General features: G+C 47.2%; 1 protein-coding gene and 1 long non-coding RNA gene across 2 annotated transcripts; both read right to left on the reverse strand.

The window, feature by feature from the left end:
- Positions 1-36,230: 36,230 nt before the first annotated feature.
- LOC147965201 (uncharacterized) lies at positions 36,231-39,002 on the reverse strand. The gene is made up of 3 exons (XM_087530336.1): positions 38,691-39,002; positions 38,188-38,599; positions 36,231-36,631 (listed from the first exon to the last, which is right to left on the reverse strand). The coding sequence occupies exons 1-3, from the start codon at positions 39,000-39,002 to the stop codon at positions 36,231-36,233; spliced, it is 1,125 nt and encodes a 374-aa protein (XP_087386462.1).
- Positions 39,003-39,865: 863 nt separating this feature from the next.
- Positions 39,866-43,039, reverse strand: LOC147965202 (uncharacterized). Its single transcript, XR_015607387.1, has 2 exons — positions 42,761-43,039; positions 39,866-41,542 (listed from the first exon to the last, which is right to left on the reverse strand). It is a non-coding gene; the product is annotated as an uncharacterized LOC147965202 (long non-coding RNA).
- Positions 43,040-72,089: the final 29,050 nt, after the last annotated feature.

The following is a 72,089-nucleotide window of genomic DNA, read 5'->3' on the forward strand; positions in this document are numbered from 1 at the left end:
AAAACAGTGTTAGACGGCTTAAGGTCTTTGCGCGTCAAACTCATACGATGAAAATTTTCATAGTAAAGGATATTAATACTACTGCCTCCATCCATGAGCACTTTAGTGAACTTGTAACCTCCAACCTGAGGCGCAACCACCAAAGCTAAGTGTCCCGGATTGTAAACCCGGGGCGGGTGATCCTCACGGCTCCAAAGAATGGGATGTTCAGACCATCGCAAGTAGCGGGGAATCACTGGCTCAACTGCGTTCGCCGCCCTTTTATGAATCTTCTGGTCCCGTTTACACAAACTCGTAGTGAACACGTGATACTATCCACTATTCAACTTCTTTGGATTACTTTGATAACCAGATTGCTTTTGCTGATTCCCTTGACCAGACTGCTGATTAAAATCACCTTGATTGCCTTGGCCATGGAAACCAGAGTTTGAACCACCGCCACCAAAGCCAGGCCCGTGAAAGACGGATCCTAAACCGCCATTCGGGCCATGATTATTCTGGAAAAAATTGGAATTCCTATACTCCCTCATGATGAAGCAATCCTTCCACATATGATTGGCCGGCTTCTCATGTGTACCATGATTTGGGCAAGGTTGGTTCATCATGGCTTCAAGGTTGAACTTTGGCCCTCCAAACCGGGGCATCTTTCCCTTGCGACGCTGATTATGATTCTGCGTATTGGCGCTGGCCACAAAGTCTAGACTTTTCTCTGCCTTACACTTGCCATTGCCACCATGACCCGTCGTGTTATGCTATTGTCCCTTCACACTAGCACTCTTCTTTCCCTTACCCGCCTTTTCTTCATCAGAGTCGGGTCCTTGCTACTAACAGAATCGGCATATTTGACGAGAGCCGCCATGAGCTCCCCCATGTCATTGCAGTGGTGCTTAAGCCGCCCTAGTTTCTTCTTAAGGGGGAGGAAACGGCAATTCTTCTCCAACATCAGGACTGTTGAACCGGCATTGATACTATCTGATGATTGTATAACAGTTGAGATCTGGCGCACCCAATTGGTTGTTGACTCGCCCTCACCTTGCACACAGGAATCCAAGTCCAGGATCGACAGGGGTTGCTTGCACATGTCTTTAAAATTTTGGATGAAATGGGCTTTCAACTCTGCCCATGATCTTATGTAGTTAGCGGGCAACCCTTTCAACCAAGTATGAGCCGGCCCATCCAACATCATGGTGAAGTACTTAGCACATGCATCATCATAACATCCAACATCTCCATGGCCATCTCATAACTCTCAATCCAAGCTTCAGGGGGCTCATCTGCTGTGTAATTAGGTACCTTGCGAGGACCCTTGAAATCCTTAGGCAAATGCTCGTTACGCAGAGCCGGTGCTAAACATGGCACACCCAAGGTTCTAGAGGTCACCCCTGCCTCCACAGATGTTGATGGATAAACCGGAGGTTGCTGTTGACCCGCTAGATGAGCCGCCAGCTCTGCCTCCCGACGTGCCCTACCCTGATCTACCAAAGTCTGAGAATCAATACCGCATGCCGGGTCATGCACACGAGGCTGGTTACGGCGCTGTGCACTGCTTGAAACTGCAGGTGACTCAATATGCCTTCTATAACTCCGGCTTGGACGAGGGGTTGAGTGAATCCATTCACGACTATACGAATAAGACGCATGTTGAGCCATGGCCGTCTGAAGTTCTCTGGCCCTCTGCATCTCTATCGCAGCTGGAGACTCGCCTTCAACTGGAAGATCCACCAATCGTGATGCTGCAACAATCATATTATCCAAAGGTTTAGAACAATGACCCGGCGGTGTCAGCACATGCTAAGGCGGAGTCATATCCAAACGAGGCGGATCCATAGCGTGCGGCTGAACCGGCGCTCCAATCACGGGCGCCTCAACCTCCCGGTTCACCATGGGCGGGTTACTGGTCACTGCCCCTGGCATGTTGAAAAGGTTTCTCGCATCATACTCCAGAGTTAAGCGACTCTGGTGTCTTCTTCTCATGACTTCATTTGAAGCATTTTGATCCAAGGTGAGCCAGAAAGAATCTGCCTGAATCTGTTGTGCCTGGGCATCCAAAGAAGCTCGCTCCGTGGCCATCCTAGCATTCTCAATCGCCAGTTGTTCCTTGCCTTGAGTTATCTCATCTCGTAACTTCGCAACATCCACCTTATGTTGTTCCTGAGTCTCCGGGGTCACTTCTACCCCCATCAAGGTCGCCAAAGCCTCCAATAACTCCGTCAGAACCTAAACCGGCGGGCGCGCGGAGTCGCTAGCACCAGTCGTCGCTGCAGCCGTTTAGCTGGAGGTCATAGCCGCGGCAGTCGCTGAGCCGAGCACTGGCTGTGTATTGGCCATGAAGATCGCAACCCTGTTCGGCGGCTCATAGGAGTCCAGAATACTGTCGCCGTCGGAACCCCCAAGCCGGTCGTCTTGCACTTGATACATTGAATTGGTCTCGCTTGTGGACGATTCACCATCAGAGTAGATGGTCTTCTCACCACCAGACACAGATCCTTCCTCCAATTCTGCCCCATGGATGAAACCAACAAAGGCGTGCTTCACGGTGGGTTGAACCTGGGTGGGTCGTCCATGCTGAGCCATCTCGATGATGTCGATGCAGGTGTCCGGCTCAGGGCCCGGTTCGCCAATCTTGCCGATGAAGACGTGGATTCTACCGAAGGGGACCCGGTACCCGTACTCAATTGAGCCGGCCTCGGGGCCCCAGCCAGCATCGTCATTGTAGAGCTTGCCGCGACGACTCTTGCTCATCCGGCCCACAGTGTATCCCTTGATCCCTGGGAAGCTGCCCTTCAAGAACTTGAAACCACTATGCGCTGGCCCTACGGTGGGCGCCAACTGTCGTGGACTTGACACGGAAAATGTCCTAGCGCAAGGACTTAGTCGCGGAGCCATCGCAGCTAGGTTAGCTTGAAGGGGTTAAGCCGGACAAAGGACACAGAGAGTTACCCAGGTTCGGCCCCTCTCAACGAGGTAAAAGCCTACTCCTGCTTTGTGTTGGATTGCAAGGGTTTCGTACCAGGGAGCGAATACGCTTGACCTAGCTCTCGATTGTTGTTACTTGTCCTTAACTCGCCGCCGGGTCATCCCTTTATATACATAGTTTCATGCTGGCGGCTTACGGAGTCCCGGCCGGCTCATACACAACGTGTCCGGCTCGGTGACTAACTAATCTTGCCTTACAATACAAGTTATACATGTGTGGCGGTTCATCCTCTTGGGCCTCAAGTCGCCTCTGGGTCTTGGGCCGTTTATGGGCTTGTATGAGCCGCCATCTTCATTGATAAGTCGCCCATGGTATGACCCGGCCCCTCCTGGGCGGTTCATACCCAATAGTTATATCCCCAACACCCCTTAGCTCCCCCCCGTCTGATTCCCCATTCATACTTCATGGGCGCCAAAACTACCTCTCCACCATCCGCGAATCCCTGGCGTCCTTCGTCCGCGACCCCATCCCACCCATCAACCGCCACCCTCCTCCATCATGCCGGATCCGATACCACGACGTCGTAGTCCACCGCAACCGCAATGCCCTCCACGGCTAGTAGTTGAAGCCGAGGCCGAGCTACCTCCAGGACACTGATGTGCACCATACCCGAGCCAGTTCAAGCACACCATCCTGCGCCTCACCATTGACGTTCCAACGTCGCCACCATCCGCCACACCAGAGTTTTTTCCGCTATGCCATCCTTCGCCGCATCGAATCTGCTTCCCCTCCACCATCAGACGGCCATCGCAACATAGTCAACAATTTGGCCATGGGTTCGTCCAAGGCTCCACCCTCCTCCAAAACATCGGTTCCCCTAGTAAAAAGAAGAACATCGCCGCAATATCAGGAGGACACAGCACTGTCAACCGCAGCTGGTACTCCTCTTCCCTTATTTGTGCAAATCTTACATGTGTGCTTGCATGGTATTCATCCCATAGAAGACACTACACTACTAGGTAAAAGCCTAGCAGTAGCGCGGGTTTTTGGCCTACCAGTAGCGCGGGTGACCATGCTACTGCTACGGCGCTACAGCTGAAGGTTAGAAGTATCATGGGTTTACCCGCGCTACTGCTATATCCACTTAGTAGTAGCACTTTGTGCAAAAGGCGCTACTGGTAATTACTAGTAGCGCGTCTCATTGCCCGTGCTACTACTATTATTCTGTATTATATTTCTTTTTTATTTCATGTCATATTCATACACCTTTATACAAGTTTTCATACAGTAGCAATTTACAGATTGTTTTCACATCATAATGAGTTATTACATCACTGGATGAAAGTACCATGGACTAGTTTCAAGTGGATGGAACGGTTCTTTCACCCAACGATATAATAAATATCATCATCATATCATTAACAACTTATCATCATAATAAATCATTGTCATATAACACCTCCTCATGATCATCATTTTCATCAATAAGACAACATATAGCAAGTTGGTCACTAGTCATAATCACAACTCATCATCATCTCATCAACTCTAACACATTGTAGCACATAATAACACATTGTACCTAGGACCTACTTCTCTCTCGTAGGACCTACTACCCTTTCTTGGGTAAAATAACATAAAACAAGATAGGCCCTGATTCTCCATTATGGAGAATGGAGATTATCATGTCTCCAATTCTTGCGCTTCGCATAATGTTGCATCCAAGTAGCTCCCTATGATTGACCATACATTTTTTCCAATATTTGATTGTCATGTATTCATCGATTTGAAAAATCCAGTATGAACAGGAGTGATTTGTAGGATGACCTGGCCGTAACTTCAAAACATCAAGGCGACCTTTCAGAAACATCAGATGAGGCACACAAGCCTTCAGGATTTTCTGTTGAAAAACATAGTAATAACTTCGTAGTTAGCAATGTAGTTGAGTTTTAGAAGAATTTATGCAAAAGATGCACGGATGTCATAATAGTAAAAAATCTTACCATGACATCTCCATGGATGTTACCATAGTTCAACACGTGCACTAGTGGCACGATTGACCAAAATGTGGAGGAGTTTGATAATAGATACTGTAATTCTCAAGATCAATAATAAATGAGATCAGATGATTTTTCTCCTGATAAGTTAATTCTGAGCCATCGGTGTAGTAGGATCGGTCTACCATCTTCTGCACATTCTTTGAAGAATGAAAATAAGCTATCAATGGAAATAAGCTATCAACTATTTTGAAATAAACAATATAAATTACTTAATAACTATATTTGAGAAACTCACATAGCGGTAGAATTGGAAGCGTATGAACAAGGACCCAAATGTCCATATTGTCTTGGGCGATGTCAGGATCACCAAGATCCATGGTGAAAAGCATACCCTCATGACAATCGTACATCTTGCAAAGTGCTTCCCAATTTAGGCAACAAAAATGGGATACGCTCTCAAAATTGTGTAGATTTACATCAAAATCCATACCATGATGGGTCCTTAGGTGAATTTTCTTTGTCTCCATACTTTCATGATCTTCAAAATCCATCCTCTCCAAGACATAGCGTCTTGCATGGCATGGGATAAGCTAGTCGAATTGTAAAATATGAAAATTAGACGTTGAAGTAGTAGAAGCCATACTTAATTACGAAAAAACACTTGTCGTTGTTGCATACCGTTTCAACATCGAAGGTCTCCTGGAGCTTAATGCTAAAGCGCCGACCTTCATCCAGGTGAGGCCTGCCGCACAGACCCCGGTCGTCGTTGCACCAGTCGCACTCCCCCGGGAGACTTCCGTCGTCCGATGACGACATTTGCTAGGTTCATAATTCAAATATTAAACTTGTACAATTAAATATATGTACTACAAAAACTAAATTAGATCATTATTATTCATCATGGGTTGACTATTGGTCTGCAGAGTATTTTCTTGAAAACTCTCAGCTCACGTGGTGTATACATTCAACCGTTGGTGATGATCGCTCCTCTCATATATGGTGGAGACTCTCCCTCACTGATTCCTCTCTGAGATTTGCGACCATCGGTGATGGTCGTTACTCCTCCTTCCCCTAGTGCATAACAAAGGTCTAGCACAAGAAGAAGGAGAAACGACCCCCACGACAACAGTCGGGATTCTTCGTCCTCTCTCATATATGGTGGATACACTCCCTCACTGATTTTTCGACCGTCGGTGATGGTCATTATTCCTCCTTCCCCTAGTACATAACAAAGGTCTAGCACAAGGAGAAGAAGGAAAAATGACCCCCACGACAACAGTCGGGATTCTTCTTCTCTCATATATGGTGCAGACTTTCTTCCTCACTCATTTGTTGACTATCATGTATGGAGCCTCGAGAGACTTAAAGTCAACCCGAAATGTCGTTTAATTATATTTCTAGAAAATCCAGGCCACTCGATATTTCCTACATATTCTAGCACAAGTCATGCCAAAATTCATGGAAAAATCTGGCATGACCTTTGCTAAAAAAGGACATATCGAGCGACCGAAATTTATCGGAATGGAAGTTAATCAACACTCTGGCAAAACATAGGCCACTCGAAGGTGTAACCTGCAAACATGGCTGGCCACTTGGGCAAGCACATATCCTATTTGAGCAACACAAGATATACGTGTTTATATCTACATCATATGAGCATTCAAACTTGATGGTCATTGCATTTCAATGGTTGAAAATATGAACAAAAACATTTCAAAATATCTTATAGGACTCATATTGACATGGAGATTTGGCTAGTCTCACCTCGAGGTCGGAGGGGGTCAATGATGGGGACGACGGCGGGGATGATGGAGGGGCTCCTTGATTTCTGCAAAAACAAAAACCCTATAAGCTATCAACTAATCAAATGCAAACACCCTGCATAGTGCTCTCCAATTTGAGCTTTCAAAATAGGAGTAGTTCTCTAATTTGAGAATTCAATAAGCAAAACCAAATCATAAAATAAATTAGTATTCAAATTAGCATGCATTCAATAAGCAAAACTAAATCATCTTTGTGTCCGTAAATCGTCGAATATTATCACTAATAGATCTCGAATAGTATCATACATATAACATCACTAATACAGCTAAAACCCTAGCGAACAACGGGTATCGGTGTGGGCGGTGGACACCCAAAGAGAAGGAACCATCACAAGATCATAGCTCCAGTGAGATCCCTGAAGAACCTGTCAGGTATTGGAGAACCTGCCCTCCAACGCAACCATGTAGCGACGGACGTGCTCGTCCTCCTCGCTGACATGGTGACGTACCACCTCCGCGGGGTCCTCAAGCCTCCGCACCATCACTGGCCCATGCGACCACCACCAAAGAAGGTTCGGGTCAACGACGGGCTGGCTCCTCACCAAGTTGCGCCCCCTGGAAGGTAGCACCTCCTAGTGCCAGCCCAGCGGAGCCCAGTCCTGGACATGGCCCCTCTGATCAAGTAGGCCTCCTCCACCGAGTCGGCGACGAGGATGCGAGATAGGCATCGTCGATGTTGATGCGGGAATAATTTCTTTAACTAAAAAATAACAAGAAATGTGACATGTTCAAAATATGACATGTCCACTTCAAAACGAATCAACATAAAACTCTGTTAAATACACCTAAAATTAAACTAGTTCTATTAATTTTCTTAGTAAATATAAACTAGTTCTATAGTAAAATTTTAATTAGACTAGTTCTATTAATTCAACTAGTTCAAATAAGCACTTACTATAAATAAAAATAAGCTAGTTCTTACTAAAAATAAACTAGTTCAACTAGTTCTATTAATTTTCTTACTAATTCTATTAAACACTTACTAAAAACAGTAAAAACTACATTATACAATAGTAAAAAAACTACAGTAAAAAATAGAAAAAAATAGAGATGGAGAGAGGAGGGAGGAGAGAGGAGGAGGGGGAGGAGGGCAGTGGGATCGAAGGAGGGAGGGGGTGCGAGGAGAGAGGAGGAGGAGGGTGAGGGAGTCCTGGATTAGGTTGTCCTCGGACAGCCAGACTATGTACTTTGGCCGGACTGTTGGACTATGAAGATACAAGATTGAAGACTTTGTCCCGTGTCCGGGTGGGACTCTCCTTTGCGTGGAAGGCAAGCTTGGCAATTTGGATATGTAGATCTCCTCCCATGTAACCGACTCTGTGTAACCCTAGCCCCCTCCGGTGTCTATATAAACCAGAGGGTTTATTCCGTAGGACAACAACAATCATAATCATAGGGTAGCTTCTATGGTTTAGCCTCTACGATCTCGTGGTAGATCAACTCTTGTAATACTCATATCATCAAGATCAATCAAGAAGGAAGTAGAGTATTACCTCCATCGAGAGGGCCCAAACCTGGGTAAACATTGTTTCCCTCGCCTCCTGTTACCATCCGCCTTAGACGCACAGTTTGGGACCCCCTACCCGAGATCCGCCGGTTTTTACATGGACATTGGTGCTTTCATTGAGAGTTCCACTGTGTTGTCACCATAAGGCTTGATGGCTCCTTCGATCATCGGCAACGATGCGATCCAAGGTGAGGTTTTTCTCCCCGGACAGATCTTCGTATTCGGCGGCTTCTTACTGCGGGCCAACTCGCTTGGCCATCTGGAGCAGATCGAGAGCTACGCCCTGGCCATTAGGTCAGGTTTGGAAGCTTGAACTATACTACCGACATCCGCGGAGACTTGATCTTCGACGGATTCGAGCCCATGCCAGGTGCGCTGCACAGTCACGACGAGCATGACTTAGCTCTGCCGTCAGACGGTGTTCGGGAGATCACACATGTGGCTACTCTGGCCCTCAATCCGGAGCAGATCGTGCCGTCCGAGGACAGGTGGATGGACCCCACCACGGAGGCCGCACACCCAGCGGCGATAGAGCCAAATACTGACTTCACCCCCTATGAGACCTGTGTTGCCGGACCCTTGGATTCGTCTCCAGCCACAGGCTCCAAACCGCCTGCGTCCGTGCCTATCGAATCTAATTGGGCACCGATCATGGAGTTTACCTCCGCGGATATCTTTCAGCACTCGCCCTTGGGCAATGTGCTAAATTCATTGAGGTCTCTCTCCTTGTCAGGAGACCCTTGGCCGAACTGTGTCCAGCTTGAGTGGGAAGCGGACGACGAAGAAATTCATTCCCCACCCACCACCCACTTAATAGCCACTGTCAACGACTTAACCGACATGCTTGATTTAGGCTCCAAATACATCGACGGTATGGACGACGATGTAGGAGAAGAATAGGAACCACCACCCACAGGGCGCTGGACAACCACCTCATCATATGATATATACATGGTGGACACCCCCAAATAAAGTGATGGCAATAAGGCAACGGAGGATAATCCCCTTGAGAAGCAATCTAAGCACCGGCGTCATCAGCGCCGCTCTAAGCCCCGCCATAGCAAAAGCAGCGATACCGGCACAAGAGACAATATGTTGGAAATATGCCCTAGAGGCAATAATAAATTAGTTATTATTATATTTCCTTGTTCATGATAATCGTTTATTATCCATGCTAGAATTGTATTGATAGGAAACTCAGATACATGTGTGGATACATAGACAACACCATGTCCCTAGTAAGCCTCTAGTTGACTAGCTCGTTGATCAATAGATGGTTACGGTTTCCTGACCATGGACATTGGATGTCGTTGATAACGGGATCACATCATTAGGAGAATGATGTGATGGACAAGACCCAATCCTAAGCCTAGCACAAAGATCGTGTAGTTCGTATGCTAAAGCTTTTCTAATGTCAAGTATCATTTCCTTAGACCATGAGATTGTGCAACTCCCGGACACCGTAGGAGTGCTTTGGGTGTTCCAAATGTCACAACGTAACTGGGTGGCTATAAAGGTACATTACAGGTATCTCCGAAAGTGTCTGTTGGGTTGGCATGAATCGAGACTGGGATTTGTCACTCCGTGTAAACGGAGAGGTATCTCTGGGCCCACTCGGTAGGACATCATCATAATGTGCACAATGTGATCAAGGAGTTGATCACGGGATGATGTGTTACGGAACGAGTAAAGAGACTTGCCGGTAACGAGATTGAACAAGATATAGGGATACCGACGATCGAATCTCGGGCAAGTACAATACCGCTAGACAAAGGGAATTGTATACGGGATTGATTAAGTCCTTGACATCGTGGTTCATCCGATGAGATCATCGTGGAACATGTGGGAGCCAACATGGGTATCCAGATCCCGCTGTTGGTTATTGACCAGAGAACGTCTCGGTCATGTCTGCATGTCTCCCGAACCCGTAGGGTCTACACACTTAAGGTTCGGTGACGCTAGGGTTATAGAGAGATTAGTATGCGGTAACCCAAAAGTTGTTTGGAGTCCCGGATGAGATCCCGGACATCACGAGGAGTTCCGGAATGGTCCGGAGGTAAAGAATTATATATAGGAAGTGCTATTTCGGCCATCGGGACAAGTTTCGGGGTCATCGGTATTGTACCGGGACCACCGGAAGGGTCCCGGGGGTCCACCGGGTGGGGCCACCTGCCTCGGGGGGCCACATGGGCTGAAGGGGGTGCGCCTTGGCCTATATGGGCCAAGGGCACCAGCCCCAAGAGGCCCATGCGCCAAGAGAAGAGAAAAAAAGGGAGAGTCCTAAAGGGGGAAGGCACCTCCGAGGTGCCTTGGGGAGGATGGACTCCTCCCCCCCTTGGCCGCGCCCTTCCTTGGAGGAAGGGGCAAGGGCTGCGCCTCCCCCCTCTCCCTTGGCCCTATATATAGTGGGGAAAAGGAGGAGCAACCATACCTAAGGCCTGGCGCCTCCCTCTCCCTCCCGTGACACATCTCCCTCCTCCCGCAGCGCTTAGCGAAGCCCTGTTGGAATCCCGCTACTTCCACCACCACGCCGTCGTGTTGTTGGATCTCCATCAACCTCTCCTTCCCCCTTGCTGGATCAAGAAGGAGGATACATCGCTGCTCCGTACGTGTGTTGAACGCGGAGGTGCCGTCCGTTCGGCGCTAGGATCATCGGTGATTTGAATCACGACGAGTACGACTCCATCAACCCCGTTCTCTTGAACGCTCCCGCGCGAGATCTACAAGGGTATGTAGATCCACTCCTCCCTCGTTGCTAGATGACTCCATAGATTGATCTTGGTGACACGTAGGAAAATTTTGAATTATTGCTACGTTCCCCAACACAATAACGCTGCGAACAGTGCCGAAGACAAAGACAATCCCCTCCAGCCAGGCTTCGAGCGGGAGGATGGGCAAGCTAGCCCTAAGGAACAGGCGGCAGACGGAGAATCGGAGGATGAAAATTACATGCCCCTCTCCGATGATGAGGTGAGCCTCGGTGACGAAGAATTTATCGCGCCTGAGGATCCCATCGAGCAGGAGCGCTTCAAGCCCCGGCTTATAGCCACAGCAAAAAGCCTGAAGAAAAAGCAACAGCAGCTTCAAGCTGATCAAGATCTGCTCGCGGATAGATGGACCGAGGTGCTGGCAGCCGATGAATACGAACTCGAGCACCCAACCAAAAGTTACCCAAAGCACGGGTTGCTACCCCAACTCGAGGAGGAAGCATTAAAGCCTACACTACCAGCGTATGATGCGGCTGACCGGCCACCTCGTGGCCGAGACAAAGCGGCGTATCAGCCCGAAGTCCAGCCCGCACCCCATCGCCAGTCAAACAAAAACACCAAGGCCCGGGGCAACATGCAGGACCTGCAAGACGTATTGTAAAACAAAGGAGGACATACAAGATCGATCTACGGATCATGAGGGCGCGCCCCAACGCGTGATGCCGACCGTCTCATGCCGGATATACTAAAAGCAAATCCGGCAGGGCCGAATATAGCAGACAAGACTCGTATGAACTGCGTCATGATATAGCCCGGCACAGAGGCGCCACACACCCCCTATGCTTCACTGATGAAGTAATGGATCACGAATTCCCAGAAGGTTTTTAACCCGTGAATATCGAATCATATGATGGCGCAACAGACCCCGCGGTATGGATTGAAGATTTCCTCCTCAACATCCACGTGGCCCGCGGTGACGATCTACATGCCATCAAGTACCTCCCATTAAAAATCAAAGGACCTGCTCGGCATTGGCTCAATAGCCTGCCGGCAAACTCCATTGGCAGTTGGGAGAATTTGGAGGACACATTCCTTGACAACTTCCAGGGCACTTATGTGCGACCACCGGATGTCGACGACTTGAGTCACATAACCCAACAGCCAGGGGAATCAGCCAGGAAATTCTGGACTCGGTTCCTAACTAAAAAGAACCTAATCGTCGGTTGTCCGGATGCCGAGGCCTTAGCGGCATTTAAGCATAACATCCGCGACGAGTGGCTCGCCCGACACCTCAGCCAAGAAAAGCCGAAGTCCATGGCAGCCCTCACGACACTCATGACCCGCTCTTGTGCGGGCGAGGATAGCTGGCTGGCTCGCAGCAACAATACATCAAGAAACCCTGGCAATTCAGATGCTAAAGATAGCAACGGCGGGCCACGTTGCAACAGACACAAACGCCGTAACAACGGCGACAACGCCGAAGACATGACAGTTAATGGCGGATTTAGTGGCTCTAAATCCGGTCAGCGGAAAAAGGCGTTCAAAAGAAGCAATCCGGGCCCGTCCAGCTTGGACCGTATACTCGATCGTTCGTGTCAAATTCACGGCACCCCCGATAAACCAGCCAACCACGCCAACAGAGAATGCTGGGTGTTCAAACAGGACGGCAAGTTGAATGCCGAAACAAGGAAAAGGGGCTGCATAGGGACGACGAGGAGGATCCCCGACCGCCGAACATAGGAGGACAGAAGAAATTTCCTCCCCAAGTGAAAACGGTAAACATGATATACACAACCCATATTCCCAAGCGGGAACGGAAGCGTGCACTGAGGGACGTCTATGCGATGGAGCCAGTCGTCCCAAAGTTCAACCCATGGTCTTCTTGTCCGATCACCTTCGATCGCAGGGACCACCCCACCAGTATCCTTCATGGTGGTTCTGCCACATTGGTCCTTGACCCCATCATTGACGGATTTCACCTCACTCGAGTCCTTATGGACGGTGGCAGCAGCCTGAACTTGCTTTATCAGGATACAGTGCGCAAAATGGGTATAGACCCCTCGTGGATCAAACCCACCAAAACCCCCTTCAAAGGTGTCATCCCATGTGTACACGCATGTTGCACGGGCTCAATAACACTGGAAGTAGTCTTCGGATCTCCGGAGAACTTCCGAAGCGAGGAGTTAATCTTTGATATCGTCCCCTTCCGCAGTGGCTATCATGCACTGCTCAGACGAACCGCATTTGCCAGATTCAATGCGGTACCGCATTATGCGTACCTCAAGCTCAAAATGCCAGCACCTCGCGGGGTTATAATAGTTAATGGAAACACAGAACGCTCGCTCCGCACGCACTGCAGCCCTCGCAGCAGAAGCGCAAAGCAGCCTTATGAGGCAAACTGCCAATTCAGCGAAAAAGACCCCGGACACCTTCAAGCGAGTCCACAGTACCCTGCAAGAGGATTGCCAGGCACGTTTAGAGCTCGCCTAGCAATTCGGCCTCCGTCCTAGTCCCAGTCAAGCGGCAAAATTTGCGCCGAGCATACATAATTACGCACTCAAGATACCATGGGCATAGGCGGAGGCACGACCATGGCACGGCCCACATTGCGGCTCAACCGCTTTAGGACCCGTATACCTTTAATATTTTCTTCCTTTCAGGCCCCTATTCTCTGAAGGCCCTCTCCGATCGTCTGATTATCGGACCCGTCATGGGAAGGTAACACCAAGGAAGCAAGAAGCTTTGGCGTACAAGGGAATCCTCAGGTGGTCTCTGATAATGATCGATATACCTGTTTTGCATACCCACACGCAGCTTGACCTTGGATTGGACATGTCAAATAGTCCTATTTTTACTTATTGCACTACATGTATGCATACGCTTTAACGTATCATTTAAATAACAATGTATAGCATAAGATCATTATTGCATTCCTTTATCTTTTTTTCCTGTCTGCTTACTTACGATAAGTCGCACCGGTACATTCTGATACGACTAGTGCGCCAGGGGCGTCAGTATACCCCATAACATGGCATGAGAAGTCCGAACACTTTCGACAGTGCGGCACCCCGAACTTATAGCATTATATGCATCAGCTCCGAATCATGTCTTGGGTAAATAGTTGGGTTTGCTCGGCTCCCATGTTTTGGTACCTTACGTTCCGCTATATCGGCTAAGGTAGCACCGGGAGAACTACTGCGATTGTGTCCCGGTTCTTCCGGACGAGCACCTCAGTAGAGAAAGCCAAAAACGGACTGTCATGATGCGACGAGAGCTGGTCGCTATTCGAGAGGTCTCAAATCCTTAAAGATTTTTTCTGCTTCGGGCGAGGAGTCGGCCTTGTCCGATTTAGGTGTACATAGCGCCCCAAGTTCGGCCTTCCGAATACTAGGGGCTTCGCCGAAATTTAAAATTGTAGACTTCTATGGCTAAGTGAGAGTGATAAAGCTTTATAGTCTGATTGCCTGGTTCGTTGTGCTGAACACCTCCTTCGAAGGACCCAAAACAGGGATAAAGAGTGATCAGGTTTATCCTGAACACCTCAGTACTAGTTACATGGGGGCAGACGCCGACGACTGGCCAACTCTCAAATTCTATAAACGGCCGCACAGAAGGTAATATTTTAAATCAACAAGCGTTACATAGCGCACATGAACTCGTTTCACATTACAGGATCACATGAGTACATTCATTCGAATATTATATCCTTAGCACATTCCTCTGCCACAAGGCGAGCACCCTTCAGGGCACTGTCATAATACTTTTCGGGGTGGTGATGCTCCTTGCCCTCCGGCGGCCCCTCCTTCACCAGCTTTTTGGCGTCCATCTTCGCCTAGTGCACTTTCGCCTGGGCAAAAGCCCTGCGCGCACCCTCAATGCAGACGGACCGCTTTATGACTTCAAACCGTGGGCAGGCGTTCACAAGCCGCCTTACCAGGCCGAAATAGCTGCTAGGCAGGGGCTCGCCAGGCCACATCCGGACTATGAGGTCCTTCATGGCCAGTTCGGCCGCCTTGTGAAGCTCGACCAGTTGCTTCAACTGGTCGCTCAAGGGCATCGGATGTTCAGTCCCAGTATACTGAGACCAGAACAACCTCTCCGTCGAGCTCCCTTCCTCGGCCCGGTAGAACTCCGCGGCATCTGACACACTGCTGGGTAGATCTGCGAACGCTCTTGGAGAACTCCGAATTCGGGTAAGTAAAAGGAAAGTTTCCTTCACATGCTTGCTTTGCATAATGAATGCCTTACCCGCCGCTATCTTCCTGACTGCCTCAATTTCCTGGAGGACCTTTTGGGCTTCGGCCTTGGCATTTTCTGCGTTCTTGAGGGCCTTCGCAAGCTCAGACCCTTGCGTCATACAGTCACGCTCCAAGGACTCGTACTTCTTGAAAAACTCCTGGAGCTCTTGCTGAACCTCGCCGACTCGGGCCTCTTGCTTCTCGCGCTCCTTGGCCGCTTTGCCTTCGGCCTCGGACAGCGCCTTCTTCCGGGTCGCCACTTCGGTCCTGGCCCCTAGCAAAATTCATGACGATCATGTGATCTAACAACCAGTTTCCTTTTTTATCAATAAATAGACGAGGTGTCACTTACCTTTGTTCTCTTCGAGCTGCCTCTTGGTAAGGCCGAGCTCTTCCTCGGACCGCTCAAGGTCCCGCTTCAGTGCGGAGACCTCCGCCGTGTGAGCGGCAGCAGCCAGCAGTGAAGCCTGCTTATTCACATAGACATATTCTGATTAGACTCATGTGATTATTATTTGATCCTCTATTTGGCCTTTCTTTCAAACACCAAACAGAGCATCAATGGCTACTGTCTATGTTGTAACATTTTCTCATAATTTGATTACTTACCTCGAAGCCTGTTAGGAGGCTGGCACAGGCTTCAGTCAGCCCGCTTTTGGCGGACTGAACCTTCATGACCACCGCACTCATGATAGAGCGGTGCTCTTCGTTAATGGAGGCGCCGCGAAGCGCTTCTAGCAAATTGTCTGATGCCCCTAGATGGACAGAGACCATCGGCACAGACGGCTTGTCCCCCTTAGACTTGCTGCCCCCGGCATTAGAGCCCATGGGAGTCTTTCCCCTTGTGCGCCCAGTGTCCGGAATGTCGCCTTGGGGTGCTTCTGGAACTGTCTCCCCTTGGTTCAGTACCCTTTGAGACAACACCTCGATGTCGTCCGTAGGGCGGGGGGAGGAGGCGTGAGGAGTGAATCGCTGTTCATCTCTGATGGGCCCAAAGACTCATCCGAAGAGGATACGTCGATACGGGCTTTGGATGGGCTGCATGATCATGTTCGGCATGATAAGAAGTAATAAAATAAAACATACCAAGAACTATTATGGTATCCAGATACTTACGACTTTGTCAGGGGCTTGTCCCTGGGTAACCACTCCTCGTCGCTAAAAGCGGCCGCCGTGGAGCAGTCCGGAAGGAGAGTCCTTCCCTTCTTGGGCCCTTCGGCTTCCCCTGACGGGGCGGCCTTCCTTTTCTTGTCTCCCCCGGCTGGGGGGGGGAGAACTTTCCTCTTCCTCCTCCTCGTTTTTGTGGGAGGAGGGCGCCTCGGTGTTATCGGATGATGAGTCTGATACGACCTTGCGCCGGAGACCTTTCCTGGTCCCCGTGGCCTTCTTCTTGGCCTTCTTCTCCGGCACCTCATAGGGCGCCGGAACCAGCATCTCCGTTAAGAGAGCCCTTGCTGGATCCTCGGGCGGTGGGGCTGAACAATCGATCCACTCCGCTGTCGCGACCCATTCCTGTTAAATGGCGTGTGGAGGCTTAGATCCCCCACATGATTATACTGGGGAAAGAAACGTCTTACGAGATATAAGGAGCTTACCGGATTGGCAGGGCGCTTTGCACTGAGTCCGTGATCCTCAGTAAGGGGAGGAGGTACCTCGGCGGACTTGAACAGCACCCTCCAGATGTCCTGGTGTGTCGTGTCGAAGAGCTCTTGCAACGTCTGGTGCTTAGCCGGGTCGAACTCCCACATATTGAATGCCCGTCTTTGACACGGGAGGATCCGGCGGAAGAGCATGACCTGGACCACGTTGACAAGCTTGATTTTCTTGCTTATCATGTTTTTAACACAGTTCTGGAGTCCAGTCAGCTCCACCGATGAACCCCAGGATAGGCCCTTCTCTTTCCAGGAGGTGAGCCGCGTGGGGATGCCGGATCGAAATTCGGGGGCTGCCACCCGGTTGGTTTCATGCGGCTCGGTGATGTAGAACCACCCCGATTACCACCCCTTCACTGTCTCCACATAGGAGCCTTCGGGCCAGGTGACGTTGGGCATTTTTCCCACCATGGCGCCTCCGCACTCCGCTTGCTGGCCGACCACCACCTTCGGTTTAACATTGACGGTCTTCAGCCACAGGCCGAAGTGGGGCTTGATGCGGCGGAAGGCCTCGCACACGACGATAAACGCCGAGATGTTGAGGATGAAATTGGGAGCTAGATCGTGGAAGTCCAGCCCGTAGTAGAACATGAGCCCGCGAACAAATGGGTGGAGGGGAAATCCCAGCCTGCGGACAAAATGGGTAAGGAATACAACCCTTTCGTGGGGTTAGGGGGTAGGGAAAATCTGCCCCGCGTCTGGGAGCCGGTGCGCGATATCTGCGGCCAGGTATCCGGCTTCCCGGAGCTTCGTAATGTTCTCCTCCATAACAGAGGAGACCATCCACTTGCCTCCTGCTCTGGACATGTTTGGAGTGGTTTTGCGGAGAAAATGCGAACTTGGGCGCTGGAGCTCGAGTACGCGAGAATGGATGGGCAGGGAAGAAGAAGGCGTGGGTGAAAAGGAGGAGTCCTTGTCCCTTTATAAGGGCGGAAGAAACTATGCGCCTCCCCACCTGCATGGTAAACTCGCTTATTCCCCAAGCGCCGTGATCGATGGCGCCGTTGGGTTACCCACACCTGTATTGATGAGAATCCCGTGATAAGGGGACACGATCTCTGCTTCGACAAGACGTGCCAAGAAAACCGCCTCGCAATATGTGTAGTAGCTGGTTGGGAAAAACGGTTCATAATGACCGGGCCACGGCAGGATGTCACATTATGAAAAGTTGTTAGCAGATTAGATTTGTAGAATAATATACTCTCTATGGTGGTATGTGGAATTTGTTTTGTAGAGCTGGACACGATCCTTGTGTTCAAAATCTTCTATGGAGTATTCGGAGAAGGAACCTGCCTTGCAATGCCGAAGACAATCTGCGCGACGGACTCATCTTCATTGAAGCCTGGTTCAGGGGCTACTAAGGGACTCCTGGATTAGGGGGTCCTCGGACAGCCGGACTATATACTTTGGCTGGACTGTTGGACTATGAAGATACAATATTGAAGACTTCGTCTTATGTCCGGGTGGGACTGTCCTTTGCGTGGAAGGCAGGCTTGGCAATTCGGATATGTAGATCTCCTCCCTTGTAACCGACTCTGTGTAACCCTAGCGCCCTCCGGTGTCTATATAAACCGGAGGGTTTAGTCCATAGGACAACAACAATCATAATCATAGGCTAGCTTCTAGGGTTTAGCCTCTACGATCCCGTGGTAGATCAACTCTTGTAATACTCATATCATCAAGATCAATCAAGCAGGAAGTAGGGTATTACCTCCATCGAGAGGGCCCAAACCTGGGTAAACATTGTGTCCCCCGCCTCTATTACCATCCGCCTTAGATGCACAGTTCGGGACCCCCTACCCGAGATCCGCCGGTTTTGACACCGACAGAGGGGGCGGTGGGAGGAGGGCTGCCGGCGGAGGAGGGAGGAGGGGCGGCCGGAGGAGGAGGTAGGAGGGCACAGTGAGAGGAGGAGGGAAGGATGGAGTACCGCGGTGGAGGAGGAGCAGCGCAGCGGCGGTGGACGACAGTGGTGGCGGACGATGGGGCGTGCGGGGGAGAGTGATTAAGAGGGAGAGTGAGAGGGTCGGCCGCATGGGGACGATAAGGTAGGGTTAGTAGTAGCGCAGGTTCGAGAAAAGTGCTACTGCTACAGAGCATAGCAGTAGCGCTGGGTACCAATACGCGTTGCTTCTAAGTGGGGCTAGCCATGTGCGCCCAGTTCAAGTTTAGCAGCAGCGCGTTTTGCTAGTACGCGCTACTGCTAAAGTGATAGCAGTAGTGTCGTTTACTTACACGTGCTACTACTAAGTAGCAGTAGCGCCTCATTTTGTCCAGCGCTACTTCTAAGATGTTGTGTATAAGGTTTTCCCTAGTAGTGCTAGTTGACCGCTTCTTCCTACACCTTCTTCCTGATACTAGATGTTCCTAGTAACTCGCGATGCACAAGGTTTCTCCTCATATACTATTTAATCTTAGCTAGAGGTCCGTCGCCCCTGGATTTGAATTCCTAGTCAGTTGATTCCCAATTAAAGGAAGCATTCCCTGGCGTAACAGGGCTTAGTCTACCTATTACGCTGGGGAAGCAGTGCCTCGGTGTTTATCTTAGGGGTATGTGGGGCCTAGGAGCTGCTGGCGCCCGATCTGGAGGACGGCTAGGCTTAAAGGGATGGCCGGGGCGCTGCTGAGCATGGCGGTGGTGTGACGTCGAGGGGATGGTGTGATGCCGCGAGATCGATGCGCTAGGTGTCTTCCATTTACTCGTTGTTGTTGCCTTGTCATTTGCTTGCGTGTCGCATCTTGCCATGTCATCATGTGCATTATATCATCATGTTTCCAAAACTTGCATCCGTCCCAGTCTCCTCGTTTCGTACGTTGTCCATTCTGAGCCCAGACACACTTGCACACGCCTGCGGCATGTCCGAAATATTATTTTATAAGTGGCCAAAAATGTTCTCGGAATGGGTTGAAAGTTGGCATGTGGTGTTGTTATGTTGTAGGTAGGCCGCCTGCCAAGTTTCATCGCATTCGGAGTTCATTTGATAGCCCAACCGTTAAATTATGGCGGCATTATAGCCGGTCTAACGTCAGACTTTTTGGTCTCCGGAAACAGTCGCCGGTCCTCTCTCTCTTCTCTTCTCTCAGCTCGAGCTCTTCTGCACAGCCCACGAGTTCCAACTGACCTCTCGCGCACGCGTCCGAAAAGCTGTCTCGGACCTGACCCGGACTGTCGCCACCGTTGTGTCCGGATCATCCCCAAACATCTACAAAACGTCTCCGTTTTGTTAATTGGACTTCCTACCCTATTTTTCTCGACCGCTCGATTTATTTGGAGGGACAGTTTAGCCCCTAAATGTCTCCCTCTTTCTTTATATATATACTCCTAGTGCTATTTGGAAAAAACCCTAAAACCGAGGGCACTTGTCCCATCTTTCCCTTTCGGCCGCTGCCACTCTCTCATCGGGATCCTCCCCAATCCACCCACCTCCTCTTCCTTGAATTCCCCATCTGGCCAATCCCGCATCCTATCTCGTTCTCCATCCAACCAAACCGATTCATCCATCCAGCACAGCCGCGCTTGAGCGCTCCCGAGGCCGAGCTCCTCCAACGCCGCGCCGCCCCGGCGAACCTACCAGCCGGCGACCCCGTCCTCAGGCCAGCCCCGTCGCGCCACCTCTTCCTTCCCTTCCTCCTCTGGTTCTTCTCCCTCTCACTCCCTCCACCTCTCTGTTTTTCTCTCACAGGGAGTACACGATGCACCGACCTCCATGGATTTCGCACCGGAGTCCCCGACCGTGCCTCGTCCTAGATGCAGGAGCACGAGCTCCCTCCTCCTCGTTGCACACATCGCTCGCCGAGCCGCCCGAGTACATCCTCTAGTTCGTAGCCCCGGCCACCAAAGCTCTCACCGCCGACGAGCCTTGCCAATCCCCCCGCCAGGTCAAGCGCTCCCCATCGCTCCTCTTCCTCGCTTGTCTCTCTCTCCCTGACGCTCTCTCTGCCCTTGGACAGGCACCGCCGTCGGAGTGACGTACCTCGCCGCCCTATCGCCCCACCAGCCGGATCCGGCCTCAAGGGCGATGTGAGCTGCCCTCCAGATCCCCTCTTCCAATTGGGCCAACAGGATTCGGCCCATGTAGTATTTTTCTCTTGGGACGAATTTAGCTTGTATCCAGTGTTTTTCAGATTTGCAGAAAAACCCTCCATGTTCGTGCATTTAATAACTCATCATCCGTGCACCTGATTAAAATGTTTTATATATGAAACTTGTTTAGAATCTTGTCTAGTTTCATAATATGTCATTTTCATCCATGTTTGAAATGTTTAAACCTGCTGCTTGCATTAATTTGATCCTATGCCATGCTAAAATATTTTGGTTCATAACTAAATAACGTAACTTAGTATGGGTTCATAACTGAATAACCGTAACTGTAACTAAATGTTCTGGAATACCTGAGTTTCGCCGACATCGAAAATCTCTTTTATGCAGTTGTTGGTGAGATAACCTCGACGCCGCCCAGTACTGGGGCGGGAGTTCAGGAGTATTGCCATAACTCGTATAACGGATGCTTTTTGAAGGTTCAGGTAAACGATTTCCAAAGGTTTCTTGGTTATGTGTTGAAGGATGGATACATCTTGATGTAGGATTTTTTAGTTTTGGGTGAGATATTATGCTTCCCCTGTATCCCCAACACCTGATTGCATAACTGGAAAGTTTCGGGAGCTTATAAGTGGGAATTCAAGTAGCTCTTAGGATATCTTTTCGACAGATGTATGATACGAAATTGGGGTTCGACGTCTAGTGGTCCGCCTATCCATGGTTGGTTTTATAGTGGTCTTGTTGCGTCTTAAAGAGTCCTTGGCTATGCTGACTCGGGGACGCTTCGTATGTCATGTGCACTGCCTTGTACATGATGGTGCTGTACGATCGAGCCCGTGTAGGCCCCACCATGAAAACTTCGGATGAAATCTCTATCATATGTTTGTTCCGGCTTATTTTGCAAGCCAATCCTTTGTTTTGTTTTGAGTTGTGGTATTCGAGTTGCTTCGAAGTCAAATGTTGATTCCATACCTTCTCTAAACGGTGTTCTCATACTCCGATGTGAATACCAATCCTTCATGATAATCGAGATTGTCATGTTAATTCTTTTCAACCGGCGTGTTTTCTTTTCAAGTGGGTCCGAACATTTCAACATCCGCAAGATCAAGTATCAGTTCTTCTCAATGGTGTTCATTTCTTCCGTCTCCAAGTTGCCTTTGTTTTTCCCACCCTCCCACCCCTTTTCTTCAAGGAATCCGATGTCTTAATCAAGTATCCATTTTATTCATGTGAAGACTCTTCATTCTTGTCTTTGAATGTTCTTATCCGGTGATTCTCATGAAGATACTAACGGAGCCTCAAGTTCATCATCTTTTGCTCTTTTTATTCTCCGGTGGAACCAATTCAAGCTTTGGTGTTGATCATATCCCTTTTTCCTCATTTCAATGCTTTCTCATGCCAGTGCAATTCTTAATCGTTCACCTCTCGCTATTCTATTGTCCCGAAGTGCTCAAGATATCTCAGAAGGCTCGTCTTTTCATTCAAGATCAGTTCAACCTATTTCAAGGTTGTTATCTCATTCAAGCCATTTAACTCAACCGGTGCGTTCTCTCTTTTAAATCGTTCAACAGTGTTTCTTTTGAGTGGGTCCTAACCCACAGGTCTTTTTCCAGGATCTTACCTGACTCTTCTAATTTTCCCGGAGATATCCTAAATTCTTTTCCAAGTTTGACGCAAGTATGGATTATCATCAGTCATATGTCTTTATCCAAGATCTTTCAAATTCTTTTCATCGTTGGCTCAACCTCTTCATTTTGATTCTTCCGGAGCGTCTAAATAATTCATAGTGGCGTTTCTCGTCGTCATTCTCGGATTTTGAAGACCGAAGAAGATTTTCTCTTAAATCTTGCTCCATTCTCTTCAAGATTCATGGTGCTAGCTTTATGCCATCCTCTCATAATTCTTTTCGATTGTGAGAATTTTTTTTCACCAATCCGGAGCAATTCAAGATTCTTTTCAGTTTGATTCTCCGGAGGCCATCATCTCAGAATTATTCTTTCCAGCTTTCAGCTCACCTTCTCTAAAAATCTTACCGGTGCGTCATCCAGTATTATCTTCCCAGCTCGGATCTCTTCGTTTCACTTGTATCTAAATTCTCTCAAGCATCTTCGTTCATTTGCAAATTCTTCCCGGTGTTTCGTTATCTTTTACTTCGTTCATTTTCAATTCTTACGGGGGTTCGTTCAAGATGTCTCTTCCTTCGTTATCATATCAATTCATTCGTTCTTTTCAATCCTGACCGGTGATTCGTTGAAGATCTTCCCAAGTTTGAGCTATACCTCTCTTTAATCCTTTCTACGAGAATAAGTAGTGTGCCAAATCCATTGGTTGTCATCAATTTAATTGGTGAAGGATAAGCATAATGTAATTCTTATTCTTGTTTCATCGAGTGAATTCAATTCCTTATTCTGGAGGTTCATCAAATTCTCGGTTTCACTTGATTCATGTTTCTTTTCCCGGAGTTCCAAGTTCTCTCAATTAGTTCAACACGGAGATCCATCTAAATCGGTACAAGGATTCACCTTGTGTTTTCAACTTCTCTTTCCTTCCGGTTGATCATTCTTTTGTTTAACGAAGTTCTTCATGAAGGTTCTACATGATGGTTCATCAAGGATTTAATTCCTTCTCGAAGTGTTCATCAAGATTCTTTTCAGAGGAGCTCAAGCATTCTTATTCTTGCTATCCGGAGTGCAATTCTTTCTTCCATATCATTGGAGGTGGTATTATGTCATTCTTGATTATTTGAGTTCATGTTTCATGATCCACAGGTTGTTAAGAATGGGGTATTTTAAATCCATCAATCTCTTCATTGAAGTTATCTTGGGTTATATTTCACCTAAAACTTTCCCTAAGGATTGTTGCTAATTATGGTGCTTATAAATGACCCAAGTTCTTCATTTATCCTTCCGGTGAGATAAGTTTCTCGTCTCCTTGTTCTTATCAATCCAATTCTTTTTCCCGTGAGTGGCAGGTTGTCACCTGATAATTTGAGATGTATTCCATAAGACCATATCAAGCGTATTCTTTTCATTGTTGGTTTACCAACAACTCAGTTCGAACCTTCTCCTAAAGATACTTTTGCAAGCTCATTTAAGGTAGAAGATGTTGTTTTCTCCTCTGTTCATTCCTTTCCATTCTCTCATTTCTTCTGGTGGCATTGTGTTGTTGCTCTCTTCAACCCATCTTTTCGTTTTCGTTCAGGATCGTGTTCTTTTCGTGCTTATCCATTTAACCGGAGTGTTGTGCCCCCTGCTCAAGTTCTTTTCATTTTATCAAGTTTCATATCACTCTTCAACCGGGGTGCTGCCGGAATTTGTTCTTCCTTGTTCCTCTTCCCTACCGGAGTGCTTTCAACTTCGTTCTTCTCCGTTGCATTCTTTCTTCAATATGTTCATCATCTAAAGGTTCTTTGGTTTCACTCGTTTGTCAAAGAAGCAATTTAGTTTACCTCTTCTCCTTCTCTTCCGTTTTTTCCTCCGGTGCCAGTCTAGATCTCGGGACGAGATCCTCTCGTAGTGGTGGAGTGTTGTGATGCCCCGAGATCGATGCGTCAGGTGTCTTCCAGTTACTCGTTGTTGTTGCCTTGTCATAAGCTTGCGTGTCGCATCTTGCCATGTCATCATGTGCATTGCATCATCATGTTTTCAAAACATGCATCCGTCTCGGTCTCCTCATTTCGTCCGTTGTCCGTTCTGAGCCCAGACACACTTGCACGCGCCCGCGGAATGTCCAAAATATTATTTTATAAGTGGCCAAAAATGTTCTCGGAATGGGTTGAAAGTTGGCATGTGGTGTTGTTATGTTGTAGGTAGGCCGCTTGCCAAGTTTCATCGCATTTGGAGTTCGTTTGATATCCCAACCATTAAATTATGGCGGCATTATAGCCGGTCTAACGTCGGACGTTTTCGGTCTCCGGAAACAGTCGCCGGGCCTCTCTCTCTCTTCTCTTCTCTCAGCTCGAGCCCTTCTGCACAGCCCACGAGTTCCAACCGACCTCTCGCGCGCGTGTCCGAAAAGCTGTCCCGGACCTGACCCGGACTGTCGCCACCATTGTGTCCGGATCATCCCCAAACATCTACAAAACGTCTTCGTTTTGTTAATTGGACTTCCTACCCTATTTTTCTCGACCGCTCGATCTATTTGAAGGGACGGTTTAGCCCCTAAATGTCTCCCTCTTTCTTTATATATATACTCCTAGTGCTATTTGGAAAAAACCCTAAAACCGAGGGCACTTGTCCCATCTTTCCCTTTCCGCCGCTGCCACTCTCTCATCGGGATCCTCCCCGATCCACCCACCTCCTCTTCCTTGAATTCCCCATCTGGCCAATCCCGCATCCTATCTCGTTCTCCATCCAACCAAACCGATTCATCCATCCAGCACAGCTGCGCTTGAGCGCTCCCGAGGCCGAGCTCCTCCAACGTCGCGCCGCCCCGGCGAACCTGCCAGCCGGCGACCCCGTCCTCAGGCCAGCCCCGTCGCGCCACCTCTTCCTTCCCTTCCTCCTCTGGTTCTTCTCCCTCTCACTCCCTCCACCTCTCTGTTTTTCTCTCACAGGGAGTACACGATGCGCCGACCTTCATGGATTTCGCACCGGAGTCCCCGACCGCGCCTCGTCCTAGATGCAGGAGCACGAGCTCCCTCCTCCTCGTTGCACGCATCGCTCGCCAAGCCGCCGAGCCGCCCGAGTACATCGTCCAGTTCATAGCCCCGGCCACCAAAGCTCTCACCACCGACGAGCCTTGCCAATCCCCCCGCCAGGTCAAGCGCTCCCCATTGCTCCTCTTCCTCACCTGTCTCTCTCTCCCTGACGCTCTCTCTGCCCTTGGACAGGCACCGCCGTCGGAGTGACGTACCTCGCCGCCCTATCGCCCCACCAGCCGGATCCGGCCTCAAGGGCGATGTGAGCCGCCCTCGAGATCCCCTCTTCCAGTTGGGCCAACAGGATTCGGCCCATGTAGTATTTTTCTCTCGGGATGAATTTAGCTTGTATCCAGTGTTTTTCAGATTTGCAGAAAAACCCTCCATGTTCGTGCATTTAATAACTCATCATCCGTGCACCTGATTAAAATGTTTTATATATGAAACTTGTTTAGAATCTTGTCTAGTTTCATAATATGTCATTTTCATCCATGTTTGAAATGTTTAAGCCTGCTGCTTGCATTAATTTGATCCTATGCCATGCTAAAATATTTTGGTTCATAACTAAATAACGTAACTTAGTACGGGTTCATAACTGAATAACCGTAACTGTAACTAAATGTTCTGGAATACTGAGTTTCGCCGACATCGAAAATCTCTTTTATGCAGTTGTTGGTGAGATAACCTCGACGCCGCCCAGTACTAGGGCGGGAGTTCAGGAGTATTGCCATAACTCGTATAACGGATGCTTTTCGAAGGTTGAGGTAAACGATTTCCGAAGGTTTCTTGGTTATGTGTTGAAGGATGGATACAGCTGGATGTAGGATTTTTTAGTTTTGGGTGAGATATTATGCTTCCCCTGTATCCCCAACACCTGATTGCATAACCGAAAAGTTTCGGGAGTTTATAAGTGGGAATTCAAGTAGCTCTTAGGATATCTTTTCGACAGATGTATGATACGAAATTGGGGTTCGACGTCTAGTGGTCGCCTATCCACGGTTGGTTTTCCAGTGGTCTTGTTGCGTCTTAAAGAGTCCTTGGCTATGCTGACTCGGGGACGCTTCGTATGTCATGTGCACTGCCTTGTACATGATGGTGTTGTACGATCGAGCCCGTGTAGGCCCCACCATGAAAACTTCGGAAGAAATCTCTATCCTATGTTTGTTCCGGCTTATTTTGCAAGCCAATCCTTTGTTTTGTTTTGAGTTGTGGTATTCGAGTTGCTTCGAAGTCAAATGTTGATTCCATACCTTCTCTAAACGGTGTTCTCATACTCCGATGTGAATACCAATCCTTCATGATAATCGAGATTGTCATGTTAATTCTTTTCAACCGGCGTGTTTTCTTTTCAAGTGGATCCGAACATTTCAACATCCGCAAGATCAAGTATCAGTTCTTCTCAACGGTGTTCATTTCTTCCGTGTCATAGTTGCCTTTGTTTTTCCCACCCTCCCACCCCTTTTGTTCAAGGAATCTGATGTCTTAATCAAGTATCCATTTTATTCATGTGAAGACTCTTCATTCTTGTCTTTGAATGTTCTTATCCGGTGATTCTCATGAAGATACTAACGGAGCCTCAAGTTCATCATCTTTTGCTCTTTTTCTTCTCCGGTGGAACCAATTCAAGCTTTGGTGTTGATCATATCCCTTTTTCCTCATTTCAATGCTTTCTCATGCCAGTGCAATTCTTAATCGTTCACCTCTCGCTATTCTATTGTCCCGAAGTGCTCAAGATATCTCAGAAGGCTCGTCTTTTCATTCAAGATCAGTTCAACCTATTTCGAGGTTGTTATCTCATTCAAGCCATTTAACTCAACCGGTGCATTCTCTCTTTTAAATCGTTCAACGGTGTTTCTTTTGAGTGGGCCCTAACCCACAGGTCTTTTTCCAGGATCTTACCTGACTCTTCTAATTTTCTCGGAGCTATCCTAAATTCTTTTCCAAGTTTGACGCAAGTATGGATTATCATCAGTCATATGTCTTTATCCAAGATCTTTCAAATTCTTTTCATCGTTGGCTCAACCTCTTCATTTTGATACTTCCGGAGCGTCTAAATAATTCATAGTGGCGTTTCTCGTCGTCATTCTTGGATTTTGAAGACCGAAGAAGATTTTCTCTTAAATCTTGCTCCATTCTCTTCAAGATTCATGGTGCTAGCTTTATGCCATCCTCTCATAATTCTTTTCGATTGTGAGAATTTTTTTTCACCTATCCGGAGCAATTCAAGATTCTTTTTAGTTTGATTCTCCGGAGGCCATCATCTCAGAATTATTCTTTCCAGCTTTCAGCTCACCTTCTCTAAAAATCTTACCGGTGCGTCATCCAGTATTATCTTCCCAGCTCGGATCTCTTCGTTTCACTTGTATCTAAATTCTCTCAAGCATCTTCGTTCATTTGCAAATTCTTCCCGGTGTTTCGTTATCTTTTACTTCGTTCATTTTCAATTCTTACGGGGGTTCGTTCAAGATGTCTCTTCCTTCATTATCATATCAATTCATTCATTCTTTTCAATCCCGACCGGTGATTCGTTGAAGATCTTCCCAAGTTTGAGCTATACCTCTCTTTAATCCTTTCTACGAGAATAAGTAGTGTGCCAAATCCATTGGTTGTCATCAATTTAATTGGTGAAGGATAAGCATAATGTAATTCTTATTCTTGTTTCATCGAGTGAATTCAATTCCTTATTCTGGAGGTTCATCAAATTCTCGGTTTCACTTGATTCATCTTTCTTTTCCCGGAGTTCCAAGTTCTCTCAATTAGTTCAACACGGAGATCCATCTAAATCGGTACAAGGATTCACCTTGTGTTTTCAACTTCTCTTTCCTTCCGGTTGATCATTCTTTTGTTTAACGGAGTTCTTCATGAAGGTTCTACATGATGGTTCATCAAGGATTTAATTCCTTCTCGAAGTGTTCATCAAGATTCTTTTCAGAGGAGCTCAAGCATTCTTATTCTTGCTATCCAGAGTGCAATTCTTTCTTCCATATCATTGGAGGTGGTATTATGTCATTCTTGATTATTTGAGTTCATGTTTCATGATCCACAGGTTGTTAAGAATGGGGTATTTTAAATCCATCAATCTCTTCATTGAAGTTATCTTGGGTTATATTTCACCTAAAACTTTCCCTAAGGATTGTTGCTAATTATGGTGCTTATAAATGACCCAAGTTCTTCATTTATCCTTCCGGTGAGATAAGTTTCTCGTCTCCTTGTTCTTATCAATCCAATTCTTTTTCCCGTGAGTGGCAGGTTGTCACCTGATAATTTGAGATGTATTCCATAAGACCATATCAAGCGTATTCTTTTCATTGTTGGTTTACCAACAACTCAGTTTGAACCTTCTCCTAAAGATACTTTTGCAAGCTCATTTAAGGTAGAAGATGTTGTTTTCTCCTCCGTTCATTCCTTTCCATTCTCTCATTTCTTCCGGAGGCATTGTGTTGTTGCTCTCTTCAACCCATCTTTTTGTTTTCGTTCAGGATCGTGTTCTTTTCGTGATTATCCCATTTAACTGGAGTGTTGTGCCCCCTGCTCAAGTTCTTTTCATTTTATCAAGTTTCATATCACTCTTGAACCGGGGTGCTGCCCGAATTTGTTCTTCCTTGTTCCTCTTCCCTACTGAAGTGCTTTCAACTTCATTCTTCTCCGTTGCATTCTTTCTTCAATATGTTCATCATCTAAAGGTTCTTTGGTTTCACTCGTTTGTCAAAGAAGCAATTTACTTTACCTCTTCTCCTTCTCTTCCGTTTTTTCCTCCGGTGCCAGTCTAGATCTCGGGACAAGATCCTCTCGTAGTGGTGGAGTGTTGTGACGCCCCGAGATCGATGCGTCAGGTGTCTTCCAGTTACTCGTTGTTGTTGCCTTGTCATTTGCTTGCGTGTCGCATCTTGCCATGTCATCATGTGCATTGCATCATCATGTTTTCAAAACATGCATCCGTCTCGGTCTCCTCGTTTCGTCCGTTGTCCGTTCTGAGCCTAGACACACTTGCACGCGCCCGCGGCATGTCCGAAATATTATTTTATAAGTGGCCAAAAATGTTCTCGGAATGGGTTGAAAGTTGGCATGTGGTGTTGTTATGTTGTAGGTAGGCCGCTTGCCAAGTTTCATCACATTTGGAGTTTGTTTGATAGCCCAACCATTAAATTATGGCGGCATTATAGCCGGTCTAACGTCGGACGTTTTCGGTCTCCGGAAACAGTCGCCGGGCCTCTCTCTCTCTTCTCTTCTCTCAGCTCGAGCCCTTCTGCACAGCCCACGAGTTCCAACCGACCTCTCGCGCGCGTGTCCGAAAAGCTGTCCCGGACCTGACCCGGACTGTCGCCACCGTTGTGTCCGGATCATCCCCAAACATCTACAAAACGTCTTCGTTTTGTTAATTGGACTTCCTACCCTATTTTTCTCGACCGCTCGATTTATTTGGAGGGACGGTTTAGCCCCTAAATGTCTCCCTCTTTCTTTATATATATACTCCTAGTGCTATTTGGAAAAAACCCTAAAACCGAGGGCACTTGTCCCATCTTTCCCTTTCGGCCGCTGCCACTCTCTCATCGGGATCCTCCCCGATCCACCGACCTCCTCTTCCTTGAATTCCCCATCTGGCCAATCCCGCATCCTATCTCATTCTCCATCCAACCAAATCGATTCATCCATCCAGCACAGCCGCGCTTGAGCGCTCCCGAGGCCGAGCTCCTCCAACGCCGCGCCGCCCCGGCGAACCTGCCAGCCGGCGACCCCGTCCTCAGGCCAGCCCCATCGCGCCACCTCTTCCTTCCCTTCCTCCTCTGGTTCTTCTCCCTCTCACTCCCTCCACCTCTCTGTTTTTCTCTCACAGGGAGTACACGATGCGCCGACCTCCATGGATTTCGCACCGGAGTCCCCGACCGCGCCTCGTCCTAGATGCAGGAGCACGAGCTCCCTCCTCCTCGTTGCACGCATCGCTCGCCGAGCCGCCGAGCCGCCCGAGTACATCGTCCAGTTCGTAGCCCCGGCCACTAAAGCTCTCACCGCCGACGAGCCTTGCCAATCCCCCCGCCAGGTCAAGCGCTCCCCGTCGCTCCTCTTCCTCGCTTGTCTCTCTCTCTCCCTGACCCTCTCTCTGCCCTTGGACAGGCACCGCCGTCGGAGTGCCGTACCTCGCCGCCCTATCGCCCCACCAGCCGGATCCGGCCTCAAGGCCGATGTGAGCCGCCCTCCAGATCCCCTCTTCCAGTTGGGCTAACAGGATTCGGCCCATGTAGTATTTTTCTCTCGGGATGAATTTAGCTTTTATCTAATGTTTTTCAGATTTGCAGAAAAACCCTCCATGTTCGTGCATTTAATAACTCTTCATCCGTGCACCGGATTAAAATGTTTTATATATGAAACTTGTTTAGAATCTTGTCTAGTTTTCATAATATGTCATTTTCATCCATGTTTGAAATGTTTAAACCTGCTGCTTACATTAATTTGATCATATGCCATGCTAAAATATTTTGGTTCATAACTAAATAACCGTAACTTGGTTTGTAATAAACTTTATATGTAAATGGGGTAGAAAAATGCCTAGTTTAACATGGTGGACTTGCTTTGCATGTTCAACAACTATAAAATTGTGTTTAGGGCAGAACAGTACCATAACCAATATATGCACATGAGGATTTTTCCGGACTTGTTGCTTGTTGTTCCGGCCTCATTTAAACTTGCCTAGATAGGTAGTTTTCTTTTGCTTCACCCTCTTCCCATGTTTAACAACATTTAATATTGTTTGGTAAATAAACAAGATCGAACTAAATAAGTCACGTGGTGTTTCGTCAATATGCAACAGAGTTGCATATTGAGCTCCACTTAATTTGTAGGATTGTTTGTGCACTTTGCCATGTCATGCTTCATTAAACCGGACATGCATCATACTTGGTTGTGCATCTTGCCATGTTGATGTGATGGTTGTTTACTATGTTGTTTGCTTCTTTCTGGTGTTGCTTCTTCATGGACTCGTTCTTCTTCCTTGCGGGATCTCAAGCAAGATGACCATACCCTCGAAATCACTTCTATCTTTGCTTGCTAGATGCTCGCTCTTTTGCTATGCCTATGCTGCGATACCTACCACTTGCTTATCATGCCTCCCATATTGTTAAGCCAAGCCTCTAACCCACCTTGTCCTAGTAAACCGTTGTTTGGCTATGTTACCGCTTTGCTCAGCCCCTCTTATAGCGTTGTTAGTTGCAGGTGAAGATTTGGAGTTTGTTCCATCTTGGAACATGGATATCTTGTTGGGATATCACAATATCTCTTATTTAATTAATGCATCTATATACTTGGTAAAGGGTGGATGTCTCGGCCTTATGCCTGGTGTTTTGTTCCACTCTTGCCGCCCTAGTTTCCGTCATATCGGTGTTATGTTCCCGGATTTTGCATTCCTTACACGGTTGGGTTATAATGGGAACCCCTTGATAGTTCGCTTTGAATAAAACTCCTCCAGCAAGGCCCAACCTTGGTTTTACCATTCGCCACCTAGCCTTTTTCCCTTGGGAGTCGCGCATCCCGAGGGTCATCTTTATTTTAACCCCCCGGGCCAGTGTTAGTCCGAACCAGAGCCACTTGCGGCGCCACCTCGGGGAAACTTGAGGGCTGGTTTTAGCTGTACGTAGTGTTCATCCGGTGTTGCCCTGAGAACGAGATATGTGCACCTCCTATCAAGATGTCGGCGCATCAGGCGGTCTTGCTGGACTTGTTTTACCATTGTCGAGGATGTCTTGTAACCGGGATGCCAAGTCTGATCGGATTGTCTTGGGAGAAGGAATATCCTTCGTTGACCGTGAGAGCTTGTGATGGGCTAAGTTGGGACACCCCTACAGGGTTTTGAACTTTTGAAAGTTGTGCCCGTGGTTATGGGCAGATGGGAATTTGTTAATGTCCGGTTGTAGAAAACCTGAAGTTGAACTTAATTAAAATGCACCAACCGCGTGTGTAACCGTGATGGTCTCCTCTCGGCGGAGTCCAGGAAGTGAACACGGTGTTGGAGTTATGCTTGACGTAGGTTGTTCTAGGATCACTTCTTGATCATAGTTTCTCGACCGTGCTTTTGCCTTCTCTTCTCACTCTCATTTGCGTATGTTAGCCACCATATATGCTAGTCGCTTGCTGTAGCTCCACCTCATACCTTTTACCCTACCTATAAGCTTAAATAGTCTTGATCGCGAGGGTGTGAGATTGTTGAGTCCCCGTGACTCACAGATACTTCCAAAACTAGCTTGCAGGTACCGATGATACCGTGCAGGTGATGCAACCGAGCTCAAGGAGGAGCTCGATGAAGATTGTGTTCGTTATGTTGTTTCTGTTTCCAGTTGATCAGTAGTGGAGCCCGGTTGGGATGATCGGGGATCTGTGTAGCATTTGGGGTAGTCTTCTTTTATTTTGGGTCGTAGTCGGACCTTGATTGTATCTGGATGATGTAATGCTTTATTCATGAATTGTGTGAATGTGGCGATTGTAAGCCAACTATGTAACTCTTTCCCTTATGTATTACATGGGTTGTGTGAAGATTACCTCACTTGCGACATTGTTTCAATGCGGTTATGCCTCTAAGTCGTGTTTTGACACGTGGGAGATATAGCCGCATCGAGGGCGTTACAGATGGCAGGGCAGCGGAGGTAGGGGTCTGGGCTGGAGGTCGCTGGCGGTTTGAGAAAGATCGGCAATAGTGACTGGCGGGAGGTAGACGAAGGCATATGCTTGTTCCTTGTAGATTGGACGTTTCATAAAAAAATCGACTGACCTATTTATTTTCAGTCGACTCTTATTTTGATAGGACCACATGTGGTGGTGTGCTAGAGGAGTACCTGCATTTCCCGGCCATCCCTGTGCTCATATATTACAAAATCATACGGAGTAGAATCTAATTTTGTTTGCTATGCAATGTTGTAGAGCTATCATATGTCTCCTATCATTTATTTTTCAGCCAGCTGCTATGTGCTACTTTTACAATGCACTAGTTCTGCGCACACTTCACCCATACTTTCACTATTGTTTTTTATGCATGGGTATTTCAGACTCTGCCAAATTGTTGACAGAAGCACAAAATAAAAGAGAGAAGTCGCTCCTACTTTCTTCATTGGCAGGCAAGACACGTCCGGCACTTTAAAGGTTGCATGTTCAATAGATGGAGATTGTAAACGTAGCTCTAGAGTTGATGATCTCGCTCGCCATGAACCACCATCCCAGGTGCTTGCTTTAACTTCACGGTGTCATATGTGGTTGCATGTTGCATATGGTGTCTAGCTTGTATTCGAAAGGCTGAAGTCGGTCTTTATTAAGATACGGAAAGATATTTTTTACATGAACCACCATCCCGGGAGCACCAGACAAATAGCTAGTCAGGGCACTGGCCGAGCTAGTGACAAGCCCATGACAGACAGGCATCACCTGCAAGACAACTAAAAAGCCATGATGGTGGCGAAGTAGCCCGCCTCCCACTAGGCTCTCAGGTCCTCGATGATCATGCTCACCACTCCAGCCGGATGTCTAGCTTGTATTGCTTCCAATTTGGTTAAATTGCACCTGCTTAGCTTACACATTATACCTTTGAATATGACATGCCTTCCTGTTTTTTGGTACATACTAGTACATCTGTCTATTAACCATGTTCTTACATCAAACTGATGTTCTTGTGTATCCCTCATCAATCGCTTATGATGAGGAAGTCAAGCCCGCGGATTACTGTGAGAAAAGATGCTCTTTTAAAGAATGCAGTGTCAGTCTCCCCACATGATTCTCAAGAAACAGCAAGGCTAGATGAAGATAGTGAAGGTAGCTCTGTAGTTGATGACCGCATTTCCCCTACACCACCATCGTAGGTGCTTACTCTAACTTGGCAGTGTGATATGTGGTTGCATGTTGCATATGGTGTCTAGATTGTAATTCTTCCAATCTGGTTAAATTGCATGTGCTATTCTGCTTAGCATTATACCTGTTAATGTGACACGCCTTCCTATTTTAGTACATAGTACATCTGTCTATTAAGCATGTCCTTACTTAAAACTACTGTTTTTTTGTATCCCGCATCAATGAATATGACGAGACACCTTTAGTATATGCAGTGTGATATTGGTTGCATCTTTCATATGATTTATAGCATGTGCTGCTTCTAATTTGTTGAAACGCCATTTATGATGGGATGCTTTTAACTTGGCAGAGTCATATTGGTTGCATCTTTCATGTGGTGTCTAGATTGCATTGCTTCTTATTTGTTGAAATGGCTTCTGCCTAGTTTACCCAAATATTTGTGAATATGCCATGCCATCCTGTTTTTCGTACATATTCCATCCTGGTTATCATGTGTTTGCCTTACATCAAAGTAGTGATTGTCAGTATCATGCATGAATGAGTTCTGAAGAATGAATTTTATTACTTTTTCTTGTCGGTTTTACTTGACAACTCAAAATCAATAAAGCGGAAGGAAATTAGCAAGGCAGTGGATAAAGGTTCTCCTTCCAAACGGATGGCCTCTAAAGATTCTACTCCACCACCCCCCAAGAAGATTTGCAAGACAACACATGCATAGACACTCAACATAGCTGTGTTGATGATGAGCGCGTCTCCCCTAGTCCACCATCACAGGTGCTCCCTCTAACTTGGCACTATTATATTTGGTTGCATGTTATGTATGATGTGTAGCTTGTATTGCTTCTAATTTTGTTGAATTCCATCTGCTTACTTTACACATTATACTTGTGAATAAGACACGTGTTCCTGTTTCTAGAACGTACAATATTTGTCTATCACGCCATGTTCTTACATCAAAGTACCATTGTTCTGTAACTTGCAACAATCACTTATCATAAGACACGTTTAACTTGGGAGTGTGATATAGGTTACATCTCGCATTCTTTTCTATCTTGTACTACTTCTAATTTGTTGAAATGGCACTTATGACGACATAGTTTAACTTGGTAGAGTGATATTCGTTGCATCTTTCATATGGTGTCTAGCTTTGATTGCTTCTAATTTGTTGAAATGCCTTCTACTTAGTTTACACATCATAGCTATGAGTATGCAATGTTGTCCTTTTTTCTTACACATTCAATCGTCATATCATGCGGTTGCCTTACATTAAAGTAGTGCTCGTCAGCATCTTGCATCAATGAGTTCTGAAAAGTGAATTTTTATTAATTTTTCTTGTGGATTTGACTTGACAAGGCAATAATTAAGAAAGAGGAAGGAAAAAAAATTAAGGCAGGGACTGATGGCGGTCTTCCGGTGAAACCGGCATCCCAGGTGCTTTTTCTAGCTTGGTGGTGTGATATTGTCTTGCATGTTGTATACGGTGTCTATCTTGTATTGTTTGTAATTTGATTAAATTACTTTTGCTTAGTTTACACAACTAGTTGTGAATATGCCATGTCGTCCTGTTTTTCATACATATTCCATCCTCGTATCATGTGTTTGCCTTACATCAAGGTAGTGATTGTCAGTATCATGCAAGAATGGGTTCTAAAGAGTGAATTTTATTGCTTTTTCTTGTTGTTTTTACTTCACAATGCAAAATCAATAGAGATGGAACAATTAAATTGGGGTATGCATGTGCTACAAAATAGTTCTAGTGGATGATGATGTGGCACATTTGGTGATGTGGAGGGCTGCATGTTGCGAGAATTAGACTTAGTGGGGATCAACTATTTATGTATTATAGATTTGTGCCTTTCTAGTTCACTTACTGCGCTACATTACTCAAGTTCGTACGTCCACTTCTAGGTACATGTCCGTCTCATAGTTCAAGTCCCACGTGTTCTTCATAGATGGAATGATCCATAATGATGGGCAACGGGAGTCCATATCATCGCAGCTTCTTAGTGTGGCTCCCCACAATGAAGACTCGTCCAAACTGAAGCGGCATAGATCAGGGATCGGGGCGTACAAGATATGGATTCGTCGGTGCGCAATGAAAACGCACCCTTTCTTCATGAACGACAGGCCGTCGGCGTCGTGCATGGAATGTGGCATCGTTTGCACTATGGGGTAGTTGTCCCCAATGAAAATCGAGTACTCTTCAAGTGTGTTCATCCGCAGCCATGTAGCATCACGGGGGTCGAACACGCCGCCGTCCATCTGGTACACCTGGCATCTCAAACCTGGATACATGCTGATGTGCATGGTTATGGTCCATGCAGTATAATAAGGTGACGTAAGCAGGGGATACATGTTAAAATAAAATACTTTATAGTGCTTATTTCTGTGAGGGGGAACGGAAGCAATGTATAGACCAGCTACGGCACGGACGATGACAAACAATTTGAGGGTGTTACCTGGGCCATGTACATTAATTAAAGTAGGAGTAGTTTGTTTGATGGGATTATGGCTACCTAGCTAGTACTACACGGAATTGAAATTGTTAAGTCCTTTGTAGTTTACACATCTTGGTATTATAAAGTTGCGTAGATGACTATCCCAATCAATAAAAAAAGGAAAGAACTACTCCTGCTCCTGGAGTACAAAGAGACATGTACTGAAATGTTATAAGATGGCATGGCAATAAGATATACGATAGTTCCTGGCTCTACTACTCTTGGATCGGAGAGAAGGGATTACCTTGGTACATGATCAGGGTCCGATCGTGATAGATCGTGGCACCTTGTTGCCCTTCAATGGTACCATGGGTAACGACTGCTAAGATAGCACGTCCCAACTAGGTGTCTTCAGCTACAAGGTTCCAACTTAGACCAAATGCCCCATGCACATCCACGATTGGCGATCTAATTTTGATCGGGGTATGACTTTTCCTTGCATAATCATGCAAACAAGGTGGAATTCATAGAAACCAGACGAAAATCATTACATTTCGAAAACTTTTCATATAAACCAGATGAGATACATTATAGTTTCATACAAACCAGAGTAAAAACTACTCTAAACAAGTTGCAACTATAATGTGGGCGGTGCATGGACGATGGCCAGCCATGGTGTCGTTTGAGGCTACTCATAGTGGGGAGTATCATATACAATATAGTACTAGTACATGATGCTAGTGTATGATATACTACTTTTTATAGTGCATAGTATCATAGAGTAGTAGCATAGATGATCATAGTTATTGCCATGCATGACCCCATGTCTCTTCTTTAATTCTCTACCACATCACCATGTCTGCTATTCCCAAGTGTATGTACCAGCTAAGTTACCACCACCACTATGGCCAGCCTCGACGCGGACCAGTCGCGTGCACCGGGAAGCAGCGCTCTCTCGGCCGTCGTGCTGCTTCAAAGTCGGTGCCAGTGAGAGGTCGCCTCCGCTCTGGCCGGGCATTAATGCGGCACTGATGCTCTGGGGCGACGCTGATTGTTTCACGCGGGAAGCGTGCGCCGCCAAGGGAGGGGGTTTGGGTCGGCTAGGGCGGTCAGACGTGGGTGTGCTGGTGGTATTGATTTTGAACCGTTTCAGGTGTAGTACTGGTAGTTTGCAAAACTACTCAATTATTGCACTCGGTTTCATAAGAAATTGTGGTAAAAAAACATTACTTGCAATGCATGCATGTGTGACCAATATAAATGAGCAATAAAAACTAGTACATGCACACAATGATTTAATGGATATTGTAATCTCAACATGTGATGGGGAGCTCTAAATTTGAATTTGAAACTTATAAAACGAAAAAATTCAAAACAAACAAACTGGAAGAGAGGGAGTATACCATAGGATGTGTCCCTTACGAAACAAGTCCCCTGGTTTGTCACCGTGAAGATGCGGTTAGAAAGGAGCACAGCGTCTTCGTACTCGTACGGCAAAAAATCAGCCGCAGACAGCATGGTCGACCTTTGACCGCCATGTGCAGGGTTCCTGAAAGCAATCGTGATGTCGAACATCGCGATGAGAGTGTAATTTTGGTTGGCGGACAACCTTATTGGGGCTTCCGGGATTGCTATGTTCTTCAATCTCACCGTGGTTCCATCGTACCAATTCAGGCGATGGCCCATTGCATGGTTGATCCCAATGTTGGACAAAGGTTCTACAGGAACGGTGTCACCATTGTAAATGTTGTGCAAATTGGTGTTGGTACCCTCCCATACATATGCAAGCCAATCTCCACTGGCACCAAGCCTAACCTGTGAAACAGTGGGCAGCGAGGGAATTAGGAAATGGACACGGAAGTAGTCTTTAGAATGCGTTTACTACGTGATCAAACTCATCACTTACCTGCTCATCCGACAAAATCTGAGTGCCCCTCAACGTCGGCATCTCAATGGGCATCAACTTGCAACTACGGCCACGTCGCGCTGGAGAGACCCCCAAGGAAACACCCTCGTCCTCGAGGACGCATGGCAGACCAACTAGCATGGCCTTCTCCCACGCATATTTACGCACCCTATTAAAATATTTGGTGCAAGTACCGCTAAGTCTTGCGGATGTGAGGAAATCAGAGCGACTTACGATTTGTCCCAAAGGATCTTCGTCCAAGGTCTCCCAACCTCGACGAGGATGAGAAGCACCACCACCTTGCGAATCCATGGCAATGGCGACCAACTGCCTTGTCCCTTGTGGAGTTGGTTTACACAAGAGGATATGGTAACTACAGGGCTTCATCCCTTCGGAAAGGATGTTCTACGGGCGCGCACTAGTGCAGTTTATATTTGAGACTAGCAAGAGGCCCATGCATTGCACGTAACATCAAGATGCATTTATACGAGTTGTTTATGTCATGGGAGACGAAGATGAATGAGGGAAGGCCTTATCTGCAAATGTGGAGAGGGGTGTGGGCATATTTCTGCAAAATTGCCATAGTTTCCTTCCTATCTGTCAGATATAAATCAGACGGTTTATATTGCAGGAGGGCAGGCACACCATCATCACCAAATCTGTTTTATAAGAGTAGATTATTATTTATTACTAGTAAGATGCCCATGGTTTGCACGTAACATTAAGATGCATTTGTATGAGTAGTTTATCTTGTGAGAGAAAAGGATGAACAAGGGAAGGCCTTATTTGCAAATGTGAAGAGGGGTGTGGGTATCTTTTTGCAAAATTCCCATAGTTTCCTTCCTATCCGTCAAATATAAATTGGACGGCCTATATTGCAGGATGACAGGCACACCATCATCACCAACTCTGTTTTTACTCCCTCTGTTCCTAAATATTTGTCTTTTTACAGATTTCAAATGGACTACCACATAGAGATGTATATATACATATTTTAGAGTGTAGATTCACTCATTTTGCTCCGTATGTAGTCACTTGTTGAAATCTCTAGAAAGACAAATATTTAGGAACGGAGGTGTGACGCCCCCGATTCGATCGTACACTAATCATACACGCAAACGTGTACGATCAAGATCAGGGACTCACGGGAAGATATCACAACACAACTCTACAAATAAAATAAGTCATACAAGCATCATATTACAAGCCAGGGGCCTCGAGGGCTCGAATACAAGAGCTCGATCATGGACGAGTCAACGGAAGCAACAATATCTGAGTACAGACATAAGTTAAACAACTTTCCATAAGATGGCTAGCACAAACTGGGATACAGATCAAAAGAGGCGCAGGCCTCCTACCTGGGATCCTCCTAAACTACTCCTGGTCGTCGTCAGCGGGCTGCACGTAGTAGTAGGCACCTCCCGAGTAGTAGTAGTCGTCGTCGACGGTGGCGTCTGGCTCCTAGGCTCCAACGTCTGTTCGCAGTAATCGGGTATAGAAAGGAGGGAAGAGGGAGCATAGCAACTGTGAGTACTCATCCAAAGTACTCGCAAGCAAGGAGCTACACTACATATGTATGCATTGGTATCAAATGGAATAAGGGTATCATATGTGGACTGAACTGCAGAATGCCGGAATAAGAGGGGGATAGCTAGTCCTATCGTAGACTACGCTTCTGGCCACCTCCATCTTGCAGCAGGACAAGAGAGTAGATGGTAAGTTCACCAAGTAGCATCGTGTAGCATAATCCTAACCGATGATCCTCCCCTCGTCGCCCTGTGAGAGAGCGATCACCGGTTGTATCTGGCACTTGGAAGGGTGTGTTTTATTAAGTATCCAGTTCTAGTTGTCATAAGGTCAAGGTACAACTCCAAGTCGTCCTGTTACCGAAGATCACGGCTATTCGAATAGATTAAGTTCCCTGCAGGGGTGCACCACATAACCCAACACGCTCGACCCATTTGGTCGGACACACTTTCCTGGGTCATGCCCGGCCTCGGAAGATCAACACGTCGCAGCCCTACCTAGGCACAACAGAGAGGTCAGCACGCCGGTCTAAATCCTATGGCACAGGGGTCTGGGCCCATCGCCCATTGCACACCTGCACGTTGCGAGGGCGGCCGGAAGCAGACCTAGCCTAGCAGGCGTTCCAGTCCAATCCGGCGCGCGCCGCTCAGTCGCTGACGTCACGAAGGCTTCGGCTGATACCACGACGTCGAGTGCCCATAACTGTCCCCGTGTAGATGGTTAGTGCGTATAGGCTAGTGGCCAGACTCACATCAAATACCAAGATCTTGTTAAACGTGTTATCTTGAAATAACCGCCAACGCCGACCAGGGCCAGGCCCATCTTTCTCCTAGGTGATCTCAACCTGCCCTGTCGCTCCGCCACAAAGATCCACTCAGAGGGCCGTCGGGACAAACGTCCTTTCGGACCCAATCCGTGAATCACTCGCGGGTACTCCTACGAGCCGACCCGTCTTTAGTCACCACAAGTATCATATATTATGTATATAAGTATATACCCGTGACCACCTCCCGAGTGATTACGGCCCGGTAGTATAGCATGGCAGACGGACAAGAATGTAGGGCCACTGATGATAAACTAGCATCCTATACTAAGCATTAGGATTGCAGGTAAAGGTAACAACAGTAGTAGCAATGATAGGTTATGCATCAAGATAGGATTAATGGAAAGCAGTAACATGCTACACTACTCAAATGCAAGCAGTATAGAGGAGAGTAGGCGATATCTGGTGATCAAGGGGGGGGGCTTGCCTGGTTGCTCTGGCAAGAGAGAGGGGTCGTCAACACCGTAGTCGTACTGGGTAGCGGCAGCGTCGGTCTCGGTGTCTAGCGAGAGAAGAGGGGGGAAGAAACAATAAATATTAAGCAAACAGATGCATAGCGATGCATGACATGACAAGTAGCGGTGCTAGGGGTGCCCTAATGCGGTATGAGGTGGTACCGGTGAAGGGGGGAAACATCCGCGAAAATATCCCCGGTGTTTCGCGTTTTCGGACAGATGAATCGGAGGGGGAAAGTTGCGTGTTCTCTATGCTAAGGATGCGTGGCGGACGAACGGGCTGCGTATCCGGGTTCGTCTCGTCGTTCTGGGCAACTTTCATATGCAAAATATTTTCATTCGAGTTACGGTTTATTTTCTATGAATTTCCAAAGTTTAAAAGATTTCTGCAATATTTCAATTCGAAAATAAGTATCTAAATACTTTTGTCACATGGGCTGAGCTAGCAGGGGGGTGACAATGGGGCCAGGGGATCCAATCAGCAGATACGGTCAACAGTTGACCAGCCAATGTTTACTGGTCAACAGGGTCAAAGGGGCCCGCATGCCATAGACTCATGTTTTATCAGATTTGTTTATCTAGTTAATTTAGCAATGGAGGCCCACGTGTAGTGTCTACTAGTGGATAGGTTAGTGCTAACAGGGGTTAGGCTACACTAATTAGGATCCCTAATTAGACATGGGTCATGGCTGCAATGCCCAAGCCAGCTACACACCTGCGCGTACAAGCGCTTGGCCTTGGACATGGCCATGCCTATCAGCATGCAATGGCGACAGAGAGTAGCATCAGTAGAGAGCAGCAGCAATGAGAAACATGGAGTAGCTACGGCAGTAGAGAACCAGCGGCACAGTCGAGCAGCAGCAATAGCATGGCAGCATCAGCGGCAAGGCAGCAGCAGTACGGGCGCGTGGGGTGCAGGAGAGTGTGGCGGGGTGAGCAGCAGCCGGCAGTGCGCTGGCGGCGTGTGGGCGAGGCGGCCGCGGGCGTGCGTGATGCAGCGGCCAAGGGAGCGGGAGCAGAGCTCCGGCCGCGGTGACGACGAGTGCGCGTGGGACGGCAGCGACGAGCACGGATGGATGCGCACGAGCACGTACAGGACTGCGGGGCACGTGCAGGCGCGACCTCGTCCAGAGAAGCTCACGGGGAAGGCGGACAAGTCCCAGCCGAGCTTGCGGCCATGGCGGACGGTGGCTACGGTAGCGGCGCAAGATAACAGCGGTGGCAGAATGAGGCTGCAAACAGAGGGTAAATGAGGTGTCTCTCACCTAGGAGGCACAAGGAGGCCCGGCAATAGTTTTGAAGCGCAAGAGATGGCCGGTTTTGGCGACGAACGCCGGTGACAGTAGGGGAAGGAGTCGTTCGATCCCAACGATGGAGTGGCGCCTAGCTCGAGGCCGTGGTCGTGGGCGATGCATCAGAGGCGGGCGGAGCTCCTAGACTAGCTCCTAGCCCACGGGTATGACGGTGGCCGTGTGGATGGGGCCGGCCATGGCGCTGGCAGTGCGGTTGCACGAGAAAGAAGAAAGCGGCGTGCGAGGGAGGGGGGAGGAAGTGGCTAGGGTTTGTCTAGGTCGCTGGGGAGGGTTCTTATATACCGAGAGGAACCGTGGGATGGCTGACACGGCGGCAAGGGCGGCCATGGCGGCGTGGATGTGCGCCACGCACATCCCCTGTTTCCTGTATATGAGATTGAAGGAGACTCTAGGTGGGCTGGGCTGGAATTTAGTAATAGGCTCAAGTGCATGGTACTTTTCTCTTTTCTTTTACTGTTAAATATTATAACTCCTATTTTATATCTATTTTGAGCACCAAATGAATTTAGTTCGACATGAAACTTCACACATAATTCAAATAAATTATTTTGGTGCAGCACACAAAGTTTCAGGTTGCTAGGAAAAGTTCAAATTTATGTTTCAATTTAAATGTTTATAGATAAATGTTGCACGTCCACCTATTGGTTGCTAGGGTCATCTTAGTAACTCAAATAAAGTTTGTTTCACTTTTTCAATTGTTTGGGGAATTTATGCAAAGGTGTGTACATTTTAAAATGACCGTTTGATAAGACATTTTTTTGATGTTTCTATTTTTTTAATTGAATTTGAACCAATATTGATAGTGGGATTATTTTCTAAATGTAATTTAATTATGATAATCAGAGTGACATGGCCTATCAATTAGGATAATGACAAGACTAATATCTGGGGGGGTCACAACTCTCCTCCGCTAAAAGAAATCTCGTCCCGAGATTTAAGAGGTCGAGTAAGAGGGAAAGATTTGGTTATAAAATTCTAACGAATCTTCTTGTTCTTGTTGCTCTCATCGAAGAGGTTGATCCATTACGTTCATGTCTTCATTTCATTGCATCAGGGCATTATGATGAAGTGGTCATCGTTCCTTCGGAGTCTTCATCGTACTTATGAAAAGTATAAGGGTAACTTCGAAAGAAATGGACCTCTACAAGGTTACTTATCTCGTAGATAACATCAGGGAAGGTGGCGGAAAGTAACTCTCAAATTTGAAATTTAAGAAATTATTGAGAGCAAAGTAAGGAGGTATCATGGGAAGTTTCAAGGGGGTAGGCAATCGTTCGATGCCTGAAACAGGGCGTGAAAGGGGTTCAGAGCAGCGAGAATAAGTATTGCGTCTGGTACCAGAATAGATCACTTGGCAGGTGGCCCGTGAATTACATAAGAAGTCAAGCACGAGTAATAACTTTGACAACAGGGTGTGCAGGAGAGTCAGGTTTCGATCCTAGGACCTGTGGGTTATGGGCCCACCATGTGGGCTAAAAGTAGGAAGAGCGTTGACGTCTTGCACGATCATGTAAGCAAGGTATGTCAGAGGATAGCCTATCAGTTATGTCGGCAACAACATCAGTACCAAGGGCGAGGGACGAAGAGAACCATTTTCCTGCTCGTTGAACGAGGCGAACCAATAGGAAAAGTTCTCATCCATCGGTGGCTACCAGAATGTCATCAACAATAGTAACAGGGTCTTGCTGGCAGAATTGTACCCAGAGGTGTTTACATAAGCAGGAGAATATTACTACTTAGATCATATAGAGCACAAGAAAGGTTAAACCAAACAATGGAAAGGAATATGTGATTATCAGATTAAACAGAACAATGGAAAGGAAAATATGTTTAAACACATATTTCAGGGGTATATCCTTCCCAAGGACAAGCAGAGCATGATATCCATGACATGATATAATGTAGAAAACCTTTAGGTAAGGGGAGAGAAACTTCATGACATTACCCATACAACGGTGTTTGGATAATTGATAAAGAAAATTTAGCATTATGCTTCAATTGTTCTTATAGAAAACCGGAGTACCACACACATGCTTCGAGATAGCATTGACATGGTCATTGGGTAAAGATCAGACTTTAGATTCACAAAGGATCCATCAGGAACAACTCATAGAATAAGTCTTACCATTTCCTCATGGAAGAATGGCTAACCTTGCTAAAAAGGAAACTATAACAATAGGTCCTCCGGCCAGGTGTGCTAGGCATGACATCACCTTATCGGGTCAAAGACTAATGTTATAACTCCTGGAATTATGTTCCAACCATCATGTCTGACCGGGATTCAGATCTGATTGGTGACATGATACCTCAGACTCAGGATGTCCGAGAAGAAAAGGTGCAACACAAATTGTCGAGCTGACATTGTAAGATTCTCGGGAAATGAACTATAGGAGCGGGTTCCCGAAACAATAGTTCATCATTAAACCAAGGAGAGGATGAGGAGGTGGTTGATGGACTCAGCGACAATTCATTAAGAATTCCACACAAATGGATTTCCACAATTATGTGCACAAGGAGATGACATTTGACAATTCAAATGATATAATGTTGTATGCCCGAGGAAAACACACACCATTAATCATTAGTTGCAAGGTGTGACCGAAAACGACCTTAGGCAGCAAGATCAATGTTAGAGTGACGATTCAATAATCAACAGTCTAAGAACGAACTGTCGGTCGTTAACATTCAAAGCAATAGGGTTGCTAGAAGTACAGAATCCAAGCAGCACCGCTTGTTAGATGGTATCCCGGTTAGAATCAACACGGGGACCAAGAAAGAATGGTGACGGTGAGAAGTATCACTATGCCAAGAATTTTCAAAGAGGTGAAGCAATCCTCACAACATACTCGGCATAAAGGACAGTAATACTTCAAGGTAGAATATAATGCAAACAGGATAGCAAGTTGCATCCATAACATGGACAAGCTCGCGATTAAAATAAGTTTAGGGTGTTGTCGATGATAACAAAAATCATCGAGGGCAAGGAGGGTATTTCTCAACATGAACATAGTTGACATCTCGAAAGAAGTCAAAGTGTTCAAGGTGATCCGACACATTTGCCGAGAGGTTTCAAGAGGACGCAATCAAACAGCGACGGCGTCAAGCAGGGAATGACGACGTGAAAGTCATAGGAACAACAAGTAAGATGCAAGCTCAGAATCAAAGTTGCCTTTCAGAACAAGAAACATGATGTTGAAAGCTCGACGTAAGTCGTGCTCACACTCTGAAGAATTTGTGCACCGAAGAAGGTCGAGGTAGCACAATCAAAGATAGCAAGATAAGGGTGTAGCCGATGGTCTAGGACGACATGACTGAGTTTAAATTTCCCAGTAACAATTACTAGGGGTATTTGAATTTTAGAGCGGATTTGATTTACTAAACGGTGTCCTCGGTTGACGGCAACCTAGAACCCGTAGAGTGATTACGACAAGGAAAGTTATTACTTCAACAAGTTAGTAAGATGCCGTGCAAAGGCATGATATCCTCGAGATACCATGGGGTAAAACTCGAAGGTAGAACAAGATAGAAGTTGAACGGGGTCGTTGACCGACGACAGCAGATACTATAACCTTGTCAAAAATTGACGAGGCCTGGAATGGATTTCTTTCAGACATATGGGAAAAAGGACAGTATGGTCGAATCAAATCTACAAGGTTTAATTTAAGGATACCGAAAGAATCATACAGATGGATAATCATTTTGCAAGAAGCTTCCGAGACGGACTACATCGTTTACATGGGCATGAACACAAAGTTCAAGGTCGACTCCCACTTTTCCAATGCATAACATTTCATATACTTCTCGCTCTGATAAAGTTGTAGTGTTGGGAATTTATCTGGCAAGACACCAGAAGAGTATGACTCGTGAAAACTTTTGGTTTTGGGTTCACACAGATTAGTGGAAGTATAGGTTCAACCCATCGGGGCATCTTAGGAACATATACTACAAACTTCAATAGTACATATCACAAGCTTGTAAGCAGAGTATGGCTGGAAAAATAGAGGATACAATTTACCTAAGGTATTATGTATCGGGGGAAGGACTCACAAGGTGATTGAAAATGAAGGACACTGTCGGATAATAATCCAACAATGGATCGGGCGATCCATAATGGAGCTGATGTGAGTATCGGTACTCACTCGGAGGAAGAAAGAATGCAGAGGCATCAGATTCAAGAAACACCTGAATAGTCTGATGCTTAAATACAAAGAAATTATGGCTTCCAAAATGAAGGATCAGAAGCAGACGCTCTGATCAAGGATGGATAAGTTGAAATGACTTTGTTGGACAATTAATAAAGGTTTGAATTGTCGAGAACCAACTCATGTTTGGGAGGACGTCTGAGTCGGAAAGATAATTTAAAAGGATAACCTAATGATCGCGTGCATACACACATATTGAAACCATAGTCTTAAAATGACAAGGGCAAGGGATGTCAATGAACACTACTAGCAATATGGAATTAACCATAATGCTAGCAGGCAAGAAATTCAAGAGTAATAAGTTGATGAGGATTTTGGAAAATTGAATAGCACTTCGAAGAATTTTTGCGAGACGCATGAACAACTGGGATGAACGGATCCTCGATAAATGTGAGGAATTATCCGTAAGGTTTTTAATGTAGAAAGGAACTGCAAGGCAGTAAACTCAAAGGATTTTCGGAACAATGGAGAATATTTCGAGGCATCTTGTAACAACAAGAGCGACGAGAAATGATCATGTGAATGACAAGGTAATCATCCACGGGGATATATCGATGGTAGGAATTACAAATGCGATGAGCAGAAAGGGCTCGGGATAACATCGATGGGTATCCTCAAAATCTTCTGACGAAGCAGGTGATCTTCCGGCCTGAGGGCTCTCTGAGAGAAATTAATTACGAGAGCCTAGAGTCAGTGTTAGTAAAATCATTTAACCCGAGTAGAAGAGAGATCAGAGTCCCAGAGTATAGGTCGAGGAATAGAAGATCCAATACCGCCCAATGGCGACGTGGGCCTGTAAGCCACACAGCCATGCTAGTAAAAGTTTTTTAGTGACTAGACTCAACTTCGGCCAAGGAGTTGGAAGGGGGGTTCCTACAGGCAGTCGGCTCTGATACCAACTTGTGACGCCCCCGATTCGATCGTACACTAATCATACACGCAAACGTGTACGATCAAGATCAGGGACTCATGGGAAGATATCACAACACAACTCTACAAATAAAATAAGTCATACAAGCATCATATTACAAGCCAGGGGCCTCGAGGGCTTGAATACTAGATCTCGATCATAGACGAGTCAGCAGAAGCAACAATATCTGAGTACAGACATAAGTTAAACAAGTTGCCATAAGATGGCTAGCACAAACTGGGATACAGATTAAAAGAGGCGCAGGCCTCCTGCCTGGGATCCTCCTAAACTACTCCTGGTCATCGTCAACGGGCTGCACGTAGTAGTAGGCACCTGCCGAGTAGTAGTAGTCGTCGTCGACGGTGGCGTCTGGCTCCTGGGCTCCAACGCCTGTTCACAACAATCGGGTATAGAAAGGGGGGAAGAGGGAGCAAAGCAACCGTGAGTACTCATCCAAAGTACTCGCAAGCAAGGAGCTACACTACATATGTATGCATTGCTATCAAATGGAATAAGGGTATCATATGTGGACTGAACTACAGAATGCCGGAATAAGAGGGGGATAGCTAGTCCTATCGTAGACTACGCTTCTGGCCACCTCCATCTTGCAGCGGGAGAAGAGAATAGATGGTAAGTTCACCAAGTAGCATCGTGCAGCATAATCCTAACCGATGATCCTCCCCTCGTCACCCTGTGATAGAGCGATCACCTGAAAGGATCGATATGGTTGACTAGAGGGGGGGGTGAATAGGCAACTACCAATTTTTAGCTTTTCTTTACCAAATTAAACTTTGCATCAAAGTAGGTTGTCTAGATGTGCAACTAGGTGAACAACCTATATGATGCAACAACAACAAGTACACAAGCAAGCAAGGAAACAAACACTAAAGAGCTTGCACAAGTAAAGGTAAGAGATAACCAAGAGTGGATCCGGTGAAGACAAGGATGTGTTACCGAAGTTCCTTCCTTTTGAGGGGAAGTACGTCTCCGTTGGAGCGGTGTGGAGGCACAATGCTCCCCAAGAAGCCACTAGGGCCACCGTATTCTCCTCACGCCCTCACACAATGCGAGATGCCGTGATTCCACTATTGGTGCCCTTGAAGGCAGCGACCGAACCTTTACAAACAAGGTTGGGGCAAACTCCACAACTTAATCGGAGGATCCCAACAAGACCATGAAGCTTCACCATAATGGAATATGTCTCCGAGGTGACCTCAACCGTCTAGGGTGCTCAAACACCCAAGAGTAACAAGATCCGCTAAGGATGAGTGGGGGAATCAAAAATCTCTCGGTGGAAGTGTAGATCGGGGCCTTCTCAACCACTCCCGAGCAAATCAACAAGTTTGGTTGGCTAGGGAGTGAGATCGGGCGAAAATGGAGCTTGGAGCAATAATGGAGCTTTAATGGTGGAAGAGGTAGGTCAAGGGGGGAAGAAGACACCCTTTTATAGTGGGGGGAACAATCCACCTGTTACCCCCCACTCAGCCCCGCAGAGAGCGGTACTACCGCGGGGGCAGGGTGGCACTACCGCTCCTAAGAGGTACTCCCGCTCCCCCTCAGCAGTACTGCCGCGCTAGAAGAGAAGGGGCTGGGGCTGGGACCCAGAGCGGTACTACCGCGGAGGCAGGGCGGTACTACCGCTCACAAGCAGCACTACCGCCACTACTACCGCAGCTAGTACCGTAAAACCCGACACGAGAAAATGCGCACTCGAGTCGAGGCGGTAGGAACACGGAGCCACAACGGTACTGCGGCTGAGGCCAACCAGCATTACTACCGCTCCGAGGAGCGGTACTACCGCTTACTGAGCTTCAGTTGTACTACTGCTATACTGCAGCTAGTGCCGTAAAACCCGACACGAGAAAATGCGCACTCGAGTCGAGGCGGTAGGAGCACGGAGCCGCAGCGGTACTGCAGCTGAGGCCATAAAGCGGTACTACCACTCCGAGGAGCGGTACTGCCGCTTAGTGAGCTCAGCGGTACTACCGCTGTGGCCCGCGGTACTACCGCTGGGTCCAGGAAAAGACACAAAGGGGAGAAAAGAGAAGCTCCAGAGAGACGGAAGGAAACGGTGGGTGTGAGAAGAACGTGTACGTGTTGATTCCACCCAAACCATACCGAAGCAGATCCCCTCTTAATAGTACGGTGACTACTACGAAACTTAGTCCACCAACAAAGTCACGAAGGAAGCTACACCGTCTTGAGTAGAGCGCCGAGGGGAAATAATCATTTCGTGCCTAAGGATGAATATTTGAAAGAACTCAAAGCACCCGATTAGTCCGCAAATGCATTGTCATCAATCACCAAAACACCGTAGGGATAAATATGCCCTTACAATCTCCCCCTTTTTGGTGGATTGATGACAACACGGTATTTGCACAGAAAAGAGTAATGACATAGAATGCAAGAGAACCCATGCCTCTAAAAAATAGACAGGCTCCCCCTAGATGTTGTGCACACTAGATAAGTGCTTTGGACTGCACGGCACACATACTAGGATCACGGCTCCCCCTATATTTTAGAGACCAACAACCTAAGCAAGATGTATGAGAACAACATATATGATAGGAAAAGCATGCAAGCTATAAGATACCGAGGTGCATAACACATAGATAAGATAACAAAGGTAGCATATGTCTTACACCATATGTCTGGAACTTAGGTCTCACAAGCACAAAACCAAACAAAACCAACAACAAGAAAGCAAACAAACGACACAAAGACACACTCGCAAACACAAATCCCTAAACTCTCTCCCCCTTTGGCATCGAGATACCAAAAGGGCAGAGAGGGACACTACGACTCCAGGTGATGGGCGAGGAAGGTCCTGAACATCACATATCTGCATCTTCATCGTGGGTTGAAAAGTGCTCGGCATCGGAGTCGGTCCAGTGACAGTTCTGATGAATCCAGTCCTCCTCTTCAGTGATCTGTCCCTCAGACCCACTGACAACTGTGGCTCCCAACTGACGCATGATCTCCTTGTGGCGTGTCCTGGCATTCTTCTCCGCCACATGAGTCATGTACTGACCATGGGACTCCATGCAGAAGAGCTTCTTCATCTTGCGCTTGAGCTTCTGGGCCCAAGATGGTTCTGCACTAGAGTGGCTAATGTCCTCATCATGGGCATCAGGAGCAGCCTCACCCTCAGTTCCCATGGCAGCAGCAGCAGCAGCAGACGGGCCCCCCGTGGCAGCAGTAGCAGAAGGACCCCCTGTGTGAGGCGCTGACCAGTTGTCCTTCTTCCTCAGGCGCTTGATCTCATGTGACACCAACTCTCCAGTTTCTAGCAGCACTCTGGGATAAGTCTGTGCCCAGGCCCTCTCAATGAGCCTCATGATGAAGGGACCATAGATAGGACACTTGCGCTCAGACACGGCAGATACAAGTTCAGACCACATGACATGAGAGATATCCAGGCTCTCTCCAGTGTTTGCTTCCTTCTCATGCTGACAGAAAAGGAGCATGTCCACGAGGTAGGAGTGAACCTGATCCAGATTCCCAATGCGAGGGAAGAGAGTCTCACGGAATATGCGATGAAGAATATCCAGATACGGACACAGCTCGTAGGTCTTCTTCTCAGTGACAGGGTGAACCTTCACAGTGCAGTAGGGCCAAAGGGCTTGCTTGTGGGTGGAAGTAACATGGCGGTGAGGATGGAAACCGACAGGAGTCTCAAGCCCGTTATCCACCACATCAAGTAACTCCATGAACGCCCCCCACTTGACAGAAAGCCGCTTGCCATTGGTCATCCAAGTCAGAGTCCTGTCGCTATCTGTTCCAAGATGGACGGTGGCAAAGAATTGAGCCAACAAATCCGCATCGAAATCCTTGTTGAACTGCATGATCCTGAGAATGTTCAGCTGAGTGCACATCTGAAAGGCTTCTCTAAAGTACTCTGGATCCTTCTCCATAGCATCGGTGTCAATGGAGCGAACATCAACATAGAGATTCTTCTTGGCCTTGATCACATCAAAGTAGATGGCAAACTGAAAACGGTTCCAGAACGGACGGTTGACCAAAGTGGGTTCTTGGTCCACCGTATAGGGGTTGCGGCGACGCTTCTCCCAAAACTCCTTGCTGTTCATCTCAGTCATAGCCTTCCCTTTTGGCTTGTTGGCGGCTCGCTTCGATTGCTGAGGAGGTGGAGGAACAGTTGCAGAAGCACTTGCTGGAGGCGGTTGGGTGCTCGAGGAACCACCGGCAGGCTCTGAGGTCCGGTAGCGCTTGGAGGTGGCACGCCCAGGGTTGATACGGCGACCTTGCTGCTCGGAAATGTCATCACCTGGAGCCAAACACAAAAGGAGGCAAAACAACCAGAACAAACGAGCATAAGCCAACAAACACAACAGAAGGATCAAGGGAAGGTAGGAGAATGATGGAAATTGGCATGCAGCGGTAGTACCGTGACCTGCCCGCGGTAGTACCGCCCCAAAGGGAGCGGTAGTACCGCCCTAGGCCAAGCGGTAGTACCGCTCCAAAGGGAGCGGTAGTACGGCTTGAGGCGGATACACAGCAGTTTCAAAGCGCGAGGCGGTGAAACAGTGGTTTCCTACTACCGTGGACAGATCCGGCACTACCGGCCTACCAAATTCAAAAATATTCCTACCAAACATCAATCTAGATGATCTAGTTGCCTTCTCCAACCAACTCAAGCCTAGATTTAGCCAAAAATCTAGAGATGCAACCACCATTGCCCCTAAGCACAAGATCTAAAAGCAAGACCAAAAGAGAGAAGGAACGTGGGCAATACCGACATCCATGGCAAGAGGACGAGGTGGGGATTGACTCCACCGAAGGAAATGGAGAGGAATGCCCCGGAGGAGGAGATCCACCGGAGCCCTTCCGTGGCGGAACGGTGCTGGAGAGAGGGAGAGGCACGAGGGGGCGAGCGAATGGGTATAGGGGAGAAGAAACCTCCCCCTGCCCCGATAAAAAACCCTTGGCCCCGCCCCGCAGCGGTAGTACCACGCTGGGGAGCGGTAGTACCGCTCATAAGAGGTAGTTCCGCACTGGTGTGGCGGTAGTACCGCTTACCACGGTAGTACCGTCCATCACCAGCAGTAGTACCGCTTATCAGCGGTAGTACCGCTCGCCAGCAGCGGCAGTACCGCCCAGCACACCGTGGCAACTAGACTACATGGCTTACCTAAAAAAACAGAAAACCCGCAACGAAAAGCAAAAGAACACATCAGCAAGAGGCCAAGAAACCTCTCTTCAAGAGAGGGCGGTGGCCGAAGCCACCTATGTTTGAGTCAAGAGGTATGGCGCCGCGAAGATTTTAACCTTGGGCCCATGACCAAAACTCGTCTTTTGAGCACACGTGCCATCAACAATGGCTAAAGTGAAAGACTTGAACAATTTATGCATAATGGGGGGAGGGAGAGTTCATTGAGAGAACAACACTCCCCCTATGTCCATGCCTACACCTAAACTAGACAACAAATTGAGCGTGGTAGGGTGTGCACGGGTTCAAGCAACATTGCTCGAATCAATGATATTTAGCTCATGCCTTAACTCGCGAAATCTTGCTTCATCCAAGGGCTTCATGAAAATATCTGCAAGGTTGTCATGAGTGCTGACATAGTTGAGCTCGATCTCTCCTCGCCTAATGTGATCCCGGATGAAGTGATACCGAATCTCAATATGCTTCGTCTTGAAGTGTTGCACCGGGTTGAGAGAAATCTTGATGGCACTTTCATTGTCACACCAAAGAGGCACTTTGTCACAAGTGACACCGTAATCCTTTAAAGTTTGCCTCATCCATAAGAGTTGTGCACAACAACTACCGGCCGCAACATACTCCGCTTCGGTGGACGAGAGAGACACACAACTTTGCTTTTTGGAAGATCAACTTACCAACGAGCAACCAAGGAATTGGCATCCTCCGGAAGTGGGCTTCCTATCCACTTTGTCTCCCGCCCAATCGGAATCCGAGTACCCTACAAGCTTGAAGTTTGATCCTCTTGGGTACCATAAGCCAAAGTTTGGGGTATGAGCCAAATATCGAAAGATTCGTTTGACGACCACATAGTGACTTTCCTTAGGTGCGGCTTGAAACCGTGCACAAATTCCCACACTCAACATGATGTCCGGTCTAGATGCACAAAGGTAAAGCAAGGATCCAATCATGGAACGGTATACCTTTTGATCCACCACTTTACCATTGGGATCTAGATCAAGTTGACACTTGGTGGACATTGGGGTGGAAGCCGGCTTGACGTCACTTAGCTTGAATCTCTTGAGCATGTCTTGAGTGTATTTGGATTGATTGATGAAGGTTCCTTCTCTTCTTTGCTTCACTTCAAACCCTAGAAAGAACTTCAACTCCCCCATGGAGGACATCTCGAACTTTGAGGTCATGAGAGCGGAAAATTCCTCATTGAAAGCTTTGTTAGGAGAACCAAAGATAATATCATCAACATATAATTGGCACACAAACAACTCCCCTTTGACCTTCTTAGTAAAAAGAGTGGGGTCGATTATCCCAACTTCAAACCCACGGTCTTGTAACAACTCGGTAAGGTGGTCATACCACGCACGTGGGGCTTGTTTAAGGCCATAGAGTGCCTTATCGAGTTGATACACATGATCGGGAAAGTAGGGATCCTCGAACCCGGGGGGTTGCTTGACGTACACCAATTCATTAATGGGACCATTAAGAAAAGCACTCTTCACATCCATTTGATGTAGCTTAAAGTTATGATGAGAAGCATATGCAATCAACATGCGAATGGATTCAAGACGAGCAACGGGAGCAAAGGTTTCACCGTAGTCGATACCCTCGACTTGGGAGTAGCCTTGTGCTACCAAACGAGCCTTGTTGCGAATGATAATCCCATGGGCATCTTGCTTGTTCTTGAATATCCACTTGGTTCCAATGACATTGTGGTTCCCCGTTGGCCTTGGCACCAATCTCCACACTTTGTTGCCCTCGAAGTTGTTGAGTTCTTCATGCATGGCATTGAGCCAATCCGGATCTTCGAGCGCCTCATAGACCTTGTGAGGTTCCACACAAGAGACAAACGCGTGATGCTCACAATAATTTGCTAATTGTCTACGAGTGCTTACCCCCTTTCTTAAGCTTCCAAGCACGTTCATCATGAGATGATCCTTGGTGGAGAGCTTGGAAGCAACTTTGGCGGCACGACGCTCTAATTCCTCCTCGTTGGTGAGTTGAGGAGCGGTTACTTGATCATCTTGAGCATCGTCATGAACTTGTTCTTGGTCTTGAACTTGCTCGGGGGAGAGAACTTGACCTTGGGCATCACTTGGTGTGTCAACACCGTCTTGAGTATGATCTTGCCCTAGGTCTTGTTCATGAGGTTGAGGGCCTTCACTTTGTTCTTCGGAAGCGTGTGGGCCTTGGGTTGGTGATGGCTCCACTTGAGTGGAGCATTGTCCTTCTCCTTCGGCCACAAGGGGTTCCTCAATGGGTAGGATGAAACCAACACCCATTCTTCTTATGGCTTGAGGAGGAATTTCATCACCTACATCACAAGTGCCACTTTGCTCCACTTGGGAGCCGTTATTCTCATCAAACTCCACGTTACACGTCTCCTCAATAAGTCCCGTGGATTTATTGAGGACACGGTAAGCATGAGAGTTTGTAGCATAACCAACAAATATGCCCTCATAAGCTCTAGCCTCAAATTTAGACAACCGAACACCTTTCTTGAGAATGAAACACTTACACCCGAATACCCGGAAGTACTTGAGGTTGGGCTTGTTACCGGTGAGTATATCATAAGGAGTCTTGTTCAAGCCCTTGCGGAGGTAGAGCCGATTTGATGCATGACACGCGGTGTTGATGGCTTCGGCCCAAAAGTTGTACAGAGACTTGAACTCCGCCATCATGGTCCTTGCCGCATCCATCAACGTCCGGTTCTTCCTCTCCGCAACACCGTTTTGTTGAGGGGTGTATGGTGCGGAATATTGATGCTTGATTCCCTCATCACTAAGAAATTCATCCAAGGTGTAGTTCTTGAACTCGGTGCCGTTGTCACTTCTAATTGTCAAGATCTTTGCATTGTGTTGACGTTGTGCTTCATTGGCAAAGTCAATGACGGTTTGTTGGGTCTCGCTCTTCCTCTTGAAGAAATACACCCACGTGTACCTTGAGTAGTCATCCACAATCACCAAGCAATACTTTCTACCTCCAAGACTATCGAAGGATGGAGGCCCAAAGAGATCCATGTGAAGGAGCTCCAAAGGCCTCTTTGAATAAATGATAGTCGTGGGAGGGTGAGCCTTCTCATGTAGCTTTCCTTCGATACAGGCACTGCAAGCACGATCTTTAGCAAAACTAACATTCATTAGTCCACGGACATGGTCCCCCTTAAGGAGACTTTGCAAAGATCTCATATTGACATGGGCTAAACAGCGATGCCAAAGCCATCCCACATCAACTTTAGCCATTAGGCATGTCGCGGTCTTAGTGGGTCGCTCCGAAAAGTTAATCACATATAGACCGTTCTCGACATGCCCAACAAAGGCTACTTTAAGAGTCTTGCTCCACAAGAGGGCCATGGTATCGATATCAAAGAAAGTGGCAAAGTCCATGATTGCAAGTTGACGAACGAAAAGTAAATTGTATGCAAGGGACTCAACAACCATGACCTTCTCAATCGTGAGATCATGAGAGATGACCACCTTGCCAAGTCCCAATACCTTAGAAGATGACGCGTCACCCCACTCGACATTGGTGGGCATAGATGTAACCTTGTGCACGTCCACCACCAAGTCCTTGCTTCCGGTCATATGATTTGTAGCTCCGCTATCGAGCAACCATGATCCACCACCGGAAGCAAACACCTACAAGAGATCAATGCTTGGTTTTAGGTACCCATTTTGTAATGGGTCCTTTGATGTTAGTAACAAGGGTCTTAGGAACCCAAATAGACCATTCAATGTGCTCATGAAGAGAACCAACAAATTTGGCATAAACATGCCCATCACTAGCACGGCACAACACATAAGAAGGATTAAAGTCGCCGGCTTTGTTGGGTGAGGTGACATTGCCCTTCTTGACTTTGTTCTTCTTCTTCTCCTCGGGGACACTTTCTCCCGCCCTCACAAAGGTTTGCATGAGGGGAGGAGGACGTTTGGTCTTGTCATTCTTCTTCTTGTTTTTGGAGTCGGGGACGTACCCAACCCCTTCCTTCGCCACACCTCCCTTTTGGTTGATCAAGAGATCATTGAGGTTCTTCTTGCCTTGTATGCAAGTCGCAAGGCCTCTCTCAAGTTGCTCCTTCAACTTAGCATTTTCCTCAACAAGATGTATATGCTCACAACACGGGTTAGTAGCATTTGCATTATCAATTAAAACCATATGAGGAAAAGTTGCTTTCTCCTTAGTTAGCTTCACTTGGAGTTGATCATGAGACTCCTTGAGACTAGCGTGAATACCCTTCAAGGCCTTGTGGGCCTTGTCAAGTATATCAAACTCCTCTTTGAGTCTAGCAAGATCAACTCCGAGTTTGGCCTTCTCGGAATTTAGCACACGAGAAACAACGAGGGCATGATCATAATCTTTCTCTAACTTAGCATGATCAACGCTGTATGACTCCTCAAGAGCCAAACGAAGACCACGCTCTTCCTCAAGAGCATTGGAAAGATCCGAAATCTCATCGGCATAGTCACGACTATGCCCTTCCATCTTTGAGATGGTGTCTTCGTGAGCCTCGATCATGTCATTGGCCTCACCAAGTTGTTCCAAGAGAGCAACAAAGTGCTTCTTGGATTTTCCCTTGAGTTTGCCCATAAAGGCCTCAAACTCGTTAGCCTCCACATTAGCTCCCTCAACTTCATTAATGCTCTCCGATGGGGAAGGATGATTAATGATGGTAGTTTTGATGTTGGAGGTTACCTTGTTGGTGGCTTTCGCCATGAGGCACTTGGCGTTGATGCTCTCGTTAGGTGAGTCGAAGAGAGACACTCGTGACGTTGTGGCAATGGCGACGGAGGCCATGGCAACCGACTCATCATCTTCATCATCGTCATCATCCTCATTGTACTCTTCTTGCACAACCAAGGCCTTGGGAGGAGTCTTCTTGGTGAAGTTGTTCTTGTTGGGGAACGACTTGGCCTTGTCCTTTCGGATGAGTTTGCCACCATTGTCTTCCCTCTTCTCATACGGGCATTCCGCAACGAAATGACTCACGTTGTCGCAATTGTAACAAGTCCTTACACGTTGCTTGCCCCTCGTGCCACTCGAGGTGTTTTTGCTAAAGTTGTTCCTTGAGTTTTTCTTGCTCCAAAATTGCCTTGAAGCAAGTGCCATGTGTTCATGATATGCATACTTTGTATCTTCGGGGTTGCTCTCCTCCTCTTCCTCTTCTTCTTCTTCCATGGTGAGCTTGGCCTTCAAAGCAAGGTTAGGCTTCTTTCCCCGTTGAGAACGGAGCACCGCATTGTCGGCGGTCTTGTCCAAAATGTTCATGGCCACAAACTCATCCAACACCTCGCTTGAGGTCAAAGTGTGGAAGTCCGGTCTTTGGCGGATGACGGAGGACATGGCCTTGTGGTAGGGCATCATTGCCTTGAGGAATTTGCGCTTGATCCAATTGTCATCTGTGTCCTTGCTCCCGTGATCTCATAGTGAGACTGCGAGTTTGGTGACTCTCCGATAAAGCTCACGAGGTTCTTCATCTTCCTTCATTGCAAACTCATCGGCCTCATCTTGTACCACTTAATAGTTGGAGCGTTGAATGCTTGCGCTTCCACGGTAGAGAGACATGACACAATGCCATGCATCTTTGTCCAAGGCGAAGGGACGAAGATGAGGTAGGTCTTCGGGTGGAATTGCATCTTGAATGATGAAGAGAGCATTCTCATTGAATTGATTGTCCGCGGCTTCTCGAGGAGTGAAGTTGCTTGGATCATGTGGGTAGAAACCTTCTTCAATGATTCTCCAAAGGTTAGTGTTCACATGATTTAAATGACGTTTAAAGCGGTAAACCCAAGAATCAAAATCCTCATTTTTCACAATCTTAGGAGGAGGACCGGCATGATTCAAACGAGTAGAAGGAACCAGTCCACCATACACAAGTGGTGGTTCCACATGGGCAAAGATGTCGGTGCCATTCTTGCCACTAGAAGAAGGAGCCTTTTCACTACTAGCTTCCCCCTTGTCGGGGATAGCATCCGACACCTTGTTGGTGGGATCCCCCACTTTCAACGGTGCGGTGGATAGTTTAAGCCCCTCAAGAAATTTAGTAAACATGTTTTCAACTTCGGTCGTCATGGAGGTTTTCAATGTCTCCAAGGCTACATTGAACTCCTCACGAGAGACCGAAGTTCCCCCATCGCCCGTAGACGAGATAGGATTCACACCGGAGTGTTCCTCCGCTCCGTCTACGGTATCAACCATACTCTTTGGACGATAAAGTCCTTAATAAAGAGACGAGGCTCTGATACCAATTGAAAGGATCGATATGGTTGACTAGAGGGGGGGGGGTGAATAGGCAACTACCAATTTTTAGCTTTTCTTTACCAAATTAAACTTTGCATCAAAGTAGGTTGTCTAGATGTGCAACTAGGTGAACAACCTATATGATGCAACAACAACAAGCACACAAGCAAGCAAGGAAACAAACACTAAAGAGCTTGCACAAGTAAAGGTAAGAGATAACCAAGAGTGGATCCGGTGAAGACGAGGATGTGTTACCGAAGTTCCTTCCTTTTGAGGGGAAGTACGTCTCCGTTGGAGCGGTGTGGAGGCACAATGCTCCCCAAGAAGCCACTAGGGCCACCGTATTCTCCTCACGCCCTCACACAATGCGAGATGCCGTGATTCCACTATTGGTGCCCTTGAAGGCAGCGACCGAACCTTTACAAACAAGGTTGGGGCAAACTCCACAACTTAATCGGAGGCTCCCAACAAGACCACGAAGCTTCACCACAATGGAATATGGCTCCGAGGTGACCTCAACCGTCCAGGGTGCTCAAACCCCCAAGAGTAACAAGATCCGCTAAGGATGAGTGGGGGAATCAAAAATCTCTCGGTGGAAGTGTAGATCGGGGCCTTCTCAACCACTCCCGAGCAAATCAACAAGTTTGGTTGGCTAGGGAGTGAGATCGGGCGAAAATGGAGCTTGGAGCAATAATGGAGCTTTAATGGTGGAAGAGGTAGGTCAAGGGGGGAAGAAGACACCCTTTTATAGTGGGGGGAACAATCCACCCGTTACCCCCCACTCAGCCCCGCAGAGAGCGGTACTACCGCGGGGGCAGGGCGGCACTACCGCTCCTAAGCGGTACTACCGCTACCCCTCAGCAGTACTGCCGCGCTAGAAGAGAAGGGGCTGGGGCTGGGACCCAGAGCGGTACTACCGCGGAGGCAGGGCGGTACTATCGCTCACAAGCAGCACTACCGCCACTACTACCGCAGCTAGTACCGTAAAACCCGACACGAGAAAATGCGCACTCGAGTCGAGGCGGTAGGAACACGGAGCCACAACGGTACTGCGGCTGAGGCCAACCAGCGGTACTACCGCTCCGAGGAGCGGTACTACCGCTTACTGAGCTTCAGCCGTACTACCGCTATACTGCAGCTAGTGCCGTAAAACCCGACACGAGAAAATGCGCACTCGAGTCGAGGCGGTAGGAGCACGGAGCCGCAGCGGTACTGCAGCTGAGGCCATAAAGCGGTACTACCGCTCCGAGGAGCGGTACTACCGCTCCGAGGAGCGGTACTGCCGCTTAGTGAGCCTCAGCGGTACTACCGCTGTGGCCCGCGGTACTACCGCTGGGTCTAGGAAAAGACACAAAGGGGAGAAAAGAGAAGCTCCAAAGAGACGGAAGGAAACGATGGGTGTGAGAAGAACATGTACGTGTTGATTCCACCCAAACCATACCGAAGCAGATCCCCTCTTGATAGTACGGTGACTACTACGAAACTTAGTCCACCAACAAAGTCACGAAGGAAGCTACACCCTCTTGAGTAGAGCGCCGAGGGGAAATAATCGTTTCGTGCCTAAGGATGAATATCTGAAAGAACTCAAAGCACCCGATTAGTCCGCAAATGCATTGTCATCAATCACCAAAACACCGTAGGGATAAATATGCCCTTACATCACCGGTTGTATCTGGCACTTGGAAGGGTGTGTTTTATTAAGTATCTGGTTCTAGTTGTCATAAGGTCAAGGTACAACTCCAAGTCGTCCTGTTATCGAAGATCACGGCTATTCGAATAGATTAACTTCCCTGCAGGGGTGCACCACATAACCCAACACGCTCGATCCCATTTGGCCGGACACACTTTCCTGGGTCATGCCCGGCCTCGGAAGATCAACACGTCGCAGCCCTATATAGGCACAACAGAGAGGTCAGCATGCCGGTCTAAATCCTATGGCGCAGGGGTCTGGGCCCATTGCACACCTGCACGTTGCGAGGGCGGCCGGAAGCAGACCTAGCCTAGCAGGCGTTCCAGTCCAATCCGGCGCACCGCTCAGTCGCTGACGTCACGAAGGCTTCGGCTGATATCACGACGTCGAGTGCCCATAACTGTCCCCGCGTAGATGGTTAGTGCATATAGGCCAGTGGCCAGACTCAGATCAAATACCAAGATCTCGTTAAATGTGTTATCTTGAAATAACAGCGAACGCCGACCAGGGTCAGGCCCACCTCTCTCCTAGGTGGTCTCAACCTGCCCTGTCGCTCCGCCACAAAGATCCACTCAGAGGGCCGTCGAGACAAACGTCCTTTCGGACCCAATCCGTGAATCACTCGCGGGTACTCCTATGAGCCGACCCGTCTTTAGTCACCACAAGTATCATATATTATGTATATAAGTATATGCCCGTGACCACCTCCCGAGTGATCACGGCCCGGTAGTATAGCATGGCAGACGGACAAGAATGTAGGGCCACTGATGATAAACTAGCATCCTATACTAAGCATTAGGATTGCAGGTAAAGGTAACAACAGTAGTAGCAAGGACGGGCTATGCATCAGGATAGGATTAACGGAAAGCAGTAACATGCTACACTACTCTAATGCAAGCAGTATAGAGGAGAGTAGGGGGGGGGCTTGCTTGGTTGCTCTGGCAAGAGAGAGGGGTCGTCAACACCATAGTCGTACTAGGTAGCAGCGGCGTCGCCTCGGTGTCTAGCGAAAGAAGAGGGGGGAAGAAACAATAAATATTAAGCAAACAGATGCATAGCGATGCATGACATGACAAGTAGCGGTGCTAGGGGTGCCCTAAGGCGGTATGAGGTGGTACCGGTGAAGGGGGGAAACATCCGGGAAAATATCCCCAATGTTTCACGTTTTTGGACAGATGAATCGGAGGGGGAAAGTTGTGTGTTCGCTATGCTAGGGATGCGTGGCGGAGGAACGGGCTGCGTATCCGGGTTCGTCTCGTCGTTCTGGGCAATTTTCATATACAAAATATTTTCGTTCAAGTTACGGTTTATTTTCTATGAATTTCTAAAGTTTAAAAGATTTCTAGCAGGGGGATGACAATGGGGCCAGGGGATCCAGTCAGCAGATACGGTCAACAGTTGACCAGCCAATGTTTACTGGTCAATAGGGTCAATGGGGCCCTCATGCCATAGACTCATGTTTTATCAGATTTGTTTATCTAGTTAATTTAGCAATGGAGGCCCACATGTAGTGTCTACTAGTGGATAGGTTAGTGCTAACAGGGGTTAGGCTACACTAATTAGGATCGCTAATTAGACATGGGTCGTGGCTGCAATGGCCCAAGCCAGCTACACACCTGCGCGTACAAGCACTTGGCCTTGGACATGGCCATGCCCATCAGCATGCAATGGCGACAGAGAGTAGCATCAGTAGAGAGCAGCAGCAATGAGCAACATGGAGTAGCTACGGCAGTAGAGAACCAGCGGCACAGTCGAGCAGCAGCTAAAGCATGACAGCATCAGCGGCAAGGCAGCAGCAGTACGGGCGCGGGGGGTGCAGGAGAGTGTGGCGGGGTGAGCAGCAGTCGGCAGTGCGCTGGCGGCGTGTGGGCGAGACGGCCGCGGGCGTGCGTGATGCAGCGGCCAAGGGAGCGGGAGCGGAGCTCCGGCCGCGGTGACGACGAGTGCGCGTGGGACGGCAGCGACGAGCACGGATGATGCGCACGAGCACGTACAGGACTGCGGGGCACGTGCAGGCGCGACCTCGTCCAGAGAGGCTCATGGGGAAGGCGGACAAGTCCCAGCCGAGCTTGCGGCCATGGCGGACGGTGGCTACGGTATCGGCGCAAGATAGCAGCGGCGGCAGAATGAGGCTGCAAACAGAGGGTAAATGAGGTGTCGCTCACCTAGGAGGCACAAGGAGGCCCGGCGATAGCTTTGAAGCGCAAGAGATGGCCGGTTTTGGCGACGAACGCCGGTGATAGTAGGGGAAGGAGTCATTTGATCCCGACGATGGAGTGGCGCCTAGCTCGAGGCCGTGGTCGTGGGCGATGCATCAGAGGCGGGCGGAGCTCCTAGACTAGCTCCTAGCCCACGGGTATGACGGTGGCCGTGTGGATGGGGCCGGCCATGGCGCTGGCAGTTCGGTTGCACGAGAAAGAAGAAAGCGGCGTGCGAGGGAGGGGGGAGGAAGTGGCTAGGGTTTGTCTAGGTCGCTGGGGAGGGTTCTTATGTACCGAGAGGAACCGTGGGATGGCTGACACGGCGGCAAGGGCGGCCATGGCGGCGTGGATGTGCGCCACGCACATCCCCTGTTTCCTGTATATGAGATTGAAGGAGACTCTAGGTGGGCTGGGCTGGAATGTAGTAATAGGCTCAAGTGCATGGTACTTTTCTCTTTTCTTTTACTGTTAAATATTATAACTCCTATTTTATATCTATTTTGAGCACCAAATGAATTTAGGTCGACATGAAACTTCACACATAATTCAAATAAATTATTTTGGTGCAGCACACAAAGTTTCAGGTTGCTAGGAAAAGTTCAAATTTATGTTTCAATTTAAATGTTTATAGATAAATGTTGCCCGTCCACCTATTGGTTGCTACGGTCATCTTAGTAACTCAAATAAAGTTTGTTTCACTTTGTCAATTGTTTTGGGAATTTATGCAAAGGTGTGTACATTTTAAAATGACCGTTTGATAAAACATTTTTTTGATGTTTCTATTTTTATTTTTTTAATTGAATTTGAACCAATATTGATAGTGGGATTATTTTCTAAATGTAATTTAATTATGATAATCAGATTGACATGGCCTATCAATTAGGATAATGACAAGACTAATATCTGGGGGTGTCACAGGAGGGAGTATAAGAGAGATAGAGATAGATAGATAGATTATTATTATTATAAGAGTAGAGATAGAGACTAGGGAGATGGCGGGCGATTCGTTGTACGGCACGTTCGCGTCCATCCACTAGCCCGGAATTAAAGCACGCATGACATTTACAGTGACTGGGATTAGTTTTTTTCCGAGCGCATGGACCAACGCGGATTAGCGGACCTGGTCGCCCTTTTCTGCATGCCTTTGACAAGTACGTGTGTGACATGCGTGCATGCAAATCTTGCATGACCAAACCGTGCAAAGCAGAGCGGTAGGCTGTCGGACTGCAGCCTGCATGTTGCAGCCATGCCATCCACACGCAACCTAAAGGCCAATTCATACTCTACTGGACTATACTATACAACTATGCATTGTTTGGCACGAACGTTCCTTAGAGCTCATGCTGCACCTGGCGTACTCCACAGCCCACTTCCCTTCTCCTTCCTGTTCCACCGCCCACGCATGTCTGCAGGAAGCGACCGGTCAACCCTTATATAGGAGTACTAGCATAAAAAGATGCATGCATGACCACTAAAATTTCCTTTCTCTTCTCTATGAAATAAATGTGGCGTGAAACTCGAAGGCCTTTAAGTCTGAGTATAATGGAAATCATTGTCCTCCTCTGGCTCCGCTTCACCAGCGTCATCGTCCTCCTGTTCCGGCTCCGCGTCGTCGTTCTCCTCCTCTGGCTCCGCATGCTGCTCTACCTCCAACGCCTCCTCGTCCAGCTCCGGCTAGTTCGGACTCCGGAGGTAGCGGCTGCAATCCAGGCTTCACACGACCTCCAGATTAAAGGGCCGCTCTGGCGGGAGTATGGCGTATGTCGTTACCTTCGGTCGGGCCATGGCTATCGGGCAACGGCGACCAGAGAAGAGGCGGCGGGAGGGGAATGAATGCAGCTACTGTTTGGGTTCACCGTCCGACTTAAATAAATGCGCACCATCACGTGTACCCGTCGGTGCACAAATTGTAACATATAGGTCTGCTTAGGGGGCGTCACGTAACTGGTATGAGTGTGAGATTCTAAGAAACAGAGTGCGTGTGTGCGACTCTCCTCTTCGGACATGTACTCCACCTTTTGCATTGGGATATAAGTATAATGGTATTACACTTTAGCTTGTGATTTACGTGGCCATGTTAACATGGTTGTGTAAAAAATGTCACTTCCTGCTCGTGATTTGTGTTATATAATTATGAGAAGTTTGCTAACTACTAAAGTAAAGTGGAATTTGTCCATGTTATATAAGTAAACTAAGGCGATTGTTTATCATAGGGGTAAGGTTGGACGAAGGGTGGTAGGAACAAATGCTCCGCCTAGAGCATGTGTGTGTGAGATGGAGTCTTAGTGGGTGGGTGTGTGTGCGCACACGTGGGTGTGTGTGTGTGTGTGTGTGTGTGTGTGTGTGAAGCGGAGTCTTCGGTGGTGAAAGTAATTTAAGTGTGTGTGGCTTCATCGTAGACAAGTGATGTGTATGGCAGAGGCCACCAACGAGGGGGGTGCGAGAGAGAAGAGGCATGTAGAGAGGGAAGAGAAGGCGTGCGCGCGTGAGAGGAGTCGACATCGAGAGAACATGTTTGTTACACGCCGAGGAAGACTACTATATATAGATGGTGCATGTAGGCGGGAATTAAACGAAGGGATGGTCTTATTGGTTTCGGGGACATAGGGGAAGAGTAAGAGAGGGGAGTAGCTAGAAGGAGATTGAGAAGAGACCCATCCAGACGGAAGTTATGTGCACACAAGAAGAGAATGATTCGATGTGGGGTTAGGGCTGAGGGTAATTAACTACGTATGGAGACATATGAGACCTTGAACGTGCATGTGCGAGAGGTATACATGTATACGTGGGTTGTGTGTGTGTGTGTGTGTGCACGCGCGTGCAAGATCGAGATAAAAGAAAAAAGACATAAGTCATAAGATCAACGACATGGGAGAGATAGATCGGTATGACAATATGCATGCATGTGAGAGTGGAGGGAAGAAGGCCCGATAATTGAGCATGTGTTTTTTGTCTTTAAGAGATAGTGGTGTGTGCTAGAGCATGCATCTATGGCGAGCAGAGGGAGCGAGACACAACGGTTGTGCAAAAGAAATCAACCTATAGATACATGTATGGAGAGACAGATATAGTGTGCGTGATAGGAAGCAAGAGTGCGTGTGATAAAGAAATGTTGACGGATAAACTATAGATAGATAGAGAGATAGAGATGCTAGCTAGAGGGACATCGGCTAGTTTGTGTGTTAGACATGACAACCGAGTGGTTCAGAGGGTGAAGTTATGTGTGTGTGAGAGAGAAAGATAAAAAGAGGGTGCATGACTGCATGTAGAGGGAAACATATATAGTGTGCGTGATAGGAAGCAAGAGTGAGGGCGAGAAAGAAGGTTGATGGAGAAACAGATAAATAGAAAGATAAAGATGCTAGCTAGAGGGAGATCGGCTAGCTAGTGTGTGTATTAGAGATAACCGTCGAGTGGATCAGAAGGCTGAGTTATGTGTGTGGGTGTGAGAGAGATAGAGAGAGGGTGCATGTGAGTCACATATAAACAAATATCAGAGAGAAATGAGATCCCGAGAGACGGAGTTTTGTGTTTGTGACAGAGAAAGATATTTCACAAGGAGAGTTATAGCTAGAGAGACATATCAGGGAACGCGAGATATCTCTTGGGAGAGAGTGTGTGTGCGAGCGACATACAAGGGAATGGTGGAGAGATATGAGATCCTGGGAGACAGTGTTTGTGTTTGTGTGTGAGAAAGAGATATTTAAGAGGAAGACTCGTAGCTTCTCATACCTAAGGAGTGCAAGACATATATGTGTGAGAAGGGGTGTGCGAGTGGCACACAGGAGAATAGTAGAGAGAAATGAGACCCCGGGAGACAAAGTTTGTGTTTGTGTGAGAGAAAGAGATTTCACATGGAGAATCATAGTTAGAGACACATAGCAGGGAGTGAGATATACTTAGAGAGAGATAGAGTGAAGGTCGAGGGAGGAGTACCATCAGTGTGTTACGAAGATAAAATATCATTGTCGACATACAAGTAGCAGGAGAGATACCCGAGAGACGATGAAGCGTATAGGTCTAGAGAGAGATATAAGCATGAGGGATAGCTATATGAGAAGAATATCTGGATTAGAGGGGATTCAAATATTTAAATTAGAGATCACGACATCGATAATATCATAACAAAAATTGGTCTATCAAACATGCATATTCATTTGAATTTGGGGACACGTGTAAAGTTATATAGTTTATTAATATTAGTGATTCATAGATTCTTTAATTAGAGACAATGCATGATTTATATGCAATTAATGTCTAAACGGGATTACACTATATGTTGCGTGTGTGAAACACATTATACATGTTTGAGAAGTAAAAAAATGCATGAAACACACATTAATTGGAGACAGTTAGCGAGGAATGCATACATTGGATTTCAACATAAAGTGGTTTCAAATATTTGAAAATCCAAATTAAGATGGATCCAGCCTTATGAATCTAAGATCATGCCATTTGTAAACCATATTTATGTATAAAGGGTGTTTTGCTTTTGAAAGTATATATAAAAAATGATGTATATAGATTTGTATTCGAATACAAAATGGATCCTTCCCGGAAAAAATAAAAACTGTATTTGAATTGTGTTGGCACGGTAAACGTGCACTTTCTCTGCAAAAAATTGACAAAGCAGGGAAATTCGCAGTAATCGCCCGGAAACAAAATCCGCGAGATGGAAATTACTACCTATCCCTGACACACAAAGCCTATCGGCTCGATTTCTATAGGTTTCGATAGGGGTAGGCTTGTAATTTCACTCAAACATGACATAACCGCCTCTGCCTCTCACCTTCCCGGATTCATACACAGTGGGTGCCAAAAAATTATCCTTGGTTGAATAGCCTCTGACCTCCCTCCCCGATTCATACACGGTGGGCGCCAAAACAAACTCTCGTCGGCTGAAATCTCCGTCGGCAAATATTCGGTGTATGCGAGATTACCGTCCTATCCCCAACCGACTAATATTTATGTGATGTAGGAAATTTTAAACGGGGGCTAAGTTTGTAAATTTCCTCACACTTGAGACAAGCGCACCCTGAAGACATGGTTCCCTCTTCCTCTCTCCCTCCATTTCTCCATTCATACTCCGTGGGCGCCAAAACACCCTCTCCACCGCAGTCTCCTCTGTCCGCCACCCCATCCACCGTCGTCCTCCTCCACCATGCCGGAGCTGATACCCCGACGCCGTCGTCCATTACAAGAGATCGACCTCTCTCATCCATGGCTTCGGACTAGGATCCTTGATTCGTGTCCTCTTGCTTGATCCACGTCCTCCTCCTCCTTGATGAGGCCGCTCGTACGACCGTCTCGTCCACCGCGTCGGGATATTTCCCTCGCTGCCACCATCTGCCCTCCTAGATCTGCTTCCACGCCGCTGACAGCCATCGCTACCGCTGCACCCTCAACGCCTCAGCAGATGCTTACACGGCGCCACCCTGAGGCAGTACTCTTTCGTATCTTCTCAAGTTATTTATCTTAGCAAGAAAATAGATCACCACTGCTTTGCTGTGATTTCTTGTCCATCACTTAGAATCTTACTTGTTAGTTGAAACCAAACACTGGTTGCGAAGTTGCCTTTGTTCGTTTTGCACCTTCAGATCCGCCATGGCACGCACACCACTATAATCGCAATGCTTATGGTTTTCCCCTTTTATATTCCACGTTAGCTTAAATGGCAGTCGACTGAATTTCAAATTGGGGTTAGTCCATTTTTGGGAGTTCGCTAGAGGGAAGGAAGGGGATCGCCGGAGGGCTGCCCCATTATCTATCTTAGGGTTTCTGGTGGGGATAATGGTTGTGAGGGGCTCTCGTCGGGCTATGGTGGGGCCTCACCGGAGATAAAACTAGGCGTGGGTAGGGGTGGGGTTAGCTAGAGGGATGGCCGGGGGCGGAAGATCAGAGGTGGTGGGCGGTTCAGGGGAGGGCGGGGGGCGGTGGTTCGGTTGGCGACCCGTGCGGTGGTCTTTAGGGGAAGAATAAGAGGCGAGGAAGGAGAAGGGTTAGGAGATGTAGGATCTTCATCCAACCGCCTAAAATGGTCGACTGACCCAAATGACGAAAGTCAGGCGACTTGCATGTAGACATTCCCATATATTCAGTACCATTATCGTAGGTGCTTCGAGACATATGTGCAAGTAGTGCTCCTCAACCCATGAAGCTAAACAACATGCCACTCATAATTCCAAACTTAGTTGCTCAAATACGAATCTAATATGATGTTGACATGTACTAAAACAGAGAATGTTTAATTGGTCAGTTAATGTTCCTACTTTACTTTCGAAAAGCACATGCGCCACATATCGAGCGACAGCAGGGAGTTGCGTTCTTTATGCGCTCTGGTTCATCATGTGTGGCCAACCAACATTTTATTTTCCAAAATCGGCTTGCTCTTCTTTAGCATGCTCCTCTTCTGTTCTTCCTTTGTAAGTACTCTCTCCATACCTAAATATAAATCTTTGTAGATATTCCTCCATGGACTACATACGGAGCAAAATGAGTGAATCTACACTCTAAAATGTATCTATATACATCCGTATGTGATCCATAGTGGAATCTCTACAAAGATTTATATTTAGGAACAGAGGGAGTATAATAGTTGTACAGTACGTTCTTTGTAGTGAAGAGGAGCAGGGACATTTGCAGTGTACACGTCTATTCGGTCGCTTGTCATGGACACTTTCATCTCTTCGTGTGGGTCTTCATGTCGATTTCCATGGATGCTTTCAACTCTTCATATTCGATTGTATGTGTCGCCTTTGAGATTTAGACTGATAGTAACAGTACTGCGCTGATACGTCTCCAACGTATCTATAATTTTTGATTATTCCATGCTATTATATCATCTGTTTTGGATGTTTTATATGCATTAATATGCTATTTTATATTATTTTTGGGACTAACCTATTAACCTAGAGCCCGGTGCCAGTTTTTGTTTTTTCCTTGTTTTAGAGTTTCGTGGAAAAGGAATACCAAAGGGAGTCCAAACGGAATAAAACTTTCGTGATGGTTTTTCTTGGACCAGAAGACATCCAAAGGACTTGGAGTGCAAGTCAGAGAAGCCACGAGGTGGCCACAAGGACGGGGGGGCGCACCTGTGGGCCCCTCATGACTCCACCAACCTAGTTTCTTCGCCTATATATCCTTATATATCCCAAAACCAATAGAAAGAGCCACGAAAACACTTTTCCACCACCACAACCTTCTGTACCCGTGAGATCCCATCTAGGGGCCTTTTCTGGCATCCTGCCAAAGGGGGATTCGATCACGGAGGGCTTCTACATCAACACCATTGCCCTTCCGATGAAGCGTGAGTAGTTTACCACAGACCTATGGGTCCATAGCTAGTATCTAGATGGGTTCTTATCTCTCTTTGATTCTCAATACAATGTTCTCCTCGATGTTCTTGGAGATCTATTCGATGTAATACTTTTTTGCATTGTGTTTGCCGAGATCCGATGAATTGTGGATTTATGATCAGCTTATCTATGAATATTATTTGAATCTTCTCTGAATTCTTATATGCATGATTTGATATCTTTGCAAGTCTCTTCGAACTATCGATTTGGTTTGGCCAACTAGATTGGTTTTTCTTGCAATGGGAGAAGTGCTTAGCTTTGGGTTCAATCTTGCGGTGTCCTTTCCCAATGATAGTAGGGGCAGCAAGGAACATATTGTATTGTTGCCATTGAGGATAAAAATATGGGTTTTTCATCATATTGCTTGATTTAATTCCTCTACATCATGTCATCTTGCTTAAAGCGTTACTCCGTTCTTTATGAACTTAATACTCCAGATGCATGCTGGATAGCAGCCGATATGTGGAGTAATAGTAGTAGATGCAGGCAGGAGTTGGTCTACTTGACACGGACATGATGCCTATATTCATGATCATTGCCTTAGATAGCATCATAAGTTTGCGCTTTTCTATCAATTTCTCGGCAGTAATTTGTTCACCCACCATAATATTTCCTCTCTTGGGAGAAGCCTCTAGTGAAACGTATGGCCCGGGGGTCTATTTTCCATCATATAAGTTTCGGATCTACAATTTTAGTTTCCGATTTACTTCCTTTGCAATCTTTTACTTTCCGATCTATAAACCAAAAATACCAAAAATATTTACTTTACCGTTTATCTATCTCTATCAGATCTCACTTTTGCAAGTAACCATGAAGGGATTGACAACCCCTTTATCACATTGGGTGCAAGTTCTTGATTGTTTGTGCAGGTATTCGGTGACTTGTTCGTTGTCTCCTACTGGATTGATACCTTGGTTCTCAAACTGAGGGAAATACTCACTACAAAAAAATACACTTCCGTGATGATACGTGTTTATCACAGTAGGTCACGTTTTCTATCATGCATATACATCCATGACAAATTTATGATAGAATCAAGATAGTCATACTTGTGCTGTCGTAGAAGTGTTCCATGACATTACCAAAATTATCATCACGGAAGTGTCCACTTCCATGACGATATATCGCGCGTCACAGTAGTGCTTTCGTCACGGGTGACCGACACGTGGCATCCACCATAACGGAACGTCGTTAAGCTATCGGGTCCGATTTTGGATCTGGTAACCCGTTAATAGCCCCGACCAATGGGGATTTTCCACGTGTAAAATCATCATTGGCTGGAGGAAACATGTGTCGGCTCACCGTTGGGACAGATGTCATCCACTCATTGGACCCAAAGCGCCTATGATACGTCGACACGTGGCATGGCCCAACAAAGTCCCATATAGGTTAAAAAGGCTGGCCCAGTTAAAGGCCTGTAGTACTTACTCAGGTACTACTGGGCCAGCCCAATAACGGCCTGCTTAATAAAGGCCCATTTACGGCCCAAAGCCAGATCTGGCCCGTTAAT

This window comes from Triticum urartu, chromosome 6A, assembly GCF_056163025.1.
Source record: "Triticum urartu cultivar PI428250 chromosome 6A, HENAU_Tu73, whole genome shotgun sequence".
NCBI lineage: Eukaryota > Viridiplantae > Streptophyta > Magnoliopsida > Poales > Poaceae > Triticum > Triticum urartu.

What these genes read in the sequence shown, in the direction of transcription:
- LOC147965201 (XM_087530336.1), bottom strand. Translation starts at nt 39,002, where the DNA reads ATGGATTCGCAAGGTGGTGGTGCTTCTCATCCTCGTCGAGGTTGGGAG. An exon ending in AGATTTTGTCGGATGAGCAG is followed by an intron (nt 38,600 to 38,690) that starts GTAAGTGATGAG and finishes ACTGTTTCACAG; the next exon opens with GTTAGGCTTGGTGCCAGTGG. An exon ending in CGTAAGGGACACATCCTATG is followed by an intron (nt 36,632 to 38,187) that starts GTATACTCCCTC and finishes GCATGTATCCAG; the next exon opens with GTTTGAGATGCCAGGTGTAC.